Source organism: Phoenix dactylifera, chromosome 5, assembly GCF_009389715.1.
Source record: "Phoenix dactylifera cultivar Barhee BC4 chromosome 5, palm_55x_up_171113_PBpolish2nd_filt_p, whole genome shotgun sequence".
Taxonomy (NCBI): domain Eukaryota; kingdom Viridiplantae; phylum Streptophyta; class Magnoliopsida; order Arecales; family Arecaceae; genus Phoenix; species Phoenix dactylifera.
The window spans coordinates 7,743,758-7,815,193 of NC_052396.1; the positions used below are offsets into that span (position 1 = coordinate 7,743,758).

At 40.2% G+C, this 71,436-nt stretch overlaps 5 protein-coding genes, 1 long non-coding RNA gene and 1 pseudogene across 7 annotated transcripts; 4 read left to right on the forward strand and 3 right to left on the reverse strand.

Moving 5' to 3' along the window:
* Nucleotides 1-2,920: 2,920 nt before the first annotated feature.
* Nucleotides 2,921-6,933, forward strand: LOC103702775 (uncharacterized calcium-binding protein At1g02270). Its single transcript, XM_026802871.2, has 10 exons — nt 2,921-3,411; nt 3,556-3,660; nt 3,772-3,877; nt 4,765-4,985; nt 5,088-5,164; nt 5,244-5,358; nt 5,458-5,583; nt 5,914-6,024; nt 6,105-6,212; nt 6,427-6,933. Exons 1-10 carry the CDS (start codon nt 3,103-3,105, stop codon nt 6,667-6,669), a joined length of 1,521 nt encoding a protein of 506 aa, XP_026658672.2. The 5' UTR covers nt 2,921-3,102; the 3' UTR covers nt 6,670-6,933.
* Nucleotides 6,934-11,983: 5,050 nt separating this feature from the next.
* Nucleotides 11,984-20,985, reverse strand: LOC103702776 (ubiquitin-conjugating enzyme E2 variant 1D-like). The gene is made up of 4 exons (XM_008785335.4): nt 20,828-20,985; nt 12,757-12,896; nt 12,539-12,664; nt 11,984-12,359 (listed from the first exon to the last, which is right to left on the reverse strand). Exons 1-4 carry the CDS (start codon nt 20,865-20,867, stop codon nt 12,204-12,206), a joined length of 462 nt encoding a protein of 153 aa, XP_008783557.1. The 5' UTR covers nt 20,868-20,985; the 3' UTR covers nt 11,984-12,203.
* Nucleotides 20,986-25,313: 4,328 nt separating this feature from the next.
* On the reverse strand, nt 25,314-36,812 carry LOC103702777 (RRP15-like protein). 2 transcript variants are annotated; one of them, XM_008785337.4, is made up of 9 exons: nt 36,206-36,812; nt 35,983-36,084; nt 35,810-35,891; nt 35,650-35,669; nt 35,457-35,517; nt 31,989-32,095; nt 28,750-28,854; nt 28,547-28,628; nt 25,314-25,838 (listed from the first exon to the last, which is right to left on the reverse strand). In XM_008785337.4, the coding sequence occupies exons 1-8, from the start codon at nt 36,695-36,697 to the stop codon at nt 28,566-28,568; spliced, it is 1,032 nt and encodes a 343-aa protein (XP_008783559.2). In that variant the 5' UTR covers nt 36,698-36,812; the 3' UTR covers nt 25,314-25,838; nt 28,547-28,565. The 2 variants fall into 2 exon arrangements, with proteins under 2 accessions (XP_008783559.2, XP_008783560.2); XM_008785338.4 differs by having other exon boundaries at nt 32,001-32,095; nt 36,206-36,811.
* A 3,360-nt stretch (nt 36,813-40,172) lies between these two features.
* On the forward strand, nt 40,173-43,882 carry LOC103702897 (60S ribosomal protein L9). Its single transcript, XM_008785535.4, has 3 exons — nt 40,173-40,620; nt 43,292-43,414; nt 43,520-43,882. The coding sequence occupies exons 1-3, from the start codon at nt 40,258-40,260 to the stop codon at nt 43,601-43,603; spliced, it is 570 nt and encodes a 189-aa protein (XP_008783757.2). The 5' UTR covers nt 40,173-40,257; the 3' UTR covers nt 43,604-43,882.
* Nucleotides 43,883-44,101: 219 nt separating this feature from the next.
* LOC103702779 lies at nt 44,102-49,354 on the forward strand (annotated as a pseudogene).
* Nucleotides 49,355-50,649: 1,295 nt separating this feature from the next.
* Nucleotides 50,650-60,739, reverse strand: LOC103702778 (probable cinnamyl alcohol dehydrogenase 1). Its single transcript, XM_008785339.3, has 7 exons — nt 60,623-60,739; nt 59,600-59,699; nt 58,327-58,440; nt 54,288-54,518; nt 51,960-52,245; nt 51,165-51,315; nt 50,650-51,042 (listed from the first exon to the last, which is right to left on the reverse strand). The coding sequence occupies exons 2-7, from the start codon at nt 59,686-59,688 to the stop codon at nt 50,846-50,848; spliced, it is 1,068 nt and encodes a 355-aa protein (XP_008783561.1). The 5' UTR covers nt 59,689-59,699; nt 60,623-60,739; the 3' UTR covers nt 50,650-50,845.
* On the forward strand, nt 54,530-60,481 carry LOC120110846. The gene is made up of 2 exons (XR_005511966.1): nt 54,530-57,862; nt 59,594-60,481. It is a non-coding gene; the product is annotated as an uncharacterized LOC120110846 (long non-coding RNA).
* Nucleotides 60,740-71,436: the final 10,697 nt, after the last annotated feature.

The window sequence follows — 71,436 nt, forward strand, 5'->3', positions numbered from 1 at the left end:
TTTGCAAAGATTTTAAATATGTAGAAAATTTTCTGTACGATTTTTAAAGTTGCATAAATTCGTTTGCACATCTTTCAGAGCAATATGACTTTTTTTAAACTATTTTTTTGTGGAAAAATAACCTTTTGAATGAAGTTAAGGTTTTTAAATTTCTATACAATTAAACTAAATCTAATTCTGTGCTATCAAATTAAATTTCGATAAACGAATAAATATATAGCAATTTCTAGTACAATTAAGATCACTGTTGGAGAAACTATTGCCTAAAAATTGCTATATCATTATTTTATAAAAAAATAATCCACTAAAATAAATTCAGAAGATTGAAAAGAGTTTGCTTGGATTGAGGCGTGTGATATATATACTACCCTAAGAATGTGGTTCGCCCTCTATGTGTGGGTTTGCAGCGAGGTATAATAATCTGGCTCAGTTCGATCCTTCTCTAACGAACACGATTACCGGGAGGCTTAACTCGACCAATTTCTTCTATTCAGGAAATAAAAGAATATAGAAAGTAAAAAGTTAAAAAATAAAAAAACTCCGTGGAAGAAACTCTAGGAAGATAGAGTACCAGCGAGATAGAGATTGAATTGAGTTTGGATTATCCTGGATGAGTCTATTTATAGACTCTATCTAGAAAATCGATACAGTGCGGCATTTTCGAAGATACGATTAGAACCAACTCTTCTGAAAGAAGTGTTTGAAGAAAAGGATAAGAGTTTTAAAATTTTTTAAACAACTAAAATTTATAGGATAAATCTGCTATCTTTATTTTTTTAAAAATAAAATCTTTTTTTTCTTAACCTAAAACTCCAACACCTCCTTCCAAGGAGAATAGCACCTCCCATCTAGAGAAATATTTAATATCTAATAGAATAATAATCTAGTTATACCTAAGAAAGACGCATAAGCCAGTTTCTGGCTGGCAACGCACGCAAGGCTTTAACCAAACAGACAAATCGCCATATATATATATATATATATATATATATATATATATATAGTTCTCCTTGTGAACTACATTCTAAAGATTGTAGGATTTTTATGTATTCCTTGTGAAAGGGAACATGATCAATAAGCAACCTAGGTTACTAGATAAGAGGCATGATTGCCTCTTCAGCAAACTCAACAGTGTTCTATTACATGACCTAATGCAATGTTCTGGGAGTGCCACCTAACTTTCCCTTCCATGAGGCATGAGGGAATTGGCATGATTATGAGATGTTGAGGGCTTTTTATTGGAGTAAGTTTTCTGCATTGCCTCAGCCATAATAGAAATTGCATAGGGAACTGCATTGAGCTGCCTTTTCCAACTCAAAATGCCTCAAGATGCCAGGCTGAGATTTAGGTGCATACTTTTGCTCTAGTCTTTCTCCTGAGTCATACATGCATTGAAAGTCTGTATCTGTTAAAGGAGAGCTGGCAGTAGCTTATCAGAGGGCAATATGACGCTGCTGTTAGGAAACGAATATGAAAGCTCATCTTCCAATACTTGAGGATAGCAAACTATTAAATTTTCACTTGATCCAAATGATTCATATCATGATATCAAGTAGCAGGATTAGGTGACCATCTCTACAACCACCCGGTCCTTGCGCAATTAAGTAATTGCGTAGTTAGCAAATTGCGTAGCTACATAGATAAATTAAAAAAAATTATTATCCAGTTATGTTTCCAATAATCCAGAATTATGGGAACTGCAGACAAATCCAATTAATGATCTATTGAGATTTGAACCTGCGCAACTACACCCATCAGTTAGCACAAGTATAGCGGCTATTATAATAAAATTGTAACAAAAAATAACATCGAAATAGTGGTTATTATAATGAAATAGTGGTTATTAAAATATCAATGAAATAGTGGTTGTTATAATGAATTTATAACAAGAAAACAATTTCTTGATCTAGCTCCCGAGGTTGTGGGAGCTGAAGACAAATCCAATTTTTTGATCCATTTTTTTAATCAAAATGACCATACGCCAACCTATGCGGCTTTATTTCGCAGCACAAACCTCTCTCTCCTCCTTTATATATATATATATATATATATCGGTAATTTTGCATGAGCATTGCCATCCGGGGGCAGCACAAGCCTGCCCGCCCGTCTGGGGGTGAGCCACTCTATCCAGAATAGCGTGCCCCACTCTTGTCCTCGCTATCCTGGACGCAGTATCCGTTTCCCCCGCCACTTTTCGCTCCGTTCGGCACCGCGTATATCTTAATCCCACTGGCTGGCACCCGCGGATATCCAGAGGCATTCCCCCACTCCGCCAACAGTTTCGCCTAACTCCCGCCGTCCCGAATCCCGAAACGCCAGCCGTCGAATCCAATACCAAATCCCCTTAAAATAATGTTGGATCCCTGAGGGACCACCGATCTCAATCTCCGCCGCACCTCCCACTGTCTTCCAAAATTTAAGGCTCGAAGGAATTATCTAATCCCATTCTTTATTTCCACCGTCGAATCGGTGGACCCCTCAATCTCATTTCCTCGCTTCGTAGTTGATATACTCCCGAGTGGAAATCAAATCAACCTTAAACTGCGCGGTCCATCGTACCGTGAATCTGACGCAGTCCAAGATAAGAACGACCAAATAGATCGGACGGATGAGATCGCTGCCAGAAGACTGACTGCAGTCGGACTGCTTGACCTGCCGTACACGTCGAGAAGACGTCAACACCCGCTATTACAAATCACAGCCGTCTGATTTTGATTAAACGGCCTGATCGGCTGGACATAAACGGAATCGTTGATGTATTTGGGTAGGCCCGGGTGGCTTTGGAAGGCCAGGACGGGTGCGACGGAACGGGCGGGGTCTCGAGATGCGGGCAACCTGCGATTCGCGGTGGATTTACCGGCCAAGCCGGTGTAACTTCGCCGTCGGGTTTCCGTCGCCCCCCAGGCCCCGACCTCTTTTTAAAAGGCTCTCCCGAGCCCTTCCCGTAAGGATGACACACCAAATCGAAACGTCTACGTTCTCCGGCGACGAACTCGCAATCCCACCACCGCCGGTATTCTCTCTCTGTTTCTTTTCCTCGTCTCTTTCGTTCTCTGGGCGTCTCTCATTCGCTTCTCTCTCTTCTCTCTCGTGATCGTTGCAATGGTAATTTTGACCTCTCCCACCCCACCCTTTTTTTTCAAAAATTTGTGGAAAATTTTGATGGAATCAATCGGAACCGTAGAATTGCTGTTCTTGGATTGTGATGGGTTTTGCTTTGGAGCGCAGAGAAAGGATGGCAATGGCGGGGCAAGGCAGGGGGGCGAGAGGGGCAAGCAGCGGCAGGGGAAGAAGAGGGGCCTGATCCCGAAGAGGGGGATGGGGTACGGGGCGTCGATGGCCTCGGAGCGCTGCATCTCCTGCACGACCTTCAACATTCTCGCGCCCATCTACAAAAGGCTCCATGAGGAGGTAGAGAGGCGTCAATGGCCGGTTTTGGATTTTCTCGTGGATGATTGCAACGATTTCTTTGTTGTTTTTCGGTGCCTTTTTGTTTGGATGAGAAAAAGGTGGCTCCTTTGATCTGATTTCGATTGGATTTCTTTGGTAACATAGGATCAGAGCTGCAGGGAGAGCCACCATAGAGCATGCTGGCTGAGCCGGAACCAGAGGATCATAGACCGGCTGTTGGGAGACATGTCCTCCATAATTTGCCTCCAGGTGGGATCGAACTTCTTATGTTTTGATTCGATTTCGATGTGGGAGTTTGTGTGAATCTAATCAGTTTTTGCTTCTTTTTTTTTTATTTATTTTTGTTCTGGATTGGAATAGGAGGTCTGGCTTGGGAACGATGAACTCGTCGATATGTACGAAAGGAGGCTGGGCGATGCTGGTTATATCACTCTGAAGCTTGCACGCACGAACAATCGCGGCGATGGTATGTTTCTTTTATTATCTGTGGTTCTTGAATTGCCCTTGTGATGACACAGGTGGATTGTTTATATTAATAATTGCTGATAAAGGATTACATATGTAGACCATGGAACTTGTTGTGTTCTGAAAATTCGATGATGATCGATATGTGCTCTTTTGAGATCCAACAAAAAAGTTTTTTGCAGTTTTTGTTGATTGCAAAGTTGTATGTTCTGATGCTGATCAGTTTCCTGTTTGCATTGGGGTGGATGGTGATATTTTTCTTCTTTTTAGAATATTCTATTCTTAGAAACCAGGTTGGCTTTGTGTGGTGAGTATGGTTTGGGACTTGGCATCTGTTAAATGAGGACCTTACTTAATTTTTTGTAGTCCATTTTCTTGGTCCACAAGTTTGAGTATTTAGATTTGTCGACAATGAGTATCATTTGCTATATGATGATTCATAATTTTTATAGTCTTTTTGTTAGCAGAAGAATGCATATGGCGAGGAGCCTTTAATATGGTACACTTTAGATGCAATTTCCTACCACTCTTCCTTTTTTGCTCTTGCTACCAATAAATGTTCTTGTAATTATCGTTTTATCATCTAGTAGGAGCATATTATGCTTGATAATAATAGCTTAAGCCAAAAATATAAGTATATGCTGCTTTGATGTTGTTTTCAGTTATCATTATCATTTTTTTTTAAAAGAAAAGGTATCTTTTCAGGTTATTAATGCCTGCACCAATTGATAAGAATTCTTGCCCGTTAGACTTTATGATAAATCATTTGCATGTTAACATCTATGCTGGTTGTTAAGCACAAATGTTATGGTGATAGAAACATTTTGAAAATAAACTGTTTTTATAATAATAGAGACTAGTAACAGCAATTCATCTACTTGTCTGCAGGTCTGCTTACTGCTGTGCATAGGGACTATTTTAGAGTTCTAAATTATCAAGATTTGCTGTTTAATGATTTTGGGGATCGTGTAGCGCAGCTACTACATGTTGAATCAGTTGTTCCTTTCAATCAAAGTCGAAACAGCAGTGTTCAACAGCAGATTCTCATTGTAAACACCCACTTGTTATTTCCTCATGACTCCAGCTTATGTATACTTCGCCTGCAGCAGGTAAATTGATCTGCCTTCTTACAAATACATTGGCTCCCTTGATTTTGCCTGCCTACTCCTGTCAGTGATTTCTCACTGTTACCATTTCATTTTTAATGATAGGTATACAAGATCCTCCAGTCTATAGAATCTTATCAGAAAGAATATAAGCTTAGTTCTATTCCTATCATACTCTGTGGGTCAGTTTCTTTATAACATACTCTCTTTTTTCCTCTTTTTAATTTGAATAAAACTCTCAACCTTTTGTGTTCTTTGCAGGGACTGGAATGGAAGTAAACGCGGACATGTTTACAAGTTTCTTAGCTCCCAGGGGTTTGTGTCATCTTATGATGCTGCTCATCACTATACCGACAGTGATGCAGATGCCCACAAGGTGGTAATCTTTAGATTAATGTCAATTTATTGCTTAATCCTGTTGCCAACACATTTTCAAAGCTTACACTTGTTAGATTTGCTTTTCTGGCTCCTGCAGTGGGTTAGCCACCGCAATCATCGTGGAAATATCTGCGGAGTCGATTTCATATGGCTTCTTAATCCCAATAAGCACAGGAAGCCCCTGAGAACTAGCTGGAATGAAGCTGTATTTGGAATTATTAAGGTGTGTTTTTTTTTTTTTTTTTTTGCATCTGCTAAGCACTGGTTTCTTTTACCCTTTTCTGTTTGATTCTAACATGAATTAAGGTATATATTTTAGGAGTAATTGAGAATGAGTTTTTGAAAAAGCTTTTTCATTGTGAATGAAAAGTGTTCTCTCTCATTGATATATGTCTGCCTATGTATAATTAATGGTATGTGAATGTGATATTATGAAGCAATGCATATGCACTTATTCTATTTTCTGTGAGTTGCAAAAGTCACTATACCCTTATTCAGCTCTAACAGTTATGTTTTCGCAATCCATTTAATGGTTGAATATTTCTTGTTTCAGTATCTTCTCAGAGCTGCTTCTCTTACAGAGAATAATGCATTTGCGTTCCTTAAAGGGGATAGCCCTGGTGATTGCATTACCTACTCAGGTTTTTGTCAGGCACTCTGTCAGGTACCTATTTCCTCTCAGAAGAGTTTGAACCTCTGAAACCTTTATGAGAAAGTGGTTGCTGATACTTTTTAAATCAACAGTTACACTTAACCAGCCATCCTCACGGCTTAAGTCCCCAAGACATAGAGGAGTTGTGGATTCAAGCTGACATTGACGGAAACGGTGTTGTGGACTATGAAGAATTTCTGGTATGCTACCAGTCTGAGATGTCCATTTCATACTCAAGCAACTACTTGGCATGTCCTAAATCAACACCTTTAATCATCTTTCAACATTGCATTCCTTAACCGAGCAAGAAGGCCCTGAAGACTTTTGTTGGTTTTATGCAGCTTCAGGAACACATTTGTCCTTCCAACTTTTTATACTGCCTTTAAACATCAATTGTCTCCTGATGTTTTGCAGCTAGCTATCTGGAATCCTAAACGGTCGGAGCAACCTGAGAACTTTGAGAAGATGACTGAGGTCGGACTGAAAATGGGTGCCGAGAGGCTGCTGGCTTTTGGTTTCAATGTGAAGAATGCTGTTCTCTTCCCACCAGAAGTGGAGAAAGGAACGTGGCCGGAGGACTACTCTCTATCTGATCATGCACCACTGACTGTCGTGTTTTCTCCTGTGAGGATGCCTTGTTTCCGGAGAATATGCTAATCCTCATGTTGCCGATTTATGTAGAGTTTGTATAGAGAGAGGTAGAAGGCAGAGATACAACTGATAGCTGAAGCAGGAGATATAAATGAAGCAGCGTTAGACAAAATGTTGAGATGCAGATAAATAGGTCCTCTTATGTGAATATTTTATGATTGGAAAGATACATTGTATCGAGGATAGATCAAATTGTTGGAGTAGGTCATCTGCTATGATATTTCTTTTTGTTTCCTGATCTGGCTTGTGAATCTAGAAATGCCTTCTTCTTGACTGGTTTTTTTCAGTTTGATTCTTCACCAAGGGACATTATTCTAGTAAGTTAGGCATAATCCTTGTACGGGGTCGTGCAACTCACGTTAAAATGACTCGAAACAAAGTGGCCGGCTCTCTGCCAAATGGAGATCATTGGCCAGGACACAGCTAAATAATTCAGCTCGAGTGGTTTTTGACTTGCATAAAAGATTCCATGCTCGAGGTGTTGACTAACGCGGGAAAAGATGATGACAGATGATGTCATGCTCATGTATGAATAGTATTAGATGCATGTAGATTGGAGTTTGGATCCTCTACGGTGAGACCGAACTTCAGATAAGTAGCTTATGTTTTTTCCATATGTTTAGCCTTTTGCCTCCCCATAAGTAATAAGAGGAAGTTTTTTTTTTGTTTCACGTGTATAAACCACGTAAATATTTGAAATTATGTGTTTATCCACATAAATTTTTTATTTACATGTATATTTTATAATTATTTTCTTTTATATGTGTCCTTATAAATGTCTTCAATTGCATGCATACTGTTTGCATCCATACCTTATATATACCCCCTTTTCTTAGAATTCAACATTTCTTATATGTTCTGCATTTTGTTCGCCCACTCTTCATTCAGGGTGGTTAGAACCAGGGGAGGATCTTCCACCTTTTAGGTCATAGCACCAGCACCTGAACACTTACTCTTACTGCTCTTCTCAGGTTCACCTCTTTTCTTAGGATTGGCTGCCCTGAGGTTCTTTTTTGTTTTCATTTTTTTATCACAGAACAAGTCCCCCTCCCTAGCTACTATAACTATATATATATATATATATATATATATATATATATATATATATATATATATATATATATATATATTTGCATTTATACACTTGAAAATACTTATGCTTATGTAAATACCCTTGTAAATTATTTTATATTGAAGGTTATACATGAAAAAAGAAATAATTTATAAGGGTTGCATGCAAAAAATAATAATTATAAGAGTATCAACATAAATAGTAAATTTTGAGCGGATACATGTAATTTCAGATAGTTTTAAGAGTATACATGGAAAAAAATAATAACAAAGGTATACATATATATAGTAAATATATGAGGGTATACATGAAATTTTATATATCTATAAAAGTATACACGCAAAAAATCTTGGCAGAAAGAATATTAGGAATGTATTTATTTATTTTTTATGTGAAAATAATATGAACAATTTCTCTGTGTCCTCAAAAATCTAAATTGTTTAGTTATAATATAAATAATTAGAATTTGTTTGAGGGTTAGAGAGGCAGGTCCATCCATAGCATAATTGCTTATAACCAAATACATGGAGATGCACCTTGTAAGATTTAGAATCTAGAATCTGGTTTGTTAGCTTCTCAAATTTCTTTGTTTTAACAAATTATCAATTTAAAATTATATAATTATATATATATATATATATATATATATATATATATATATATATATATATATATAAAGGATTCTTTCAAGAAAAAAAAGTTTAAAAACTCGTGAACTAGAATAATCTCAACAACTTTCCGATGAATCGGGGAGTAGACCAGCATCTTTGTTTTGAGAAATTGTTATGCCAGTGGGGCCCCAATTCTGATCCTTGGCTTTCCTATTGTCAAACAAAGTCACATAGTCCCGGAGAAGGACAAGACTACGGTTGTTCCAATCTTAAAAAAATCATAAGATGGCATCAACTTTTCAGGATTCATTAGAGGGCTGCATCTCCTGTAGAATAATCTCCTCCTCCCATGGTGACAGCATCAAATAACCAAATAATTCTACTTAGAACCAACTCATAGCTTCGGGTTTGGGTATAAAAAATAAAGCTCACCATCGCCCTAAATAAATTCCACTACAACCTTTAAGAGCTCGTTTGATTCGTGGGAAAAAAAAGGAGGGAAGTGTGGTCAACGGAAAAGTAATGAAATGCCTCTTGTTTCGTTGGAGTTTTCAAAGAAGAGAGATATATTCCCATAGAAATATGATTGCCACATTTCATGAAAAAGTCTTTTTCATAAGAAACATGAGAAAGTTACTTTTCCATGAGCCGAAAATCACCATTTTTATTTTTTCCAAAAAGGCCCTTCAGCATTAAAGACCTAATTTTTATTAAAGGTATAATAGAAATTACACATAACTTTAACAGGAAAGTGGATGGTCAACCAAACATAAGCACTCTATAAATCTGTCACTTTCCCATGGTTAACTAAACATGCCAAAAATACTTTCCAGGCATCCTCTTCCTAACAATCTGCTTCCTAAGAATCATATTCCTGGAAGAAAAAATGCTTCCCGCGAACCAAATGAGCCCTAAGCATTCGTTATGACCAAAGACTCATATTATAATGGTTTTAAAGCACACGTTCATTACTTAATAGCCACGCATGATATATTCTCTTACTCTTACGATTTTGGTTAACATTTCACTTCTAAGCTCTTTGAACTTTGTAGATTGCGGGATTCCATTATGCATATTTAAATATGATTGAAAAATACTAGCAAACTAGTTGTCATCTTAAAAATAAACATAAATATGTCAAATTTAATTTTTCTCTTCATTTATTATGGTGTTGCAACCATTATAGTTGTTTCAGCCACCCACCCTTAACATTTTATATGTAATAACGGTTATTATAATACAATATTGATCGTTATAATATCAAATAGGAGCTATTATTATCACTTGTATCTTCTTCCAAATAGAATACCAGTTTCTTTTAGAATTTATTTTATACAATAATTTCTCTTCAAAAGTGATTATGCAGTTCCAAAAATAATAATTTTTTACTCAATAAAGAGTGTGGAGAAGGATAATAACGTTATTTTTTTGTTACTGGCTGTTATTTTCAGTTATAATATCATTACAATAGCCGTTATGATGGAATATTTAAATATTAAAAATTCATAACATTTTTTTTGTAGGCAAATAATGGTTGTTGTAACTATTATAGCAGTTAATGATAGTTTTACATGGTCTATTGATTAAAATGCGTTATTTTAGACCCGGGTTACAACTGCCAATGACAAGTAATGATAATTTGTTTCGGAAACGCAAAAGATCAGTTATTCTCAAGCTCATCATTGCATGTAAATGTTTGTTTTGGACCAATGGGGATTACAAGTTAGGAGTAGTAAAAAGTATAAGAGCTAGCTATATTGAAACTACATTATGAGACTCTAGATCAGGTCTTCTTATTTAATTTTTAAATATTTTATTTTCTGATTCCTACGAATATGAATGATTTAATTCATTCAACTTAACGGGGAAAAAAAGTACTGTGTGCATGCATGCACAATACATGCACACACATGCGAGTGTGAGCAGAAGTTGGTTAATCCAATCCAGTCTAAACCCAGATTATGAGGCATGGGCTGAAAAATATGATCCTTTTTCATCATGGGACACTACCTGCTCCAAATGGAAACTAAAATCTGAACAGACCTAAAAGTGATGCACTATAAACAATTTATTTTTCCCCACAAAAAATAACCAATCTCTGTTGTTAATTGTGCTGATATATTTTTGCAAATCAAGATATATGCAGAGTGGATTATTGCTAATGTCCATATTTAATTCTATTTTCTTACATGATATACTTCGGATATAATTAAAAATTAAATGCATACATGCATAGTATTGTCCTTGTCTAGACTATTATTAACCCAATTCGATAAAAAAAAATCCAATAAATTAGTAAAATTACTTCTAAACTGGGTCCAGCCGAGTTCAACCCAAATAGAAATGGGTTATAGTTGGATTCAAATTTTAAATAAATTAGATCTGGGGGCGACTCACCCCAATCCAAGCCGTTCAGCTTAGGCGCCCCGGTTCCAAGGTTGCTCCTAGTAACAAAATAAATGTGGAATTAGCCTCGTTTTCGCCAACTGCTAATTTTATCTAGTACATGGAATCTTGGAGCCCTCAACAATGCATCACTTGCCGCTCTTAACGGCTAATTTTTCTCTCCAACCACAGCCACCCATACGACTCCACGGTGAGCACCACCGCATCTCACGTTGTTCAAAGTACTGGCTTTTGAGAATAAATTCTACCGAGACCTTTGCCATCAAGGATGTATATAACTTCTTCATTCATTTGAGAAGGCCTCATACAGGGAGTCTTGCAGTAAAGAGAGGCAATGGAGAAAGAAGGGAATGTGAGGAAAAATTAAGAGAAATGGGAGGAGATGTTCCTCTCTGAACCTTGGTTTCTCAAGTGCTCCATCGACCCTTTCACTGATTTTAGGGAGTCGATAGTGTAAGTGTCGACCCCCTAGATGGTTGAGCTGTAACTTCGTCGAACACAGTAATCACTTGATGTTTGTTTTTTGTATATATCTCCTTCCATAAGCTAGTGTAAGTGTCGAGCCATTACAGAAGCACCTGCATGATTCTTATATAAATGTCAATGCTTGAGCTGCTGAGCAGTACTATTATCATCATATGAAGTTGACATTGTTATGTAGATCAGTTCTTACAATGTCAGTTTGTGTTATTCAAGTCTTCGGTTTCCATCTCTTGACCCTCTGACACCAATTCATTGCACATTCTCATACCATCTCTGCTACCAATTTCTCAGTTTTACTGGATCTGTTATCCTTGTTTTACCATTATCTTGTCCTGCTTCTTTCCAAAAATATCCAAAAAAAAAAAAAACTCCCGTCACCCTTCATCTCCATCCATGCACAAATCTTATACTCTTAAGTGGTATCCGGACTGTCAATATTATTCCAGTTCTCATCTTAAACACACTGCATTAAAGACCAGCCACCCTGACCATGAGGTTCTTGCCAGGCAAGGCTAATTTCTCCAAGTTAACAATAAGGCGCCTAACATGGTTTTAAATACAACTCAGAAATAAACACATTCACCCAAATCAATTCAGCAGCACAGTTCATAGGTGATATATGTGGAACAGAATATATTCTGGTGAGTGGTCATCTTCTACAATGTGGATGGAGATTACTTTGTCTGACTCTTACCATAGGTTGCTCAACAGATAAGAACCCATTCAAGATTTAAACTCCACATGCAACTGCGCAGCAATAACTTCAACAGACACTTTCATCTGAATGATATGGTATGAAACTTAAACATACACTTCTAGACTGTTGAAAGGAAGAACATTTGATAACAGATACATTAACTAGCGTAAGCATCCCATTTAACAATCATTACAACATATGCCAGATCAATATTTTTCACACCGGACAATGTCTTAAAGTACTCTGCTGCTCAATTAGCACGTGCGAACCACTACAGATCCACTGATCGGAAGAATGTGCCTTCTGGGGGCTGGACTAGCTTCCGGTTATGGGGTGCTGACATTTCCTTCTTCAACTGCACTAAGATGTTCTCCATGGTATATTCACGATGCCAACTTGCCAACATCGCAATTTTTTTTGGCTCCACCTGCACAGATACAACCCAAACATCAGTTTGCAGATTAGAAATAGTTAAAATAATGCAACGAAAAACACTTGTTACTTGATTCTCTCTACATGCCTACATCCACAGTGCATGTGTTTTTAGGCAGGCATATTTTCGTGATTTTGTATCAGGAGGGGGTTGCAGTGGGTGATTTTCATTACCACTCCTGTTTCAGGATTGACACAAGTCATGTTAATTCGTGAGTGGAATCGGACACTTGGAGGCTTCTCTGGATAGTCCTTGTCGCAGAATAGTTTAAGCTGATAGATACGCCCTTCATGAACAGACTGCATAGAAAATGATGGTTAAAAGCTAGTGAAGTTTAAAGACTCCACAGGAAATTTAATACCCTGTAGTTTTGCAAACTAATCTCTCTTACATTGTGGGGGCCAATTATTGTTCCAGTCCACGAGCGCATGAAGATATCATCTCCATCCTCCATCCCATAGCTTACGGTCCCATCTCCGATGCCCTTTTCTCCACGTTCAAGTTCTTCGAGTAATCTAAAGTTCCGAGGAACTGCAAATTTTAATTAGCAAAATTGCCACCATCCAACAGTGGGCCATTACTATATGGAATGACGAGCATGGCTAGAGAAGAATCAAACAAAGAATTACTGGTGTAGTGCTCTTCTTTGTGTTTTACAAATTATTTTTAAAAAAATATTCACACATAATACTCTCCAAACATATAATAACCAATTAAAAGAAAATGTTGATAATATCCATCATAGTCTACAAATATTTCCACCCAAAAGAGCTAAGATGTCATTGCAATTCAGATAACTAATAATATGTAACATCATGGACATGGGAAAAGAATGAGGTAGTATTTCTATTTCCCATCCTAGATAACTTGTCTGATACAATTGACTAGTGCGTGGCGAAAAAGACCAACTCAGCATCAAAACGTCATCAAATCTTAGTTGATGTAATCTTCTACATGCAGTTTCATGCAACACCCCTTCAGAATATTGTTTCTGGGCACCTACTTTGTAGGTGTTTCATCATCCTGAATCATTTAAACTTTTAAAGTGTCAGTCCCTACAACTATATGAGGTAACCGAGCATCAAATTCACTCTTGTTAGCTGTGCCTTTTTCTACTTCAATCTTTTTAAACAGTATCATGTGCCACTTTACACATTGATTTTGAGATACTAGCAGCTAATGATTAACACCAGAACAGTGATAGAATTGTCCAAACTTATTCAATATTCTTCAATTATTATATAGACTTATTTTAAAAGCATATTTAAATTCCAACTTAAAGAGAAAAAAGAAAATTCATCCTGAGTTTTTAGCTACTTCTGTTAATGACCCACAGATTTAGAATTGTTAACTTTTCTCAAAGTTTATTGAGTATCCTACAAATATATTTCCCATATTACTTAATCCTTTTATCCTCCATTTTTCCGGGTTCTCAATCTCCAGCATACAAACTTCTATCTAAATGAACCAATTTTTTGAATTCCACCTATCCATGTAAAGGCACCATAACTTCCCTCTAATTAGATAGATTATTAAAGAATGATCTGACACCATGCTAATATCGCTCTCTTAACACCCTCTATGCACTCTTGGTGCCCTTGCATAATAAGTACAATCTTGTTGAAAACTTAAAGTAGAAGTCAGATATGTATTAAATGAAACTCGAGCATATAGATATGTATTAAATGAAACTCGAGCATATAGAGGTTAAATAACAAAATTAATAGATTGCAAGAAGAGTATACACAAAAGAAAGCATCTTCTTATCGACAGAAGTAGATTTCCTTCTATAACAAAACCCTGACTTCTCGTAGCAACTTGAAACAAGACTTTCCAACTCTCTCAGGTTCTCTATAGTTGCAACCACATAAAATTTTAAAATGCATGCTTAGTCAGCACCAAGTTTTTATTATGCTTAAAAGCAAGGTACACAATCTCGGTACTAGACCTTATACCTGTACTATACTTATACAATATTGGTATGTCTAATACGAGGCTTGATTTGACGTACCGAACTTGGTATGCCTCCTGTACCAAGTCTCTGTTCAATACCAATACGGTATGGTACGCCTAGTACGAGGCGGTATACATAGGCATGGCAAACCTTGCTTGAAAGGGTTATCTCCCAACATCTTCATGTCATGTATTGATACAATCACCATGGTGCCATCATATATGGCCAGCTAGATATATCACTTTCTTTCCCTCCAAAGAGAAAATGACAACTAACTTTTTTTATTATTTTCAGAAAAATAATTATTGTTTTTGAAAAATATTTACTTGCTTTTTTGATAAGTCACTTTATTTTTTAAAACAGTAAAAAGTATAACGTAGATATACAACACACGTACGGAACAAAAGGTATCACCAATGAGTACAAGACCCATGGAATTAGCAAGAAACAACTTTTGCATGGACTAGTTTGTGTACACGTCTTCATGCACGTCCGCCCAATGCACAATCACCCAACCAATGTCTTGTCTGAGGAACAACCTGATGCAACAGAGGATCATCAAATGGATGGGGATAGCCAACAAGGAGAGGGTTAAAAGAAGCCCCAAAGGGCTAGCCTACCCAAGGACACCGACGGCTTCACTGCAACAAGCAAGTGCTACACTCACGAACACTTAGTGACTAGCCACCACCAAAGTAGCCTACATGACGTCCATTTCCCCATTGATATCATCCTAAGAAGTCACTCGAGTATTGGTCATCTAATGGCTAGTTGACATCCTACGATGGTAGCACATACCTTCTTCAATATCACCTTATATGCAGCCTTCTCGGCCCCATTAAGGCTCTAGCCAATAACCGGGGTACCAAAAGTTTGACATGCTACCCCAATGGATCTGGTGACCACTATGGTCAACCTTCATCTCTCGCCTATGAGATAGCTAATTGGTGGCCTGAGAATTGCCCTCTTGCAGTGGGTTTGCATGACCCCTCAACTGAGGTCTGATGGTCACCGTCTCCAGAGCACTGCCTTCATGATGGCCTTATCCAAATCCTAAGTCTATATTGTGACCCATCAATGCTACCTTGTCCATGTAAACCGAACGTTTTGCTTTAGTGGCCTTCGACATCTTCTTGGGTGGGCCTACAAGAGTTGGCTTCCCATCCGTTCCTTGGTAGGGAGAGCTGGGAGCTAGACCTCCCCACCGCTACTTTGTCTTACGTTTCCTGCCACCAGCCAAACCAATTGACCCTAGGATGAACAGCCCCATTCCTTTGCACTACTATTGCTCCATCCTTAGAAGATAGCCCTGCGCAGTAAGAACCCAAAGCAAAAGATGTCACCATGACTGCTGTTGCCGTGTGTCTAGTTGGTTTGACGTGACACCAAGCAACCTTTGCCGGCAATTGTCAATCCCCATGAGTTTGGCCGCCTTGCCATATGTTTTCCACAACCAGCCTAACCAGTTGACTCTAGGACGAACGACCCCATGTCCATGGACTGCACCATTACTACTCCCTCCTTAGAAGATAGCCCCACATAGCAAGAGCCTGAAGCAGAGGACAAGCTGAGACTCCCACTGCTGCGTGGGCAATTGGTTGACATGGCACCAGGTGACCTTCTTGGGCAGCAGCCAATACGCATGACGGCAAAGAACCACCTTGCACAAAGGAATGTGTGAGGTGAGTTGCCAAGTCAGCCCTTCCCTTAGATGTTCAAGTCGACTTAGGCAGTGACCCAAATGGCCTTGAATGGGCTGCCATCTTCACTTTCACGTTTGAGACACATTTTGCAACTAGCCATGGACCCTAAGTCACCTGCAGGGGCGGCATTGGAAGTTGAGCCACCTGCTAGTGACTGGCACTAAATGCTTGCCCTCACCATCATATTCTTTGACACCACATTTTTAGGTATGATGACCTTCCTTGGCTAACCCTCTAGAAAGGTGCACCATTGATTGTCATGGCCAATGCAGCCGCACCCAAAACATGCCACTCCACTCATAGTTTTAACTTACTCCACTCTTTGGCAAGCCTGCCTAGATGCTAGGCACAAGTTGGCTACACAGGCCCAGCAACAACACCACCATTTAGAAAAAAGTCAGCTTGAGTAATCGGCTCCGTCAACAATCTCTATACACAGATCCACTCACAATGGGACACCACTAGCCAAGGCAGTGTTAAGGGTTGCTGCCTTGTCCAAATACCCCCAAAGCAACCGTAGTAGCCTCATCCAAACCACACCAATCTTTACACAATTGATAAAATGTTTCAATGAGGGCTCCCACACATTTTGCCAACCTCTAGCTGGAATGACAAGCGATACTTTAATCCTTAACACGATGAACCTGAAGATTTATAATATAGTATAATTGTACTATAGATTTCTGCAAAATATATAACAGATAGAGAAAAATGATAACATATTGAGTGGTCAAAACATGTATTATTTAAAATATATGCTAAATAGGAAAGCAAGGCCTTTGTAGAAGTATGAAAAAATTTCTAGAATCTAGAAGAAAAGATGTTACCTGCTTAAACTAATGCTTGTTGGCTGATGATAGATTTAAGAATTTAATAATGATCTATTAATCTTCAGACAGAAACATAACTAGATCAGGTTTATCAATTGTTACTGACAAATAGACAACAACATGACCATTTAAATCATGATGCAAGTACAATTTTGTAAAATACATTGCAAGGAAGATGTCTTATCTCGGAATTTAACATTAAACTTCTAAACATCACATATTTTAAGTGCAAAGTCATGATGTACACACTTTGCCTGAATATGGCAAAGAAAATTGGAATTTTAAGCAAGCTCCTTATTTTTTGGTAGTCCTTTGTTTTTAGGCAAAACATTATATTCTTATTCATTTCATCTTGCTACAAAAGTAATAATAAGAATGGATTGATATGTACTAGCTCAATACTTCAGCAGACTGTTGGTCATACTTACCATGGTAATAATATCTTATGATAAGAAAGCTTTCGGAAAAACAGAATGGATGCTTAGGAATGTGGTAACACCCATAATGCACCTTTAAAAACCATTTGACTTTAGAATTCTAATCTAAAGTTCATTCAAATAGTTGGATCATATAAAAAAAATGCAAAATGTGGATTAAGGTAGCTTGCGCCCAACAAGTGCTTGTTTACGTTTTGTATAGTGGTCAGCCTTCCTACCAGGCCAGCAAAGTGGTACAATGTTGACCAAGTCAACCTAAGGCTACTTACATTGGCATAAATACATTTCAAAAAAAATAAAAAAAATATAGTTGCAGGTGCAGATCCAGCACAAAATTCTGGAACTCGTGAGTGTTCCCTACAAACTTTTACAGCATAACATCAAAACCAAAAGAGGAATTTCTTTTTTTGCACATTAGGCAGCTACCTTATCAATAAAACCCTAATTCCATTCAATGCTAACAATCTTCCACAACCATGATTAAATAATTCTGTCACTGTCTTACCATGTAATTGATCTTCTACTATCCCTAAAGCAGAATTTAAGTATATAAATAGTTTCCCATATTCTACCATACGTAAAAGTAACATTAATTGATAAAACTTGTCAGGGCCGCTGAGTGGTCTGCAACACTACATTCAAGTTCTGACCGACTGACCTTGATAAAGCATGTGCAAAAATTACTCAAATATCTTAATAACAAACAGGTAAGAGAAAAAGCTCTACCCCCTCAAAATGCAGTAAAAATTCAAAAAAAAAAAAAATCATAAAAGAATTGAACTTGCCTTGTCATGAATTTCAAGTTGCTTGGACTCTTCTTAATAGATTTCTTATTCACCAAACCTTCTTTCCCCATTTCTATCTAAATATACTTTCTTAAATAGGGTTAGGAAACATAGAGTGATAACAAGATAAGGGATGTGATATTTAAGAAAGATCTTCACTTATATTCGCTTCTTGATAAAATTTACTACATCCAACCCCCTTGGAGAACCCCCTGCCCCATCCTCCACCCATCCCTAGCTTCTGCCCCGCCCTGCTCCAACGCTTTGCCAGCATGTCCAACCACACCATCCCCAAGCCGAAGAAGAAGCCCCTAGCCGGTCCCTCCATCCATGACAAGGACAATGATGAGGACTCCTCCCCCCCCCCCCCCCCCCCCCCCCCCCACAACCACCCACCCACCCACAACAGCCATCTCCCCTCCACTGACGACACCAACAACTCCTCCCCTGCCCTGCCACCCCCTTCCAACCCCCATGATGCTAGAGTCCAAGGCGAGGGATTACTTAATCTTTAGCACATAGGAGAACAAACCCCTACCAAGCCTTAACCTCAGCCAACTCGAGGAGACCTGATCGCCGGCAGAAAGACGAGAAATTAAGAAAGAGAAGATCAGAACCCGACCACCGTCCTTCGCCATCGGTCGTGAGAAACGACATTCATCGCGATGAACGTCTGCGACGTTGTCAAAGAAGGTGGTCGTCAAGCCTCTGCTATCAAAATTGATAAAGAAGTCAGAGCAAGGCGGTTCGATGCACCACGAGCATGTGTCAACTGGGGATCAGAGTCCAAAAGGGGAAAGATGGTGGCTGCCATCATTCTTCATGCAGATTTACTATAGATTTTGGACAAGCTAGACGATCCCTTTCCTCAAGGCATTGGAGATGCTCATAAGGTGTTGAAAATGCTCAACGCCACTCGGATGCACTGCCACCCAAATTTGGCTAACAATTGAGTTACTTCCATCTTGCTTTTTCTACCCAACTGTTTGTGCAGCGTATTGGAATTGCTGTTGATCTGATATGGATTTTCTCTTATTTCTGCAACAATCTTAAATTCCAAACCTCACCCGTATCCATGAACTCAGAGTTAGCTGATAGGTTAATTAATTCAAAGAGTGGTAGAAAGAACAATGACAACCCCACCTTCCAAATTGTGATCTCTCAGATGTCAATCCATCTTCCCCACCCTCATATCACAACAGTAATCCTATCCCACCTACTAAAATCTATATATAATAGTTTATTATTCTTAATAGATTTCTTATTCAAAACAAACCTTCTTTTTCCATTACTATCTAAATGTACTTTTTTTAAATACGGTTAGGAAACATCAAGTCTATATAAGGGGCTTACTGCAATAGTTTTCTTGTTTTTCTACTAATATCCTCTCAAAAAAATCTTTCGACCAAGGGATTTAACAGGATCATCCATGAATAAGCACCACGAGGTAGGTTTCCAAGTCCATCATGCATGATGGTTTCATTGATATTAGAAAAGTTCATGACATCTCTCACCAGCAACCAATTGTTGGCCTTCTCCGACACGAGTACATCTATGGATCCATCACCAAAGATCAGCTAGCAACTGTTTCGAAGCAGCAAGCAAGGCAGAAGCTGGAGGAAAAACAGAGCAGAAGGAGCCTCTCAATTTTGTCGCATGAAATGCCAACAGTTTGCTTCTCTACGTGAAGAACAACTGGGTTGAATTTCTGCAACTTTTTTTAGTCCATCAAACCTAACGCCATGTGCATTTTTTCTTCTATCTACCGTTAATGTCAATTTCTGTAGGTTTAGGGGTTTGGGTTTTTGTTTTCCAAAACCTTCTGATGCATATAATATGTGTCCACTACCTTCAAATATTTTATATTTCATCATCTATAAATATGAATATCAGCATGTTACTGCCGCATCAGAGAATCAGGAACTGCAACATAAACATTGATAATCCTTTTGAGCACATAGAAAACATATAGTAAACATTACATCAATCATATCATAAACTTTTCAAAAAGTTTAACGAAGGCTGCAGGTGGTGACGATGGTGGCGGTGGTGTCTGTGTATAAGGACGACAAAGTGGTGGTGGTGAAGGGGCGGTGAGAAGGTACAAGAAGGAAAGGGATAGGCAGAGAACGAGCCAATGGCAGGTGCATGCCTAGGAAAAACAAAAAAATCTTTTCGGGCCGGATGGCTTATTCGCACGATTTGATGATTCCCATTCCGTAGGATTAGTTATCCAATTTTCTTTACATTTTATGTATGCCAATTTTTAATATAACTTTCTTATTTAATTATTTGATCAATTAATTCTTAAATTGTACTCTTTCACCGCGCATCGCCCGGGTATCATACTTGTTAAACATTAATTGTCAAAACATAGATAAACTATGATTACCAAAAAAAACAAATACCAAACATAACCCAATAAAACAAATACACAGGAGGCAGGGACCCTCAAACCCAGCAACGCACAAATCAAATGTGTCTCCTTAAGTCAATCACAAGAACACAATCCAAGCGAACCAGGATTCGCAACGGAGAACCCTAAGATCGTGAGGATAACCTCACAAAGATGAAAACTTTTTCACCATGCTACAGAATTGGAGAAAAATTCGATTCAGAACACCTATAGATGATCCAGAGAAAGCTAACGGAAAACTACTAAAGATCAAGGAGAAGAAGGGAACCCCTTAATTTGTTTGCTAGTAAAAAGAAAGGGGGAGGATTGGGGGGGGGGGGGGGGGGGGTGTTCTCACCGACGACGCTGGAACCACCGCCGGAGCCTCCGAGAGTCATGGACGATCTCTTCTCTTCTCGCTCTCGATCTCTCGAGGATCTGAAATCCCCAAGTCTCCTGTCACCGGAGGAGAATGATTGATCGATCTCGAACAGTATCTCTCGATCCCATAGGTTCGTCCGCAAGATATTTAAAAGGGGACCCAGAACGAAGATGACGGGCCGGGGCCGACCGCTTAGACGGCGTCAAGCCCACTCTCTGGTAAATTTAGGAGAGGTAAGTAATGATGGATACGGTGATCTAGTATTCACTCAATTTTTCTTTGTTTCCTTTTGTTCTGTAACTTTTCTAATCATACTAATTTTTGAAGTCATAAATTGGAAACTATTTGTCTAATCCATGATAACTTTTTGGATCTCATTTATAATTAAATTGATTTTGAATAATTTGAATGTAATTAATGTTGCTTGAATTTGTTTATTTCATATGGGTTTAAGCAACTTGGGGACTTATGGTCCGTAGTTGCCACATATAATAACGATACTAACGGTCATAGGGCTGATGACAATGCAGCTATTGGGAAAAGTTCATCCTTCCTAGTCTAAATTGTTTTAAGTATAGTTTAGCGTAGGTTGAGAATCATATTTCGAAGGATACAATCATAGTGGCACTAATGCACTGGATCCCATCAGAACTCTGCAGCTAAGTGTGCTTAGGCGAGAATAGTATTAGGATGGTGACCTTTGGGATCCGTAGTCGAAGAACATAAAATTGAGGCAAAAAGATGTCCATGTCAATCACTTTGACCATATCAGCTGCTTTTTGATTGATCAATCACATAACCATCTTCGTCATGGCCATCTAATGAAAATCATCACCATGGTTTTAATTGCAACATTTGACAAGTTCTATGACACAATTGCATTAAATTGAAGCTACATAACCATCTTTGTCATGGCCATCTAATGAAAATCATCACCATGGTTTTAATTGCAACATTTGGCAAGTTCTATGACACGATTGCATTAAATTGAAGCTCGGGATGGAACCAATAGTTCTCAAAATAATCCGAATTTTTGGCCATGTATTTTAAGTTTTGAGCCAATTAGCGAGGCCAGTCCCGTCCAGCGCCCCACTTATCCTTCTCTCGCGGGCTGTGGCAGAACTCGAAGAGTAGTGAGGAACCGTGAGGTCAAGGAAATAAGAAATCCTTTCCCTCCCCCACCGCCCCAACCCTGAGAACTGGAATCAGATCAGTCCCTCGTCTCCCATGCAAGTCACATTCTTCTTATCAACACAAGTACTTCTTCCTAGACGCAAACAGACCAATCCTCTCCCTTTCCCACCACCAAACCACCATGGGTTTCGAATGCAAAGCCTGACGAGCAGAGCCAGCGCCGTATGGAGCATGAGATCCATGGCATGATCGCAAAGCTCACTCGCCAGCTCGCAGCCCGAGGCAAGTCCGCAGCCCGGTCCGGTCAGGAGGACGAGGAGGCCGATCACGGGGTGAGGTTGATCGCACTCGCAGGGGACAACAAGAGAGCAACGATGAAGGCGAACTTGGAGGAGATGATGGACACTCGTGGAGCTCTCTACGATGAGGAGAGAGAGAGAGAGAGAGAGAGAGATGAGTGCTTACACCAACAGCAACCATCAGGCCGTCGACAACTCCATCCTCCTCCGTGGGAGCCGCACGGCGGATGACCTGGGTGTTCATATGGTCACCTCGGGCTACGCGGACGAGCATGGAGATGGTCATCAGGAGAGTCATGGAAAGAAGGACAAGGACAGAGAGCAGAAGGAGAAGGAGTAGGAAGGGTCCAAGGGAGAGAGGCATTTAGCGGAAGGTGGTGGTGATAAGAGTGGGGATAGTACGTAACGTGACCTAATGTAATCTGAAGCTCCCGTTAGATCCACATAAATTCCCGCTTTTACTATATTAAAAAAAGAAAAGGAAAAAAAAAGGAGAGGTAATCTGAAACCAAATGCCATACTTTGGAAGCGTATTTAAACGAGGATGTGCGGTAAAATTCGGTATAAGTAATACTTGATGATTTTTTTAATTTTCTAATCGGAAGCAATGAAGTTTATGGTGAGAAGTAGTGAGCATTACATCCCATAACAACAGGCAATACGGTAGTAGAAAGTGAAGGTGGTCAGCTTCCAATTCAGACTTACACTCGGAATCATTAATTTTCTTGGCTTTCTATTATTTGAACGATAACACAGCCAGTTTTATTTTCTTAAAATTCAAAAAAAAAGACATTCCACTCTTGCGGTATCCACTTCTTAACCCAATTGCGAATAATGCTGCAACAAGTGTTAATTTGCTCCACTGTGAAATGGAAAAAACGAAAAATACAAATCTTGTTTTTAATTAGCAAGAATATCATATGGTTTGGGATTTTTAAATAAACATAGTATCCAAATAATGTTTTAGATATATCAGAAGTAGGTCCAATTATGCTTATTCCTAATCCTAAATAGAATGTAACGATGTAGGGAGGATCCATATATAAACATAGTATCTATTTATATATGCTTGAATGTCCCCTTCTCATAATAAGAATGCAAATAACCCTATTTCAGTCTGATCTAATAGAGAATGAACTTAGAAGCCTGATAATCAATTGTGGATTTGTTAGTTGGTTTGATGAAATTTGGTTGGTGCTTAAGGCATGAATTATATTATAAATTCGTGCCTGCCTTACAATGCTAGGCTAGAATTGTTGCTTCTTCGCCTTGGTGACCAGGAGAACTTGGGCCAAGATATGACCGTTCTGCTCCTAAGGAAATGGCAAATTTGAAATGGAGGTCCATCCCCTGAAATGATCGTCATCTTATATAAATTTAGCATGTATTGATCAAATATTTTATTATTACTGGCCGTTGATTTTCATGGTAATTTGATATTTGGTCCATTTCTGGGTATAAATCAGACCTAGTTGTGTGTAAAAAAAAAAATCAGATCCAACCATGTGTAAAAATAGGCTCAACACTGCGTAAATACTAAGTATAAAATAACTATGTAAGGACTAAATACAATGGCAACTGAAAAAATAGTTTCCACTTTTTTAATCGTATCAAATGGTAGTGAAACCAGTAGCTGAGACGTAATTTTCTCTTTATTAAATACGACCCGAGCCCATGTACGACAGCTCCAACGGGGACAAGTTCTCACTAAATAGACCTGACTGTGTAAAGAGAAGTGCTGAAAAATTGGCCTGATACTGAAAAAAAAACATCCTGGTCCAATTTTTTTGGGAGATTGATGGTGAGAACTGCTAATATTGTGTTTCTATGAATGATTTCATGAAGAAAAACAAAACACCCATGGTCTTTATCTTTACTAAGTTAGAGACATCTGTTTGCATGAGTATCATGAAGATACAGGTACGTGGTGACTTCTATATCGGCCATAATTATATAGACTGATATAAATTAATATAATTCATTACAGTGATAGAAACTCGTAGGATCCCTTAAAATTAAAGTGAAAAAAAAACTTGCAAAAGAAAGCTTGTAGATACAAAATCTCTGTCTTTAAAGCAATTCTGTACTAATTGCCATACCTAGATCGACTCCGGACTCGAAAATCAACTTGACAGCAAGATCTCTCAGCGTCAAAACTGTACGAATAATTGACTTGCCACCACCCATCCCCTAAGAACAATAGATTCTGCACAGCCTCAGATCTCGCATGTGGAAGGTAGTCATAAAGACGATATGGAAAGAAGATAATACGTCAGATTCTTAGATTGAGAGGGGATGTGGTTCATATTATCCATGATTTTTCAAGCAGTAGATTCCAATAAAAGTATGATTTACTCTATCCCCATGATTTAGGGATAACGATTTCCACGGGCCCGCTTCCTTCTCTATGAGCTCCCAAGAATAACCGATACCAATATCCAACGTCCAAAGAGACCTTAAAAGCCTCATCTATTCATCCCTCTCTTCTGATACACTCATGAGATCTCGCATTAAAGTCCCATGAGAAATCGCAATATATATCAGCATAGGTATTGATATTTCTAATAATTCAGATATTAACAAAAAAATGTAATTGTTTAACTAAAAATTTTCATTAGCAAGCATGCATCTAATGCTTGCACACATTTCTAAGGTTAAATGAACTTGGAGGCTCAAAATTATTAGCTACCTCGATTTATTGCTTCTTCTAAGTCGACAAATATGTGGAAAACAACATTTTCTAAATAAAAGCCATCAAGTTTTCATGCTAATCTTATTAACTTTTCCACAATTTTGAAATATATATGCTCTCCAAGTTCAGGTTGGACTAATCATATCTTAGCAGTCAACATTCAACTAGGATCGGATGGTTCCTTGCTTTCAGGTGCATTTAACCAGCATGATGCGTGTTGATAATGATTTATTTCTCATATGACTCTTCATGTTACATTTCCCACCTGCTTATGCATTTATATAAGATGTGGCAGATACAGATCCAACAGCGTATAGAAGTAGATATATCATGCATAAACTTAAAACAGTCTCTTATGCATCCATTTACTCAAGAAACTAATTTGGTCATATCCACTGCACCTGCCTGCAATTTCCTTCAGGTCATCTTTTAAAGAATGAGACGGATGACAAAAAGGGATGCAAGATTTTCCCTTCCGAAAGCCTTTATAATTGTCCTATAGGCAGCCTGAAAAACATACACCTACAATCTGCAAAATAAGTGATAACAGGATTTGCTAATTATCGGCAGCTAGAAGGTGGAAAAGGTCAAAAACAAGTAATGATAACAAAAACTAGTGAACCAATAATCATCGCAGTACTGAAGCTATCTTGGACAAATATGGAAAACCACAAAATCTTGCTCCTCCCATATTCCTAGTATGTTCATGCTAACTATAGATGCTCTTGTTGTCGCAGCAGCCTCTAAACCTGCTCGGGTGCATGAATCTGCTTCTATAGAAGCAATTTAGTCAGACAAGCATATGATACTCAAAGGATAACTTCCGTTCTTCTCACACAAGCCCCAGAATGCCTGTGAAAGCCTGCAGGTTACAAGATAAAAATGATGGTTCAGTTTTATGTAGGACTTGTAACTGTAAATAGAAGTGCTAGAGTGAAGATGAGAAAGAGGTTCAAAATATAACAAGTTCATTGTCATATACAGAATCAACAGAAAAGCCCATGTACGATGTACATGAAGCTGAATCTTATTGATTTAGCTATCTTGGCAACGATTGTTTATATTTCATCATATCATGGACCATAATGTTGTGTCATGCTATAAAAAATAGCCAGCTAGTACACCTCATCCAACTGAAAAGTAAACGGTCATATTATGGTATAATTAAACACATCGACAGGGAAGATAAGCACAGATTACAGAGTAAAAACACCATCTCAACTAAATAAGCAATGAAGAATCTATACATATGATACTGGCGAGTTCAACTCCAACTAAATGACTGCAAGAAAAATGGTTTTGATTATTAATTTAATGAATTTCTTCGTGTTTTAAGATCTAAAGATCAGGATCAATGGTTTTGATTTGCATTTTATATATCCTATGACATATTTTCCTGCACTAGATTTATTAGTACCAAGTTGATGCATAAAAAAAATAAATAATTTTTGCTTCTAGGTATAGTAGATACTGCATATTGACACTAAGCATGGTTCCTCAGTTTAGAAGCCATAATTGATTTTACAATGGTAGGACTGAGTCTACAATCCTATTGGAAGTATAGTAGCTCATTTATCTTTAAATATATACATATACACGCGTATAAGTATACATGTATATGCATATGCGTGTGTCTGTAATATCACAAAGCAATTGTTAAGGAAGATCGCAAGACAGTGATAAGTATAAAGAAAAAGGAGTGTTAGGGCATGTTTGGTGTTGCTTAAAGAAAGTAATTCATTAAAGCAAAAAATTACTTTCTGAAAAATAAGTGTTTTGGAACTTATCTATGAAGTGCTTTTACAAGGAAAAAATGTCTGAAATAAGGCCTTTAGGAGATGCTACAAAACAAAGATAATGGTTTCTTCTTTTATAAGAATAATTTTTTAAAAAACATAAGCAACACCAGACATGCCCTTAATGTCTTCCCCTCTCATACAATGTGTATTTATGACAAGCCCTAACAACATGAGGAGTGCATCTTCGACATTCTTACTGTATTCACTTAAATACTTAAATTTCTCCTCAAAATATTTTTAATGCTTTCTTTATTCTGGAAAAGCTTACTATAGAAGAATTTAAGATGCTAAGTAAATCCTCCCTGCCCTGCCAAGAAAAAAGAAAAAAAACTGACACTATCAAAAGTCAAAAAGGTGTTGGGATACGAATCTCTCTTTCTCTCTCTCATGAATGATAACTAAATTTACAAAACATAAGCAACACCAGACATGCCCTTAATGTCTTCCCCTCTCATACAATGTGTATTTATGACAAGCCCTAACAACATGAGGAGTGCATCTTCGACATTCTTACTGTATTCACTTAAATACTTAAATTTCTCCTCAAAATATTTTTAATGCTTTCTTTATTCTGGAAAAGCTTACTATAGAAGAATTTAAGATGCTAAGTAAATCCTCCCTGCCCTGCCAAGAAAAAAGAAAAAAAACTGACACTATCAAAAGTCAAAAAGGTGTTGGTATATGAATCTCTCTTTCTCTCTCTCATGAATGATAACTAAATTTACAAAATAATGAGGATTCGAGCATCATGTATCATGCCCATGTCAACTGTGGACTGGCATCAATTATCATATCATATACCCATAAAGATGCACTAAAAATACAGTAGGAAAACCCATATTTTCTACTCTAGGTTTCTTCAGATTAGGCTTACCAGAATCATATCAATTCTTGTGCTTTAATAAGCTCTTAAGCACCTTAATGGCACAGTTAACTATGCTCCCCTATATTAGTCATCTCCTTTACAATTCAATGCATAATGGACGTTGCATTTTCAGGAGTTACTTCTATAGAATGGTTCTCACTATCATTGGTGCTGTTAGAGCAGCATACAAGTGCCAGTTCAATCATGCCTGAATCTCAGAAATTGTTTGCAGCAGAATCAGCAAGTGTTCATGACATCAGCTCACTCTGCTATACTGCAACAGAAAAGTTTGCATTTGTATTTTGTAGTATATTCCAGCTAGGCTAGAAGCCAAACTGCTTATCTATAATTAGCGCATACCCATTTCATCCCTTGTTTTGAACTTTTTAGTTAGTATTGCAAGAAAACAGGTTATTTATCAATAAACTTCCAGGGAACAATCGGAGTCCACTTAAGATAATCCATAAATTCAGTTTCCATAAAGAGAAAACAAACTTGAATACCCCTTTTTATGAGAAAAAGGTTTAGATAAGAAAGTTCATGGACATTTGCCTTCTAGTGATCAACTAGTCATTAATAACATACACTATAAACCTCATTAACTTGCATGGTAATATATGATAAAACAAGGGGCACAGTAATGTTTGACTTATCTAACATCATTCATATATGATGCGAAGGTTATTAAGACATTTTCCACCTCTCTTTCCTACCTTTTATCATCCCCGACTTTCCAGATAGTTTAATATATATAATTCAATCAGTCCAATCATCAGCTTATGTTGATGGGTGAAAAGAGTCACATATATCTAATGAGTCATAGGAACCCGTAAGTGTTGAATTACAAGATAAGCATATGTTTCTATTTCCGGGTTCAAAAATACTCGCTGAAAAGAGCATAATTACCGCAAGTTTTCGTGTTTTTTTATTCCTCATCAGAGGAACTCTCCAGAGAAACATTTTCTTGATCAACAGCTCCAGCAGGATCCTAGATGAGCGGCAGGAGAAATCCAATAAGCAGTTGAAAGAATATTTAAAGTATCATATACTCATACCCCTCAAACAAAATGAAAAAAGAAGAAAATTAAATACTCATTATCAATTCTTACAGGCATTTTATCCCAGTCCTTGAACTTTGAACTAAGCATGTAACTGTCACGTAATGGAGCCCATCCAGGCTCATTGCTATGTTCTTTACTTGTAGAATTGGGAACCTGTGCAAAGCATGCTATTAGCAACAGAGGCCAAGGATAACCAGATTTATCCAAAGGAATAGTACCTACTAGCTCAAAATATGATTATGTTATGGTAAACCTGAATACATATAGTGACCAATATTTAAATTTTAAACAAACTATATGTGACCATATTTCAATGGAAAGAGAAAAGTGGAATTTTATGAAGCTGAAGTCAAACAAAAGGTTAGAAATACAGGCTTCCCTTTTATGTTGATTTAGCAGGCAGCATATTTTGCATTAACCTGTGTCCCATAATAACTTCACATACAAGAAGCCAAAAAAAAAAAAGAAATGAAAATTAAAAATCTTAAATTGCTTTCAGGTTCCCAAATATGAATAGCAACCAAAACAACAAAGCAGTTACAGTCATTTAAAGTGGAGATACCATTCCAGTGCATTGTTTTACCCTGGGATGACTCAAGATGCCTAGGCGACCCTCAGATCATACATGCAAGCACACATGTCTCTATGTACATACACATGTCCTATTATACATCAATATGAATTAAACATTTAGAATATTCCATCGTAATTTCCTAATATATTGACCCATGGATGCTAAGATGGAAAAAAAAATACACCAAATTGGATCCAGGGAAAAATCAAATGATATTGAAAAAAACAAACTCAAGTATAAAACAAGTAACCAGAAAAGGTCTTTCCTTCAAAGCCTATGCCCAAGCTCTAGTTCTCTAGTCTCAGGCAAGACACATATGGGGAAGCCTAGAAATCTCTACCACATGATCAAAGACAATAATGACATATATGTTGTCGCTTCTATATAGATTTACAAACTACAATATATCTTGAAGGTGTTTTTTGATTGTTCACATTCACTGCATGTGCCTAAAGGCATGTTAAAATATTAAAAGGAGGTGAACCAAATAACCTTTCCTTCAAAATTTTACACACAAGCTCCAGTTTCCAGTCTCTGGGAAGACAAACAATTAGGTAAGCCTGGCAATTTCTACTGAGCTAGGACAACAATGATATAGATGCAATACGTTGTTGCTTCAATATAGATCTCACAACTGCAATATATCTCGAAAGTGCTTTTAAGTGTTTATTGTTCACTGTTTATGCTTTTAAGGCATGATAACATTTCAACTTATTGATATGCTATGAAATTATGATGATAGCAATGACAAGATTAGATCAATAATGACTGACCTTGTATTAAGTCAGTCATCTGGACAAGAAAGCCTGGACAATAAACTAGGTGCATTGCCTGGGGTCATTAGGGCAATTTGACAACTATGTTCCAACTTCCAAAGTATCACTGGTTCTTAAAATGAAAATTTGGTTCTCAAGCATCCTATGAAATTGTGAGGATTGAGGCCCTATATATATAATAAAAACAGAAATAATTAACCAGTAGAAGCAATGCAGAGTGGTCATTTAACTACCAGTAGAAGCAAGCCATCTATCCTCAAACAAGGTTATTCACTGCTATCAGCCTCAAGCAAGGCGATTTTATGAGTAAAACTTTGCCTGTCTCAAACCTTTATTACTTCTATCGGACTCGTATAATGTCTGATATGGGACCTACACTGCCATTAATCATTTCCTACAAAACTACATGATCTTTTTTTTCGTTAGTTCCGCAAGTTGATGGAGGGCTTCGAAGAAAAAGAAAAAAAGGGAAGATTCTAGAACAAAGATGCAACTTGTTACACCATAATCACTGCATGCATGCCACAACTTTTTGTTTCATAAATAATAGGTTCTTTTGATATTGGTTAAAAACGTTTTATGAACAATTAAAAGATGTTGATTACAGTTAGACACAACTGATTTTGTTAGTGGTATCAGAATATTACCTTTTTGAACAAATGCACATAACTTAATGGTCTTCTTAGCTCATTCCAAGGTTTTCTCATGTAAAATTTCATTTCTTCATATAAAAATATAAAATTTAGATGACTTATGCTTGAAATAGGACTTAGAGCCAGCAACTAAAGTACCTGACCTTGGCTCATGCCTTTATTAGTAATTATTATTTCTTTTTTTCTTTATTGTGCATTTGATCCCATCATTTGTTGTGTCAACTTACCTATTATCATTGAGTGTTTCCTTATTTTGCAAATTCACCTATAGATATGACAAAGAGAAGTAGCAAATCATATTCCCTATCTCTTGATGGAAATGCAGAGAGAAGCAGCTAACCTTAAAGATCCAAAAGATACCTCAAACTCATAATAAACAACCAAATGCTTGATCTATGGGTCAACGCATAATTCCACATAATGCCACAAAGAGAAAGAGGAAAAGTTTCACTCATTAGGTCCCTCTATTCCCTTGACCACAATTAAGGCATGTCGATGGTCCCCATCAGAAAAATGTTTCTACCACTTGGCATCTTAATTACTCAAATATCTAGTCAAATCGAATATATACTCCGACAAGCAAAAAATAACACCATCATAGATTAAACTAATGTTCAATGTCGCCAAAACACACTAAATATGTGCTTCAGCTGAAAAAGAGATTCTAAATGCATGCATTCCTCCAAATTCACCTATTCCTAACCCTTCACATCTTGGTTTCAACTTTCAACAGGCCTGGGATAAATTGAACTACAGCCCACACAACCTATTATGAAGACCAAGTTCCATTTGTTGCTTTTCTCGTTGATCCACAAATTCCCAATTGGTTCTTGTGAATGGGCTTCATGAATCAAGCTGAAAATTCTACTCCTAAAATCCTAGAAAAAACCAGGCATATGACTCCATGTGCCATTTCAAAAGGCAAACACAATGAGACACTAAATGACAGCTAACAAGGCATAGGTTTAAAGAATCTGTGCAATGTCAGAGAATGAAATATTCCAGAAAAGACTACAATCATAGTTGTCTCGCTAAAAGCAGGCTCTGGAGAGAAATATAAAATACCAGACAAATATAGAATACAGAAACACCAAGGACCTTAGGGAAAAAAATATAACCTGAAGTCATTGAAAAGAGTGCAACATCAACAGCAAGGTTTATACAGATTAGAGTACCAATGCTTTATCACCAGTTCAAGGCACAAAGAGAAGTATATATATATTAAAATGTAAACAAAATAATCTGTGAAAGTGGATAAGAGCATGGCATGCGCAAGACACATACAAATGTGGTTACCATGGAAGAGTTGAATGATGAAGGGTTGCCAGGAGCTTGCGTTGTTGGTTTTTGGAGTTCTGATAAGAAAGTTTGTTTTCTTTGTTTTGCCAACACTGTCACAGTTACAAATACACTGGTTAGAATAAATTAAAAGAATATTAATAACGCTGACATACAGGAAACACCCTAATATTAGTAAAATCTGTCAATATTAATAATGACATAAGAAATAGAGTTAACATGAAAATCTCTGCAGCTTCTGTTAATAAAAATGAGTAACAGTAAAATATCACTCTGGATGCTCCTCAACCTAGGAATATCAGCTTGTCACCACCATATTGATGTATGACACTGAGATTAGGGCTGCATGGTAGTAATGGTAGGTCAAAAGTAAACCTAGTAATATCAGCTTTTAACCACCATATTGATGTAGGACACTGAGATTAGGGATGCACGGTAGTAATGGTAGGTCAAAAGGTGTGTTAAGCCTTTTAGAGGCTCTAAGCACTGGCTGATCGGCAACAGATTTCTGGACTGATTACAGAAGAGTTCTAGCTCATGGATGGAAGAGGATAAACTAGGGACTTTTAGGGTGCTTTCAGGATCAAAGAAGAGGGTCACCAGGCTAAGAATATTTTAAGGATATGATCAGACTGAGAACAAAACAGTCTTATATAAGTTGACAACAGATCCTTATTGTAGCAAAGAAAATCCAGTTTAGATCTGGATTCGTACCTCTTGTTGTTCCAGCTTCAAAGGCTTCAAACAGAACTCTTTAACAATAGTAGAAGATAACAAGTAGAATAAAGAATAATAAAGACAGAAGAGAATAGAAGAGAGAACATGGGGAAAAGAAATAATAGAGGGACAGAAACAGCAGATTTATGAAATAAAGAAGAAGAAGAACACTAAAGAGAGAAGGGAAGAATATGTAGCAGAAAAAAAAAGAGAGTAGAAGAGGGGAAGAGAAAGGGAGGAAACAAGAGGGTTGAACTTGGCCTCAAATCTTCAATTCCATTCACACACACAGAAAAAAAACATATAAGCCTTTTGCTTGATCCACTTTATAATGACTTGTTTTAGGCCTTCTGGGATTCTTTACAATGATAGAAACAAATCCCTTGAAGCATTTCCAAAACAAACTAGTTATTGACTCCTAACAGCCCAACTCTATTGCACTATTCATGCTACAGTGATGGGAACAGTGCCGACCCCTTAGTCCTCTTGGACCTCCTAAGATTATTGACTTAAAGAACTTATGGTACACCATTAATTGGCTATTATTGGACTTCACATATCACACACAGGAAGATTGAACATCACAACCATCAATGAAGCTATAATACCATCAACACACACACACACACATATATATATATATATGGTCCTCCAAATAGCCTTCTGACAACCTTGCCTCTATAGAAAACCTAAGGAATCTGTTTTCTCTAATTATATCCAGTCCTGAAGGCATTTTTACAGAACAACCTTACTTCAAATTATCCCAGCAATGTCAAGATGATGCTGACTTCCGAGTATATTGAATCACATCTCCTTATATAGAAGCATATGACTTTGTAAGAGACCACTTCTTCTAAAGCTAACAATAAGTAAAATTACAACTTCTGGTATAGCCAGGGAGTTCTCAAGTTAATTGTAGATATGAAGCAGAAGAACAACAAAGTATCTGAAGATGTTGAATCAGAAAAGTTAATGAGACTTGTAAGAGGTACCTATGATTGATAAGGGGTAAACATGGATCATAAATATCTAAGGAAATATGGGGCGGCAAAATTGAAGAATGAAGACATCTTTGAAGACATCTTTTATAACATAATTGCAAAACATGAAACTCATTTGATAAAGTCATGAATCAAATGCCTACCCAAGAATAAAGAAAAGAATATCATCTCAATTATTGGTTAAGAATTTGAATTAAAAGATGCTTGAGATGATCGGAACATGTTAAAGAATTTAGAGTTCTGCAGCAAGGAGTTAAGCTGCCACCAATCATGCATAGAAAGCTCTAAATGGAAGTTGTTTGCCTTTGAATCGAGTTGGAGCATCCCCCCCCCACCACCACCACCACCACCACCAGCAAAAAAAAAAAAAAAGAATAAAATTGAAAGTAAAGGTTTGTTCTGATAGATCATTTCAATATATCATAGGGCATTTTTTTCTTCTCATTCGAGATACTATGGGCAATTAACCAATCTATTAATGTACTGAATCCAATGAGTTTAAAAAAAAAAGTAAATGGTAATACCAGGTTGTTCACCCCAAAATGGATTAGACCGTATTTATTATAAAAAAAAGAACCTATCAAAATTGAAGTTTTTTTCAAACCCAATAGTTTTATTTGATTCCTAAATTACTTAAATATTAGTTTCATTTTTGAATGAAGTTACATGACACATTAATATAATTAACTCACGAACTGCACAATGAATCAATACAAAATCACATGATCGATCAATGTCATAGCTGATGAATCAAGAACGTTCAATTGGAACTAAACTACTCATGTCATTTTGTTTCCCTTCCCAGTCAATGGCATCCATAAGTGAAATTCCTTGTCAGATAAGTTCCGACTAGCATGAAAGCTTAACAATATAGGTATCGTCTAGATAAGAGGGTCAGTAAAATAGACATGTCTGTAAAAATACAAACTACCTATACTTGGACAGAAAGACCCTATGAAGCTTGTTTGTTCCTTGGGATTGGCTTTGATACTTCCTTGCATAGCTTAAGTGGAAGGCCAAGAAGGCCTCCTTCTGCAATAGGGGTAGTGGGGGAGGGGACCAAGCCATCAACAAGATACCACTATAGAAGAGCTAGAATTCTAACCTTGTGTCATTTTTAAGCATTTGGATATTTTATCAAAGCCTACTTCCCAAATGCTTAAAGATGACATGAATCCTATACCGTTTGAGTGATCCCTTCTCACTAATCTCTTACACCATTGAAATGATCCCCTGTCACTAATTTCACTATTGCAGCAACCCCCAAAATAGTAATACTTTTATTTATTTCAAAAGGTCCCTTTGCAAAGAGAACATCTTCTAGGGAAGCAAAATCAATAATTCATAAAATTATTTTTAAGTGTTTTTGTCATCCGAACTAGCGTATCTGCTTACTCATATATTGTCCTAGCACAACATGAGTGAAGAACAATAATGTCTTCATGACCCACTTTAAACATCTTATATCCAACAACAGCAAGCATGCCCATAATGACCCATAAAAGGATTCGGCTTTGCAGTTCAAATGTTCTAAGTTAATTGGTACTCTCCAGTGAAGTGATGTGAGTAGTAAATCTTAAATAATATCTGAATGGAGATAAGAAATCTAAGTGACAGATTTCTTGAGAGACAGATTGTGTGAAAATGAACTTAAATAAGTTCGCACTTTCCCAGCTTGATAGCAGCAATCCGAACTCCAGGCAGATGAAAGACAATACAATTGCAACTGTCATACCTTTGGCATCTTTTGACTTTGAAGGATTCAAGCCTCTCTGAGGATTCTGTGCCTTACTTACCTGCAGATAATGTCTCGAAGTTATGATATATAACAGTAACTCTTCCATTAACATGAACCATATATTAAGAAAAAATGTCTGCTTTAATAAAGGACTAAACAAGGATGTGAGCCCAAGCGAGTGAAATCTCACCGCATTAAATAATTTGACCACTGAATGACCAGCATCAAACATGCAAGATAGAGGGTGTGTGTTAGCCACCAGAGATCAAAATGAAGAACAAAAGTAGTCACTCAGGCACCATTACTGTAGCCAAATAACAAAATCATTGTTTTTATTAGTCAAAAAATACCTCCTTTTGTGGCAATACTAATAAGAGACTTTTCCTTTGCATCCAAGAAATTAGTTGGCTTTACATGCCCTTTCTCTGCTGCCTGTTAGAAGTTTAAGTAAAAAATAATATGACAACGAGCTTTCAAACATTTAAACTACAAATTCTAGTTACCTAAGTTGAAGTGTACCTACCAAATGCTTCTCTTTCTTTGCTTCTCCCTTCACCTTATGCTCAGCTTCCTCTTCTGCAAGTTTCTCGGCGACAAGATTCTTGTGTGCCGACAATACAGGACCCTGAAAAATAAAAATTTAAAATATCAGTATCAAAAAGGAGGGGGGGGGGGGGGGGGTGTGGAGGAGGCGGGGGGACCTTTTATTCACCTAGAATCATATGGATGCCTCGAAGAACACTTACCAGTGGATCGTTTGGAAGATTTTTCTTCATAATCTTCATGAAAGCCACCCTGAACGCCCTAGAACCTTCGGCAAACTTCGTAATACGCTGGCGAGCTCTATCCCCCTCGTCCTCGTCATCACCTTCAGAATCTCCACTGAAATCGTCTTCAGAATCCAAACCCTTCTGCCCTTCCTCCTCGTCGCCGGAGTCCTCACTCGAGGCGGCATCCTCTCGATCCTGACGGGCTTCGGCGCCCGAATCCCTCAGACCGGCAGTCGGTTGTTCTTCGTCGTGGTCGTCGTCGTCATCGGAGTTGTACTCTCTGGCTCTCTTGCGGAATAGCTTGATCATCTTCTTGCTGCGGTTATTGTGCTTGGCGGCGGCGGCCATGGCCGGGGGTGCCTTCTTTATCTTTTTGTTTGGATGCTTGCCCTTCTTGTGATTTTGTTTCCGCTTCTTGGAGGCGGCTATGGCGGTGGTGGCTTCGGGGGATTCGACTTCGGCGGGCATGGCTGATTCGGCGAGAAGAAAGAAAGAGGGCGGAGAGCGAGAGATGGAGAGGAAAACGGAAGGAGGTGAGCGAGTACGGGAATAGGTTGATCCTTGGCGGAACCGATACGATGACGGCTCTCGAAGAGAACCGGATCCGGGCGACCAGGGGACCGGTCCGTCTAGCGTCACATAAAGACGGGAAAAATATGCCGTCTTTGGTTGGAATATGCTTTTCTATTTTTCTGTGCAAAAGAATAAGAATTTGTTTCACATAAATACCCTTCTAAATATTAAACTTTGCACAACTATTTTTTCAAAATTAATATTTTATATATATACTCTCGTAAAATACTTATTTTTGCTATTCTATCTTTTTTATTCTTGTTTTTGTATATGTACCTACACCATCAAACGTCATTAAAAAAATATCCTTAAAAGGTAGATGTGTAAAAAGAAACATTTATAAGACTATCGCGATGGAAGACAAAAAAGTAATTTTAAAATTTTAGTTTATTTTTAATTAAAATAAATATGATTTTTATTAATGGTGTTAGAAAAATCGTTATATTAGGGATATTTGTGCAAAAATAGTGTTTTATAAGGATACAGATATAAACATAAATTTTAAGAGGGTATTCACTCAAATTTAAATTTTTAGAAGGATATTCATTAAAAAAACATAGATTTGAGTTTGAACCAGCCTTCACCAGTTTAGGAAATTGGAGGCACCGGAAAAGAGCTTTCTCCTAAGATATACTCTTATTGCCTACAGGTGCCCCCCTCCTAAGCAACAATCTCCCATACAAAAATTCCAACAATTATTCAATAATTACATAAATTTTTTTTAACCAAGATATGCGTATCAGCCTGAACCAAGCAATATGGAACATATCGTATCGATTCGATACCAGTACTCGGTACGGATGGTGTACCAATATTTGGTATGTTAAAAAAATTTCGTATTGTACTATACCGGTACGATGCTAGCGTGGCACCGATATAGAGTCCAGTACTGAAACAGCGAACCTTGCCTTTAACAATCACTTGTGGTAAGGCAGCAAATGAGCAAAGAAATTGGCTTCACAGTATATATCCATGGCCCTCAAAGTGGCCAATAAACTTTCTCCAAACATCAATAATCTTAGATAAGGTTGCCATGAGCTGAAGGTGATTTGTGGATCCACTGTACCAATGCATGAGGAAATAAACACGCTACAATTGGATCCTCTGAAGCGTAACACGGGGATTTCACAATCAATCTACCAATGCACTTCTTGCTCGATAAATATATGATATTAGAATGATCTAGCCAACTAACAATTGTTGCAAAATCACATGGCTACCGGTTTACAGTACCAAGCCTATTAAAAGCCAGCATGACAACCTCCAGATCAACTTTCAATTTAGCCATGGGTGCAGAGAATGGCTCTTCCCACCATGATCATTTTGGTTTGTTCGAGCACCATAGGCAGAAGTTGATCAGATCTTCAAGCGTTCCAAAATCCATTTTTCGCCTATGTTTGCACCAAACTCTCTTGGTCTAGGAGCATGAAATGCAACATGATTTAGATCCTTCCTCTCCTTGTCATGCCATGTATGATTAGTTTCTAATCGAACTCCTTTATTTATAAGTTTTAACTTTTGTTGCGGAGATTGATTTACCAACTTTCCACCCGAAAAGGTTTAGCATGGTATTTGATTTGCTTTTCCATATCCAGCTATTAGCGTTTTTCTAAGACCTCATGTCACAAGATTGCCAACTGTCTCTGTGTATGTGTATTTGTACATCGGCTGTTCACACTAATCTCGCATAAGCACAACTAGCTACATCACTAGCAAAAAGGCAGTGCAAAAAAGAAGAAACAGAGGCTTGTTGGGTCCAAAGAAATTCTTCAGAATGATGGGTAGCAAATGAGGCACCGAATCAGCAGCTTTGTTCGCCTCCTAAAAGACATGTCTGGCTTAGAAAGCACGACACTCCCGCAACATCCGTCGTGTGTCACCTAGGAGTGGGTACTCTGCCTCCCCCCACCCCTTCTCTAGTAAGTGCTCAATCAACGAGGCTGAGTTCCCCTCTAGGATGAAACACTCAGTCTCTAACACATGTCTCGCATAGAAGAATCCCTTCCATGCTGCCCCGAGTTTCGCCCCAAACATTGAAACCTCGAAAGAACAACGCCCCCCATGGCAATCAACCTAGAGCCGTGGTCCTTGATCACAAATGCCACTCAAGCACTATCACCACCAGCGGATAGACTCCCATCAAAATTCACCTTAAGATGGTCAGAAGGTGGGGGCTCCCAAGAAACAAAGACAAAACTAGGTGTTGTGATAGCGAAGAGAGGGTCTCAGATATCTCTAGCCATCCCAGATGAATCAAACCCAACAATTTCAATAACTTCCATAGCCTGGTGGAGAGCCCGTTCCACAACAGACCTTAGGGGTGCTGTCTTGTCCTCAAAGACTGTTCTTTCTATCCAACCAGATGTGATAAGCCAAAAAGACGATAGCAATACCCTACCCTATAGTGCTCGGAGATCATATTGCAGCGATATAACAAGGTGACCAAAGGGACCTCCAACCCAATCTATTTGCCTCCGCTTTGTTATCAAAGACCATAACGCCAGACTTGTGGCGGACGGAGGCCGACATATCTTCGACACTAATGTTATTAGAACAGAGGTAAGAGTTGCGTGGGAAGGCATCACCTATGCGAGGTTTGTTCTGGGTACGGACTGCATTTATCTTAAAGGAGACTCGGCTATGGTGATCGAGTGGATTCAAGGCTGGCACAGCAATGTTGGCGGGCAATCGCTGCTTCGCAACATATACAAGCTATTGAGAGGGTGTGGCTTCTTTTAGGCCATTCATATCTATCAAGAGGCGGACAGTGCTGCTGACTGGATCGCCTTCTTTATGGTTCATCATTTTAGAGAGGTTTTTGGAAGAACCAAGCGTTTGTTCTTTTCTTTCTTCCCCAACTTCTTTTTTATAATTTTGTTGGCTGCATTCATGCTTATTTAGCGTGCAGTGCCATTGTATATATATATATATATATATAAAAGAAATCTATCCACCCTTGGGACCTCATGGATCGGCAAGTTCAAAATGGCTCGGACAAGCAAAGCAGTGATTTCACTTAATCTTGTGCTTTGCTTCACCTCTTCCCGGCCAACATATGCTTGGCCTGTTTCCACCATTTTAGTTAGCCTGCCATTAGCTCATAAGAATGAAAAATATTTCACGATTCGAACCCATTTGGCTTCGGTTAGCGATACGTTGCCAACTCAAATTGCGGTACATGGTGCATCAACCGCACACCTCAGCCATCACCATCAGTCACATCCATCAATCCAGACCATCCAATACTACCCATTCGGCCACGATCTCAACGCAGCAACACCCAAAACCCTAGTCCCTTTCCTCTCGGGAGCCCCCAAACATCATCAAATCAGGCCCATATATATATAAGATATTTGGGTTTCCACCTTCCCTTCGGGACGCAGCATCGGCGGGGCCGGCAGAAGAAGAGAAAGAGAGAGAGAGAGAGAGAGAGAGGCCGATCTAGCGTCGTCGAGATGAAGACGATCCTGTCGACGGATACGATGGAGATCCCGGAGGGGGTGACGGTGCGAGTGAAGGCGAAGGTGATCGAGGTGGAGGGACCCCGCGGGAAGCTGACCCGCAACTTCAAGCACCTCAATCTCGATTTCCAGCTCATGGAGGGCGGCCGCAAGCTCAAAGTAGACGCCTGGTTCGGCTCCCGCAAGACCACCGCCGCCATCCGCACCGCCATTAGCCACGTCCAGAACCTCATCACCGGCGTCACCAAAGGATACCGCTACAAGATGCGGTTTGTCTACGCCCACTTCCCCATCAACGCCTCCATCGCCAACAACAACACATCCATCGAGATCCGCAACTTCCTTGGCGAGAAGAAGGTGTCATCTCCCTCGATCTATTCCACCCTTACTCGCTTATTCTTTATTTTTTAAAAAAAGAATCTGTCTCGTGTTTATAAATATCTGAGATTTAGGTATTTAGTTTTTGATTTTTGAGATTTTTTTGTTTGTAAAAATATAAAATCCTGATAGGGAAATTGACTGCTTTAATTATTTATTTTCAATTATTGATTGGAATGGTTTCTGATTTTTTTTTCCTATCCTAAATCATGCAGTCTAACTTTTTCTCGATGTTTGTACAACTTAAGTTCAAGATAACTAACAAGATCTAAAATGAGTCGTTATATCATTAATTTTTTTGTAGTTAATGATTCTACTGATCCTAAGTACCTGCATTGTTTCATCTCTCCTCTTTTCTTCTTTTCTTTTCTTTTCTTTTTCCCCCAAATCCCAATTGCGTAACTCAGCAAACGATAAGAGTCTACTTCTAATTATGGGACGTTTTCTATCCTTTGTATCTTGGACCTGTTAGCACCCGATTAATTTGTGCACCATATGCAAGTGCTCCAAGTCCCAAGCTTCTTGTGGTTTGTGGTCTCATAAGATTCTTGGTGATGATTTGCCTTATTCTCCATGTATCGTCAAGTTGTCATTTTCAAATGACCTGTAGGTATGGTGACACTTGTCGGTATGGTCAGGGTCTCGAATCAAAAGCAAGATATTTGATCCTTTGTATCTTAAGGCCGTGTTTGGACGTCAGAGCATTTTATCCAGCGATACGATGTGGTTTGATCCTCATTTGGCTAAAGATAAGAGTTTGAGTAGTAGTTATGCAATGGGGAGGGAGTTTTAACTATAATAGAAAACTTTGTTCCTAGAAGCCTGCATAAGGAAAATCACCTCTCACTTGAAACTCACGATCCTAATTATTTCAGGGATTTATGGGCTCCGGTTAGTTTTGATCCTGGTACTTCTCTCTGAACTTTTGTTTCCTCCTTTCTTTAGGAAAATCTGACTGGGCATTATCGAATGAATAACATACCTGACCATCCAACCAGGCCATTAGTAGATATTTTATTACTTGATTTAGTTTTTGATGTTCCTCAAGCCTTTTTTCCCCTGTCATTCTTTGATATGCTTATTAAATACATCTTAATTTTTGATGGTTCCAACTTTATCCAAAGAGTTTGAATTATGCAACCTAGCTCATTAGAAAATTGATGTATATATATGCCAATTATAAGAACATAGAAGTACGTCATTGAAACCCTCTGTATACAATGTTTTTATTCTTCTATATCGTATTCTTTTGATATGTAAAAATAATTGCTGAATTTCTTGGAACTTTATCAAGCATTTCATATTTAATTGATCAATCATTTGAGTCTGAAAAATATTGCCTTTTGAAAAATTTTCACTTTCCCATTTTTTAAAATTTCTAATATAATTCTATTGGATTAGTTGATATATATATATATATGTATATATATATATATGTCTATACATATATATATATATGTCTATATATATGTATAGACATATATATATATATATATGTCTATACATATATATATATATATATATATATATATATATATATATATATATATATATATATATATAGACATAAATATGTGTATGTGTGTATGTATGCATGCATGCATGCATGTATATAGGTTAGTTTCAGGTTAGCTTTGTTTTTAAATTAGATGATGAGGGTCCCATATTGATGATTTGAACTGTTGAATATGATCTATTATCTCTATATTACTTGCACACTATAAATCATGTAATGTAGAGACTCCTAGCCTATGCATCAACTTATAAAAAATGGATAGCTTAAATAACTCAAAACAATAGATTGCTTTTAATCACTTGGTATATCGGCTCAAGGTCTTTAAATAATATGATTTGTGGTGTATAAATACTTTAGAGATAGTAAATCACATCTAATAGCTTGGATCATCGATGTGGGACTTTCATCATCCAATTCAAAAAAAAATGTAATTGGTTATATAGAGTTACACCATGCGTAACTTGATCCCGACCCATACCCACCACACAAAATTCGTCTAGAGTGAATAGTATTTACTAACCACATGGCAGCTTCTTGCTCATCACTGCTATCTTAATGTTATTTAGCAGCATGTGGTTTTTTGTTATCTGGCCCTAAGATAGTTTTAAGTTGGAGTTTACCTTAGTATTTTGCTGTTTGTCCATTATTAACTCTTTTTAAACAAGTTCAACAAGTTGGTTTGAACTACTATATTTTCCTGATTTATATTTATATTTGATGACACTCATTTAACTATTACGTTACCAATTTGCATTTCAATGTGATATAGTTGACATTCCAAAAAGTGTAAGTTTTCCTTGACATCAATACATATAATAGAACAGCTGATTAAACAACAACAACAACAACATTGTATTACTTGAGAACCTTGCTTCGGTGTCTCTTCAACAAAAATGCATATAGATAATACAAACTCATCGCAAACATAAGACCTCACTTCTACTGGAACTAAGTTCCGAATAAGTGCCTCAGCAAGTCTAGATGTTTTGGGCTGCTTAAAAATGAAAGCCAGATTCTAGTGCTGCAAATTTCATATTCTTACTGTACGTTGGATGTTGATTCATATGTTTCATGTAATAGTTCTCTTAGCATCTTTATCCTTGTTGCAAGTAGTTTTATCTTTTATTGGTACAGGTGCGGAAGGTGGAAATGCTTGAAGGAGTGACGATCCTTCGGTCCGAGAAGGTCAAGGATGAGCTTATCCTCGATGGGAATGATATTGAACTTGTTTCTCGCTCTGCTGCCCTTATCAACCAGGTCAGCCATTTTAAATATATCAGATTAGTAATTTGCCACATGCTTTCTATATTTTCATGTATTTGCTTCTTCAAAGACTGAGATTTGATGCTTTTGTGCTAACAGAAATGCCATGTGAAGAACAAAGACATCAGGAAGTTCTTGGATGGTATCTACGTCAGCGAGAAGGGAACAATTGCTGAGGAATAGTAAGCGATAGTAAGATGATTATAGCCTCACTGAAGCTTTCTTGTGGAGGACTTTCTGGCTAGACAGTTTTCTCTTCAACTTGATGTCTGCAGAGCTTGGAAATGGAGTCATAGGTTTATGATTTTGAGTTTGTCTTGTGATTGTTTTGAATTACTGTTCTTTCTTCTGATGTTGGAAGTTAAAAACTCTATGGCAAGATAATTAGCTGTGGGGAACCTTTTATTTTTCAATTGATCATAATGAAAGTAGATTATTTGGGCACGTGTTTGAACTCTGAAAGTGAGTTTATGTTTCGTGTTATCAACTGTGTCATTCATCCCTGAACTTATTCCAATTTTTGGATCCATTATTAGGATGTGTTTGGTGTTGCTTAAAAATATTTTTTATACTTTTAAAGAAAAAGGTTTTCCTTGGAAAAAAGTTTAGTAACAAAATTTTTATAAAGTCCTTCTATAAGATGAAAAGCTGAAAAAAGTGTTTTTAGGGGAGAAGCTAGAAAACTCATATGCTGTTGGGCATTGCTTTCATTTTCTTAATTTTTTAAAAATATTTTTATTTTAGTTTTAAATTTAAAAATATAAATATGTTAGATATAGTTAATTATTTTTAAAAAGATAAACATCATAATGGTGCCTAAGGCAGTGATAGTGGTAATGTTGTGACGGTGATGGCAGTGGTGGTGGGAGTACTGATGATGTGGTGGTTGTAATGGTGGTGGTGCTGGAGAGGTAGTGATGGGAGAATTTCGTATCTTTGAAGATAGCAATCACAAGAATTACATATTTTTATTTTTTAAAAATAATAATAAAAAATAGTAGCACCAAACATATTTTTGTGTTATCTTTTATGATTTTATTTTTAAAATAAAAAATAAACAAAAGTAATGTCAAATAGGTTTTAGCTTTCAAGTTTTTTGTCAGAAAAACTTTTGAGGAGGAGGAGCAACTTGTATTCATGCTTTTATAATTTGTGTCACTCTACAAATAAAAAGTGAAATGGCGCTTGTGCTATTAGTCATACCTCTCCACCTAGCAACTAAGGGTTCTGGTTTGATTCTTTGGATGACGCATTCCTAACATTTTTTAGATCAAGTTTATCAGTTTAATAGGCCTATCTCCTTTTCTTTTAAATTTAATTTTGTTTGTAGGATGGCATCAATTTCAATGCTTTTATTCAGCCATGCTCATAGGAATCAAGTCTGGGAAGTCCATGTATCTTGTATGCAGGCTCTTGCATCCTGGTGATAACAGGAGCTCTGGCAATGGATTTAGCGAGTACACAGCCTCCTGGATTTTCCAGCTACATCCTTCCCAGTAAAACGCGGCAGAGCTTTCAGAAGATGGACACCAAAGTGGATCAGTTGTGAGATATTTGCAAAACTGATTTGGTTATATTAGCCATCTTGACTATTCGATTTCCCAATCTTTACAAAGACAAAGCCTCTCTATTGTCCTGTTATATGACTCTCCTAGGCTTCATGTCTGACAAGAGATTTGGACATGGAAGTTCGGGTATCAAAATTTTGATAGACTGACTTGAATTGCCATTCTTGTCTGTGTTGAAGTTTTCTAGCTCTGACTAGTTTTCAAGTTAGAGATAATTAGATGTGGGGAAATTTTTTTTTATAGTTAAATTAGGTTTTCCCTACATCTCTTATGGTTAAACTGTGGGTAACCAAGTTTATGTAAAAGTTCTCAAACACGTTGGTGCCCCGCCTTACAGGAGATGCTGGAGGAATTGAGATGCTTTCAGAGGCCATGAAGCGGATAAACATGGTGGCCTCTCATCATGGTAGCTTAACATGATAGGACTGGGTTTTGTAGTGAGCTCACCCTCGTAGGATCGCGGCTCTTTGTTCTGGCAGTAGCATGTGTGTCGCCCAGGGCATAAGGGGCATGGTGACTTGACGTCATTCTTATCTTCTTCCGATTTATTATCGGCAGTCTATTTAGGATTCCAAACTCAACGGTAGCAACTAAACATGAGAGTTGCACTCGTTGCAGGACTTAATCCAATACTTTATATGAGCCGATGACAGCCATGCACTACATGTGTTCGCGTTTTCGAAAAAACCTCTCTCTTGGAAGAGGATTCGCGGCATGTAAACCTTGATTTACTGCTCTTGCAGTTGCCTTCTCATTCATCATTTTATGATGGCATGGTCAATTGTAAGGCCTTCAAACCGATTCGATCGAAAGAGGCATACTTTTGGATTCTGTTTGAGAAGGCAAAAGGTTATGAGACTTTTGCCCTTTAAAATCTTATTTGTTGCAGGCAAGAACTGGTCGGAAAGGAAGCAACCATCCCATCTTTCGCGGCGGCCTCAAATTCCTCCTACTTCCACCACTTTATTATATTAATCTCAATCTCTCTCCCCGTCTCTCTGCGAATAGAGATGAAGCTCTCCTTCTCCCTCTCCTCCAAACCCTCCTCCTCCCGCCCCAATCCCCCCAAACACCCCCAAGAGGTCACCAGCGGCGGCTGGGCGGAGAACGTTGAGCCCAAGCCCCAATATGTCACCGTCTTCGACCCCTCCCAAACCCTAGACGGCCCCGCCAAGCTCGTCATCCCCCCCATCCCCAACGCCGACCTCCGCCCACCCAAGAAGATGAAGAACCTTCTCCCTCTCCCCACCGCCGCCGCCGACTCCTCAGCCGCCGCCGCACGCTTCGTCCTTGACACCTCCACCGGCGACGCCCCCGCCTCCAACATCCCCTACGGCCTTACTCTACGGTCCAACGGCGCCGTCTCCACCGATTCTAGATCCCAGGATGGAGACGGTGACAGCCGCCGCCTCTCCGTGGAGGACTCGATCCTTAGGAGATTCAACGAAGACATGAAGAACCTTCCGGAAGATCGCGGCTTTGACGAATTTAACGACATCCCGGTCGAGGGTTTTGGTGCTGCGCTCCTTGCGGGGTATGGGTGGTCGGAGGGCAAGGGGATCGGCCGGAATAACAAGGGGAATGCCCAGGTCGTCCAGTATGAGCGGAGGGCTGGGACCGAAGGGTTGGGGTACGTCCCTTCCTCGACTGATCCCAAGAAGAGGAAAGGCCAATGGGTTGCCCAGGAGGAGAAGAAGGAGAAGGAGAAGGAGAAGAAAGAGAAGGAAAAGGAGGAGAAGATTGTTAGGGTTATATCAGGAAGGCATGCTGGGATGAAAGGCAAGGTTTTGAAGGGCTCAGAAGCCTCCAAGGTCATTTTGAAGCTGCTCGAGACTGGAGAGGAGGTTAAGCTTGAAGGTGATATGCTTGTGGTGTTAGGCTCCGCAAAGGAAGAGAAATTCTTAAGGAGATTGAATGAGTTAAGGATTGTGGAGAAGAATGACAAGAGGGAGGATAGGAGGAACAGTGACAAGAGGAGGGAGGAGAGGGGGAGTAGGGATAAGGAAGTGAAAAAAAGGTGAGGACTTGCACCAGAGGTCTGGCAGTGGCAGTGGCAATGGGGAAGGGGGAGAACAGTTCGATGGCTCAAAAGTTATATCAGAGTTAGGATAATCAGTGAGGATTTCATGGAAGGGAAACTGTTTCTGCAGAAAGGGGAGGTTGTGGATGTTGTTGGCCCCACCACATGCGATATCGCATTGGATGGGAACAGGGAACTGTTACAGGGAGTGGACCAGGAGATCCTCGAGACTGCACTGTCCAGAAGAGGGGGACCGGTCCTTGTGCTCTGGGGGAAGCATGAGGGTGTGTTTGGAAGCCTGGTAGAGAGGAACAAGGAAGATGAGACAGCTGTCATCAGGGATTCTGACACTCATTGTTCGATCACTGTAACACTGGAACAGATTGCTGAGTATATTGGGGATCCAAGCGATCTTGGATATTGATGCTTGTACAGCTGAGAATATTGTAGAAGCTGTTTTTGGGCAGAGGTAATTTGGGCTATCCAATTATTTCTTGGTGATTATGCCTTTGTTCCTCCCCTTTGTTCTAAGTCATCTGTATCCTTTGCGACAGACCATCACTTAATCAGAAATAGTAAGTGTCCAGATGCTAGCATTTTGTTAATTTCCATCATATGTATCTTTCGCAAATATTAACTGTAATATTAGAATCCAAGACATTCTGTGTGGCATGTATGTCAATTGAAGACACTTATTGCAGCACATAGTATGGCCTTTGGTGGCATTGAAGGATAAAACAGTTGACTTGAACATAAACGTTGTTGGTTTTGACCTGTCAAAACTTAAGTTCATGAATATTTTATTTCTGCCTGAAATAATGCCTTTAGAACTTGCTTATCCACTGTCAATAGTCAAACGTTTCATGTTTTCATTTTTGAATAATATTATTTCTCCAAAGTTGGTAAACTTTTAAGAACTTTTACTTGAAATAGAATGCCTTCTTTTTAAGGTACGAAGAATTGTTTTTCTCAAAAATATGAGCAAAAATCAATCTAAAGTTGTTGTGTCATATAACCATCATTTTATGATCTCCTTCAATGAAGTGCTCCAATACTTCAGCTGAAGTCATCACAAACTTAAGCAGAACTTTTTCTATTATTAGAAGCAACTCTAAATGTTATTGATAATGTAGGTCAATCTCCAGGTTAGCCCATCACTTTTTCTTAAAGGAGTTGGCTGTTTTTATTTTTTTTTAAAAAATCTTCCTTTCATTGTGATGTTTTACCATTCATTCTTTGAATGAATTATTACATTAAAAGCCATATGACTTTTTTCCCATGAAGGACATTTTGAAACTAACCCTTTAATGTACACCTATATACCTCATCTAAATTATTCCAGGCAAGGTGGGTGGGTGCTTCCAACATCTTTAACTGCTTTATTGATAGTAGAATTATTGGATTTCCAGGTGAAGCCTCACTTTTAGTTAATTGGAATGGCTGTCACAGGTTTGGTAATCAGTTTACTTCAGCCCAGAAGATTTAACTTTAGCTTCACTACACTTTATCTTCCTCAAATACCTCTGATTCTTTCTTCTTATCAAATCCCAGAAGTAATGCTTTTGGCAATCCACACCAAAACCTTTTTCCTGACACCAAATTTCAAACTTTCCATCCTTTTAGCTTTATCATTTTGCTTGAAACCCGAAATATGTGAGTAAATCATAAAAGGTCTGAGCCTAGCCTTTTGTTCCACAGAATGCATAACATTTCAGCAATGTCATCATGTAACAGATTTTTGCATCTTTGGGCCTTTCTGCGTTATGATTTTTAGTGCCTTTGTTATATACACTCCGTACCGTCCGGCTCAAACCGGTACGGCATACCATGCTTGAAACAAAACAAAGATCCTCCGGTATCATTTTTTTTTAATTTAATTAAGTGGTATCATAAAAATAATACGTTATGACGGTCCTTAGATTCGGGTTGATCATGGGCCAGCATTAAAATTTATTAGCTCTGCATTTAGGATTTTTGTTGGTATAGTGGTTCATCAAGCACATAATTTTGTGATTTGTAGTTGGCAACATGATAAAGTAGCCTATGTCGACGGTGGTCATGGTCTTCAAAGAGGGCGTAGCAGCATGTAGGACAATGGTGATGCTTTTGTGATTTTCTGCTGGTAAGACCTAAATTACATTGAAATCTGGCAAGATCATGGATGTTTGAGATCCTATATTGCATTTCATTTTCAATTCATCATGTTGTAACAGAAACTATGCGGAGTATGATATGCTGCTTTTACTCATGATTTGAGTTCTAATTCATATGAATATGATTATGGGAAACTTAAGTGTATATCTCTTTGGTTGGTAAAGGAGCAGGTTGATAGAGAATTTCTCTACATCTCCTTGTACATTGGTTCCTATTCTTTTGCAACTTAGCTTCCTTTTTCTTTTTCAATTTTGTGTGCATGTAACTGGTTTTACATGTAAACAGCTTTCATGTATCCTTCCACACCATTTGATGACTAATTTCTTGTGCCAATTGCATATCCTTGGAGTTGAATCCAGGCAGATTACCCAGCAATATATGGTGCATAGTTCTGGCATCTCTTTCGGATACATCAGAATATATATAGAGATCAAATATGCTTATCGCGTACATTTGATATGATGCTTTACCAACATTCGTGGAAAGCTAGTCATGCAATTGTGGCATTTTTCTCTGCTCTCCATTATCCCAGATCAAAAATTGTTGTTATCTTTAAATTATGGATGTTCAGCATAGGCGGAGAGATGTTGTTAAGATTGTGTCGATCACATAACAAATAACATTTCCATGTCATCCAACATGCTCTAAATACTTAGAATGGAACAGCATTCAAAAAGCAATGTTCTGGAGTCCAAACCTACATAAGCACATCAATTCAATCCTCGCTTGATCATCAATGAATGGATGTGAGCTTAAGAATATAGAGGTTTCTGCAGAGGGTGCAAAAAAATTCCTACTTTAGTAAGATCAGAGAGCACTAGTCGTTGGTATTTTTCATCGTCAGAACTCACTTTGGTAGTAAAAAAGATATTTGCTGATAAAATGAGTGATTAGTGGAGGTGTCACACATTGTTAAAAGGGTAGATCAGGTGGAATTATTGTGATCTGGGATCGGCAACAAATAAGTATTGATTTTTTCTAGGATCTAAGTAAATGTTTTTTGATACACTTCCAGCAGGGTATATATTGGCCTTTGAATACCAGGTTATGTAACTTGGAACTTTCACGGATTAATAGATAGTGTTAGAAAAAATATGAAACAAAATAAATAAAACTTGCTGTCCTTAAGCACCCAATTGTGTTAATGAGTATGATGCTAATGACAAAAAAGTGTCTAATCTTCCATGCCTCATCATGTGCCAGAGCATTATTGAATTTAATGGCCGACCACATTTTAGAGAAACAATATTTTGTTGGCTCACAATTACTTGGTGCAACCTACGAGTATGCATCTGGCACAAAGCTAAGTAGAGTTTTTGTTTGTTATTTTTCATTTTTTTTTCACCCTCACCTAGGGGAAACAGAAGAACCTTAAACTATAGAATTTTAAATTTGCAACCCTGCAAAATATGAAGTTCGGCCAAAAGCCTTTTTCATAACAATACCCGGAGTATGCAAAAAACAAATTAAATAACTCATTATCCGCAAACAAAAAGCATAAAAATATATCTATTTATATAGATATGTGAGAAATCTGACAGCAAAAGATCAAAATTCAACCAAGTTTGTGCAGGAGCACTTATAAAGTAGCATTATTAAGAGTGCATATTTCTGAATATACATAAACCGTGACTTATATAAGCTCTGGGGAAGCTCCATGCGGTAGCTCTCATAATTTTGAACTCACTTGAGAGAGTTCTTAATGTCAATCACGAAACGATACTTCACATCTCTGTTTACAAGCCTCTCAAGTGCCTCATTTATGTACTGAATATTGATGAGTTCAATTTCTGGATATATTTTGTTTGCTGCACAGAACTCCAGCATTGCCTGTGTCTCTTTGGTACCACCAGTCAAACTGCCAGAAATACTTCTTGAACCTAACAAAAGTAATTTTTAGTTAAATATGATAAGAATTTTGAGCCAATATTAGTCATCCTGCCTTGATGAAAAAATTGACTACTAGAATGAACAAAATTACTTTAAGGAACAAGAAGAATACCAAGGTTAAGACTTCCGGGATGCATACGGACTTCACTAGGAAAGCTCACTAGGACCAAAACTCCACCAACCTTCAGAAGTGACATGTAAGGATCAAAGGGGTGATCACCAGAAGCAGTGTCGATGATGAAATCCAGGGATTTTGTCATAGACTGCAACGAAGACTGCATTAGAAGCCAGCAGCAAACAAAGCCATTTCCAAAAATTTTCAGCAGTGAAGTTGTAGTAGTGATCTCTACAGTACCTGATTGCCTTTCTCATGACAAAAATGACTATTATTCTCAAGAAAAAAGAACATGAATGATTTAAGGTAATTCACATGTAAGGGATTTTGTATGCCCAGATAGCTTTCATCCAGTCATTGCAATGTATAACAGTCAAATGATGGAATTTTGTATATTTCTTTTACAAAATAGAAAGAGGGTTTTCCTTAAAAGGAAAATCTTAAGAAAAAGGCTTAATGATTTAGATAGAAGAATCTTAGTTTCAAATATTGATATATGAAACGTACTTCGAAATTGAGATCACAAGTTCACCTGTGGTAACTCAGTGAAATTGGAGTTGTCACTACAGTGCTAACTACAAAACTATTAAAGGAAAAAAAAAACAGGAAACTGTGACAGCTTTAATAGCTTTAATTATCGAACAAAATTTTGGAGGCCATATAACAGAAATTTATGTTATTTCACCATATATCCGAAAAGAATCAGGCATTTCGTATTTAGCCCTCCTGTAAACTTGAAAAAGCAGCTTGAAACATAGAAGGCATGTTAAAGAAACAGTGATTTGCATTTACCTCCATCTGCTGCTTGTCTGATGAGATCACAAATTTGTCTGCTCCAAGAAGTTTTAGTGCTTCCTCTTTCTTGGACTCACTCGTACTGAACACTGTTACTTTCAAACCAAAAGCTTTTGCAAACTTCACTGCCATGTGACCGAGGCCACCTAGCCCAATGACTCCAAGAGATCTTCCAGGTTGGTTCATCTTATGGCGCATCATGGGAGTGTACACTGTGATTCCAGCGCATAGCAAAGGTGCTGCCTTAGCTAATGGGTAGCCATCAGGTATCATGTAGCAGTACCTGTGCACTCCCAACCAATAATATAGAAAACATCAGCAAATATGATTAATGTTCATCTAATATTTGCCATGGACTCATTTAACTTAGAACTCTGAATTACATAGGCAGATCACTTCCCTAGTCAAATGAATACACCAATCAAATTTAGCAGAGAAATTACAGACAAGTCAGTATAATGGTGAGGACTTTGTCCTCTTGCATTACTATACGGTAGCATATTTTGGGTTGTCAATGGCAGAATTTTGAAGCTGATAAAATTATCTTTAGGCACACCACTTATACTGCACACTTACTAAGTTCATCTAAATTTAACTGATTATCCATCTCTGGCCAACTTCAAAAGCCCAAAGCTTTTCATACCAAAAAAGGTAAAAATCCTTTTAGTAAGATTCATGGGATCATAAGGCATATGATGAAGAGAGAGAGAGAGAGAGAGATACTAGTTAATCTAAAAGATTAGTTACAACTATAACCAAAACTATTAAATTCATTCCAACTGCTTCGTTTTTGCTTCAAGTATTCCCTGTAAGCTCACCCAAATCCTTTTGAAAAACTATCATCCATAATACCATAAGAGGTGGGCGCTTGTTTCTCCTAGAAATTGGCCAACAATGTAGTACGAAAATAACCTTGCAGAATTCATGTTTCTTACATTCTTAAATAAATTTGGAAGTTTTTGGACAAATAATACAATGTATATTAGAATACTTTAACAAATAATATCTAGTTAAAATTACTTCCATTACTTTGTTTCCCTGTATATCTTTTCTTTTCTTTTCACTTCGAGTCAAACCCTTGGATATGTGTTCGAATCTAATTCATGCATTTATACCCAAGCAAATCCAGCATCAGTTATAAAGACATTCTAGCACTTATGAATATCAAATTAGGTTTCACTTCATAATTTGAGCTTCTTACTTCAAGTATCTATCAATCTAATGTCCATCCTCTACCTCTTTTGGGCTTAGGACCAGCACTGGTGGTGTTCTAGTCAATCTCCAAGATATTTTATGTAAATTAGCATTTGTGAATTTCCAGCGATCTACCATAGTGTCATCATCCACAATCAATAGTTTGGTAACATTCCATGCCTTAAAGTTTTTGATGGCCAATTTCTAAAAGCTAAACCCTAAGTGCAGTGCAAATAATAAACACTTCCACCATTTGTGTTTCGCTGTATAATATGCTTCTTTCACTATCACCAGGAATGCTAAATAGGATTTGATCGATCTCTTTAAGAATAGTAAATAAAACAGCAGCAGATGTCTATAATATATATCCTTACCTGGAATTGATGTAATGTCTAGATTTCCTTAACTGACCTCTGTTCTTATTATATTCCTACTGCTTTGATCATATCCAAGTTAATGCCCACATATCTGCAATGCTCACCCTATGTGCAGAGAGTACCACTACTCTTATTACCCAGCAATTTAATCTACCTGACATTTGCTGGTTGTTGTTTATATACTGTCCTATAAATTTTCTCTGATCTCTCAATGGCATGCAATGACCGCACAACATTCGAGAAAACCAGTTGGACTGATCTAGCTAGCCAAACTTCATTTAGAAAAATCCTTGACTTCACTCTGTTTTCTTGTATGACCTATCTAAAATGACAGGACAGACTTGAGTCAGAATTTGCCATGTCAACATGCTCATCGCACCACCATTTATACTGCATTCTACATTCAAATCTACTGAATTAGTATCCTCCAATGTTTGTCAGTACTCCTCCACATGATTTCACTTACATACTTTCCATTAAATAGAACATCTTGAACATGAGGACCATGAACAATTACATATCACATCTAACATTTTTAAAATTCAATTGTCAACAAAGTTCAAGAACATGTGCTCCAACAAAAATAAATCAAAACCATTAGATTGTCAAGAAAGAAGACTTTAAGTTGCAGTCCATATAAACAATAATTATCATTATATGCTATGCTTCTCTATTATGGTATGATTAAATCAAGTCTAAATAACAGAAGAAGAAATTTTGAAGAAGAAATTTTGGCTCATGAAAAGTAACTTGCCTCTCCTTAACTATGATGTAGCTGGAATATCCTCCTTTTGTGATCGTGCCATCTGAATCAAGGCCATTGAAAGTGAAAATTTGTCCTTTCGAACAATGAACTTCTAGAAAATCATTACAGTATTCGCACTCTCCACATGAATTAACATATGTGCCAACACCAGCATGATCACCAACTTTGAAACGTTTAACATTGGAACCAACCTCCATGACAACTCCTGCAATCTCATGCCTGCAATATAGATAGCATGGCAAATACATATCTCAGACATCATATATACCTATACTGAACTCACTTCTTCAGTTGAATGAATCAAGACTGGTTTACAAAGCTCAATTGATGGAAGGCACATGGACAAGATGACATTTTGCTCGAGTGCTGCTGTTTCTTAAAACAAAAACTATATCCATTTTGTTTTAAGTGCACCATGTTGTATATTGTGCTAGCTTTTAGCATTGAGAACTTACAGAATATATTATATGCAATAGAATACTTTTTTTCCAGGGCATGCCGAACCATCTCAAACTAGGCAGTTTGGGCTATACTGAACAATACCGGTCAAGAAACAGGACGATTCGGGTAGGATGGTTCAGTCCCTTAAATCTCACGAGCCCTTCCCGATGCCCCCTTGACCCTCCATTCTCTCTCTACCCCTTCCGCCATGATTGGAGCTTCGAAGCTCTGATGCGTGCATTGGTCATTCGGTCGCTCATCTCGCTCGCTTAGTCACTCATCTAGCTCACTTCATTGCTTGTTTTGTTTGCTCGGTTGCTTGTTTCACTCACTCGATTGCTCATCTTGCTGCATTTTGACATTGGTTGATGTTGATCGATCTCGCTACCTTTCTCGTTCTCCCTTTCTCCTTCTCTCCCCTCTCCCTCCCTTTCCTTCTCCCTCTCCCCCTCCCTCTCTTGCTTTAGTTTACCCCAGCATGGTACAGTATGTACAAAACTGTACCAAACCAATCGCTGGCCGGTGTAAGGCCTGGTGCTGGTCCAGCAGATCTTGCTTTTTTCTCTTTATAGTATACACTAAACATAATTTTGTGCTCAATATCTCCTACCTTAGAACCATAGCCAACATTTAAATATGCTCTTATAGTTTTTAATTTTTCAATTTTTTTCCAATCTAGAAATCGAGTACCCACTTTTTTCCTTGGAGGGGGTCAGGACTCATGACTAGATGGAAACCAAGAGATACAATGGTGTCATAATCTCTAAAATATGCTGATCTCAACTTGATGTAGTTCTCCATGCTAGCCCTATCAGTTTAGGAGTTAAAAGCTCAATGTTCACTAATTTTTCAACATGTCTTTCAAACTACAATTTAAAATATATTATTGCATGATAGTTGACCTTAGCAAACTGAGACCTTTCATATCATGCAACTTGTGCCAACTCTCTACCAAATTGCTGAGCTATATCAAATTTCTATCTAAAATGCTGATGTAGTTTTATTTGTTGCATGTATATGTATTCTTTAAAGTCTAAATTTTTAATCATGTCTCCATAGTCCAATATGAGTGTCAATCTGTACAGAAATACTGGCAACAAAACATATTTTCAATGTCTCATATTGTGCAACAACAAAAGTTTGTATAGCTAGCTAATTATAGTTTTAAACCCAAGATGCAGGATACATCACAAAAAAATTGTGCATTAGCAAAGCAATTTCCTTTTTTTTTTATTTAGTATGGAGTCAACAACCCCTTTAATATTTCCAATCCGGATTTTTGAGGAACAGCTATAAGCTAGCATCTATATTAGAATTGTGCAGGTCACTACTAAACAAAGATCATTAAGCAAGCTGGTTACAAAATCACCATAATAAACAACCTCTATAACTCAATATTAAGCATATCTTCCATGATCAAGACCTTAGAGTTAAGTGGAATATTGATCAAAATCCTCAGGGTTACCCTCAAATAGAGGGTATTCCAAGTGACCAGATACTCCATTTCATTTCCACTAAGAAAATGACCCCATCAAGGGGTTGCGCGGGCACGAGGACGAGGCATACTTGAGAATCCAATTCACAGGTAAAAGTGTTTGTTCATGAACTATCTACACAGTTGTTGTCTATACAACTAATCTAGTTTATTTCTAAGCATTTCAGGTACCTAAATTACAATGTCAGACCACTCCTGAACTATACTCCCCATCTCAACCTGGCTGGCCACTTCAAACTGGATGCAACATAAAATCATTCCCCCAATAAAATTCCTATTTGAGGACACCTTTATTACATGTACTGCAGGCCTATTTAAGTGTATATGTTGTGATGTTCCAAACAGCTTTAATGTTCCAATATCTTATTCACATGCATTTTTTATACTTGCTTTTCAAAATTCATTTTAGCAAGAGAAAGTTTTATTAACTTTACTCTCCAACGTTGAAGCTCTATGCATGACACTTACTCATATTTCTTTTATCAGATTTGATGGATTGACTTAATCACCTAGGAGTGTTAGTAGGCCTTAATTGGAATAAGGCCTGGGAGGTCAGGCCTCATTCAGGTAGGGTCTATGCTGCAAAGAATCAAGCTCTAAAGTAGATCCAGCCAAACCTTATAAGCCTCATAGTAATTTAGACCTGGTATGGACCACCAAGGCTAGGCCAAACTTTATAACTTGGAATTATATATACTTTTTCTTATGAGATTCATGTCTTTCTTATTGAGATCTTACTTTCTTTCCTTATCATTTAGACTTTTCTGGTCCAGAGGAAGGGGTTGCTCTGTAGTTTCCCCAAACTTCATAAACAGTCTCTTTATGCATTTCTAGCATTTTAGATATCACAGGTTTTTGATGCTAGGCAGAAATTCAATCAAAATATATTATGAAACTATGGTTGATGTGCTGCTGCATTATACGAACTCCATATAGATGAGATATTGCTTCCTGGTGTGATGTTAGGTTTGATATGTGTTTGTGTGTACCATAACTATGTGCTCTCTCTCTCTCTCATGCGCGCGCGCACAAAAACACAGACGATCGACTAAAGTGTACATATTATCTTGGCTAAAAGATTTAATCATTTAAAAATCAATCATGGGCCACCCAAGTTGGAGATCATTGTATCCAGTTCACATTCATATGTCATTCTATATCAGCACAACTAACTTTCGTAGATATTTACATTGCGAGGTGATTTGAGGATTAAATTATTATCCAAAAATTGAATGCAACATAATTCTTTAACAATTTCATTGGTTTTTAACAATTTTTATAATTCTTTATACTTTTAGTTTTCAGCCTGGGATGATCAAAACCATAAATCCAAATATTACAAACAACACAATATGTTATAAAATTGTATAACCTATGGTTTCTTGTTCTTTTTTCCCTATATATACCAATTTTTTTCATTTTTTTTCCAAATTTCTGGCTGATACTTCAAAGCTCGAGCTATAATAGTTGAATAGAAACTTGGTGGGCCCCGACCAAACCTAAACAAACTATGTAAGCCTTCATTTAATTGCTGTCATTTTTGTCATTGCAGGCACATGAATTTACCTTTATCGAGTAAAGAAAATTTGTGAAACATGCTTCTTCTGATGGGCTTCCTCTTAGGAAGGTACATACATCCTAGCAATTTTTCTTTTTCAGTAAATTACATATATTCCCCTAGTCCTGTTAATTAGAGATAAGAACACTAGTCCGCTATTCCATGAATTTGTCTCACATATTTTAGTTGGTTATCAATCAGCTTGTAGACTGCTTCTTAGGAACCAAGTTTCTTTCCTCCAAAATTTTCTTCTAATTCAATTTCGAGCATCCAGTGCGTTAACATATTACTTGTCAAAATCTAGTTCATCATAGAATTGACTAAGCATTCTCGATACCATTAAAAGATATGTACTCTTAAAACATCTGTCAAGCAATCTTTCTTCTTCTGTAACCATATTCTTTTGCCACGGCCATCAAGTTTCATATATGACATTATTATAGTAAAATTTGGAGCAGATATCTTCATTCATTGTTCGCACAGTTTTTGAAAAATGAAAACTATGCAATATGGTTGAGTAAAGAAAAACATACCCAGGCACCAATGGGTACTTTGAGTCACCATGCGCATTTCGAGTCCAATGGACATCAGCATAACAAACTCCACAATGTGTTATTTCTATACGAACATCATCGCTTCTGACAACTCTGCATGATTTTCAGAGGAATTTAATGATGCTTCATGATAAAACTGTTGTTTTAAGACAAACATCTCACAACAGTTAACCTAAGTCATGACTTGGAGAAGAGTATAGATAAATATCATAAACCAAGAATCATCTAGTAGTTACAAATTAACAGTTCTAGTGCACGTTCAGAAGACTGAATAAGAAACATGATGAAATTAATAGAATTTTAAACAACTTTACAGTCTTATCCATTTGTCCCCGATGCTAGGTTCAAGAAGTATCATCCATTTTGGCCACAAAAATAGTGTTTAAAAATTTTATTCTAAATAAAAATTTTAATCTCCTTGAAGCAAGGTACGGTGTCTCGATACTAAGCCTCGTATGGTGCCACCTTGTCATTGCATTGGTCCGGTACAGGCCCAGTTCGGCATACCGACACTCGGTACATTCTCTGTACTGCGTACCAATACCGAACCGGTACAATACGTTCCATACCGCCTAATTCAATATGGTATGGTGTACCATGCCTTGAAGCATAAACTTCAACAAACTTGATTCTCATTGATAAATCAACAAGTATAACGAACATATGCTATGATTCTACATGACAATTATACTAATAATATACTACAAATACAATTATAAGAGTATGATAACTATGCTAATATAATTTTTTCTGCAGAACCTGTAGTGTTATTGGAACTTAGTTACCTGAAATAGATGCCGGTGCGGGAGCAGATTTGGGTGATCGTGCGGGTGCAGGGAAGCGGGTCTCTTAAAACTGCTTTGAATAAGGAACCATTTAAAAAGTAGGTGCCAGGAATGAATTTCCAGAGAAATTTCCAAGCAAATGCACCACCCTAAGTGACAGTTCCTACTACTAAGATTTGGAAAAGTATATTGCAAATATATGACGATAAGACTGAAAAAAAATCATGGGACTACAATTCAGCAAGTAAAAACCAGAACCTGTTTAATTAATAACTATATCCAAAAAATTACATGGTTGAACAATTCAGGCCTCATAGTGCATAAGGTTATATGTCCATTTTTTTTAAAATGCCCATCTGAAATCAACAATATAAGCTCACAAAAAATGTGCAATTAAAAGAATTTGAGATCTATCTTTTTGTCATTAGGATAACGTTAGAAAGAACTCATGCGCTATACAGGGGCACCTGCGATTGAATCTGTAAGGAGAAAGAATTCCAGAAGCATCTCTTGCAGCCCAAGCTAAGCAATCTCTGCTGCCAGTATCAGTGTCCATTGCTAAGATATCTGCAACTACGAAAACATCATGTGACACAGAAATACCAATATATGCACCATAAGTACTTTTATTATCAGATTTTCTTTGAGAAATATTAGCATGATCAGATGTACAAGTTAAAATTTGGGTAACAGGCACACAAAGTCATGAGCTTTTCCTTCCACTGAGACAAAATCATGCTTTATCTTAATCATTACTTAACAACTCAAAGCAGAAAAGGTCTCAACAATTGCCTAGCACATAATTGATTTCATTCCTTATAATTGTGCTATAAAGTTCCCTGTCTTATATAAGTTGAAGCTTTTGTCAGGAAAAAAAGCTAAATCTCTCTCTCTCTCTCTCTCACCCACATACACTCACCCCGCACAAAAAAAATTGCTTGAGGATATAGTTGGAGTCTTTAACTTCTCTGCAGTATTATGCTCCCAAATAAAGCATGCAAGGTTAGATGGATATAGTAACAGCAATTTCTTTAAAGAAAATGGAAGCTAAAACCCCACCTGATATCACTAAGATAAAATCAAAGTCAAATATTTCCATAGAGTAGTCTTTCACATTGAAATAACAGCTGCTCTACGATTCTTGCTACTGTTGCAACAAAGTCTCTACTGGCGCACAATTGATATTTAGTCAATCGGGGGTTTAAACATACAACCTATATTTGTGCCTCCTAAGATCAAAATATCTCCTAAGATTAAAAAAAAAATGATGCATTCCCCATCTGAGAAGAATAAGACAAGAACTTTAATGATCATGAAAGAAATAGTCCAGTGTCGATAATAATATATAACCAAAGCTACCAACAATAAGAATTCACAAAAAAAGGGAAAAAACATCAAAAAAAGATTATGAACCATCAAAGAATATCGGATATGGAAAAAAAAAAATTCTCAGACGAGCAAAGACAGAAATCCAGGTTAGATACGGTTACCTTTGATGAGGATTACGGTCGGACGATTTGGATCTGCTGCTGTGATGCGGGAGAGAGAGATTTCTTCTGTCCTCGATACCAGCGGGGGGCTTTCTGTGCCACGTTGCAAGAGCCAATGATCTTTCTATCTATTTATAGAAGACGGGCACGGGATGGAGCCGTTAGATGAACGGGATTGTCTTTACTGGCGGTAAGGCTAAGGAAACCATGACCGCAGGGGGAGCAAGGGTGTACCACTTGGGCTGGGTTAACCCGAAACAAACCCGTAATTTTTAGGCCAAGCCAAGCCATAATATACAATATTCTTCAAGTTAGGCGCATGGTTAGAAATAAGGCCAGCTTGATTTCAAATCTTACCGAGCTTACATTGGAAGACTAGAAATTTCTACTATAACATAGAAATCTCGTATAGTGCCTAATTGGAACTTACTCTTTTTTTTCTACAATGGCTACTCACGCTACTTTAGTATAGGTGTAGCTAACAGAATCATGTGCGACAATCTGGTACAACTGTAAAGGAGAGATTTCCTGATTTGTCCAGAGAATCTCTCTGGAGCGCTGTGCTGCGTAGGAGGTGACCCAGTCGGCGGCCTTGTTCGCCTCCTGGTACACATGCACTGTCTAAAAGGTGCTGCAATTTTTTATCATCCGACGAATATCACTACATTGGAACTTACTCTACCGGCAGATGCTTAACATGATACAAACTATAAATTTGGAAGCGTAATTAGAGTGTTACGCATAAGCTATATAATTTTTTGTATGAGATTTTCATGTTGGTCTAGCATTTTCCATAAAAAGATGACGCAATAATCCAAACTAATTTTTTATGATGGTGTTTCGAACCAGTCTAAACTTGATACGTTTCATGCGATGCTACCCAAAAAAACATAATCTAATTTAATTTGATCCATTTTATATTATTTTTAAATTGAATATTTTGATTAGTTGAGGTATGGGCTCGGATGGTCTCGTTTATTGCCAATGAAACTAAACCAGAGTGATATTTTGCTAAGAGATTGGATTATATTCATTTGTGTCTGGTCCTTGAACCGATCGCTGTGAAAGAGGAAGTTGAGAGAGCTCAAATCATGGCGGAGCAAAGCAAGTGAAGTATAAGGAGCCAGGCACGGTCGACTTCTGACTTTTCTGAATCCAGGAAACAATTGTTTTCTGGACCAAATCTAGTTTAAAGAGATGAGTTTATTTTATTACATGTTCCATGAAAGCAGATGAAGAATAAGACGCGGATCCAGACACGGTCCTCTGACTTCTGTCATTTCTGAATCCAGGAAACAATTGTTTTCTGGACCAAATCTAGTTTAAAGAGATGAGTTTATTTTATTACATGTTCCGTCAAAGCAGGTGAAGTATAAGGCGCAAGCCCAGACGTCACGCCCAAAGACAACTGAATTCACGAGAAATCTAGCTTGAAGAACGGGTTTAGGATGTCAGTCCACAGTTTGCTTCTGCGTTTATTATTTTATGAGTGCTTCATGTTCCCTTTTATAAGCAAAAACTAACGTTGCGTACGAATTCAGGGCCCTAGAGCTCCATTTAGGCTTAAGCCTGGGTTGACTCCTTACCTGGTCCAATCTATTTGAGTTATTTATTTGCAAAAAATGATTGCCAACTGACCAACAAAAACAAAAAAATTGCCACCTATGCATATTATTTATATAAATTTTAAATATAACATATGACTATTATTTATATAAATTTTAAAAAGAAGAGTAGAAATTTTTCTTGTATTATCGATTTTAAAAAGGTGAAAAAAAACAATCTAGAACTCAGTTAGAGAAAAAGAGAGGACCAGAAAAAAAACTTCATTTTTTTAAAAAAATATATCCGATAGGCATGCGCAATGCATGTATGGCAAGAATGATGATACTAATATATATATATATATATATATATATATATATATATATATATATATATATATATATATATATATATATATATATATATATATTGTTGGGGGAATAAGGTTTTTCCCCCAAATGACACGAATGCCCCTAAGAAGCCGCACAATCGTCGACCCTGGAAGGCCGAAGTCGGCATCCGAACTCGGAACCTCCGACCTAAGAGAAACCCCAATGTTCGAGGCCTACTTTTGTCAGCCACCTACTACGGCCGTACGTCTCCGAGGTCCGGCCAGAGACCGTACTATGACGCCCCTCCGGCATTTATTGCGCATGACCGCTGTGATCCTCCGGCACACTCCACAATAAATGCGGATCTCCGGCTTACTCCACAATAAATGCGGATCTCCGGCTTACTCCACAATAAATGTGGATCTCCGGCTCACTCAACAATTAATGCACGTGACTCCTGTCATCTACGGACTCCCAGCTCTCCACGGCAAATAAGCCCAGCAGAGTCTAGTCGACTGTGATAAGTCTCTGATCTCGGCCATACCTCCGACACTGATGCAATAAATTCGCCTGGTAGCGTGCTAGTTCGGGTTGTACGACGCCCTCATCGCCGACATCAGTGCAATGATTCGCCTGACCAAGCGCCGACCTGAACGACATGCCGAGCCGTACTACGGCTTCGCCCCGTTACATCGCAGGTAAACCGACCCCCGGTCTATAAAAGGGGTTGGAAAATCGATACTCTGGACAAGCACTGTTTACCTCTACTCTACACGATTTGCCCCCTCCCTGACTTGAGCGTCGGAGGGCCGGCGCCGGAAGACCCGGCCACCGGTTCGTGTGCAGGCACCCAGACGGAGGACGCCGCCCACTGTCGGATCGTCGCCCAGCCACGGGAACCAGCCGCTCCTTCTCTCCGATCGCCCCAGACGGAGGACGCCGCCCGTCGACGGACCACCGCCTCGCCGTGAGTAACCACCTTCCGCTCCCTCTCCTCGACCAAAGATTGCCCCCGGGTCCAATTTCCAGCAACAGTTGGCGCTAGAAGGAGGGCACCGAGTAGCAGTCATGAAGTTGAGAAGTAAGGGAGCCTCTAACGTCTCCCGGCGTCCCCCGCAAAGTCCTGGACACTCCGTCCAGAATTCCCCAACTCCAGCTGACTCAGGTCCTCAGGTCCAGCCGGAACAGTTCAATGCCCTGGTACAGCAAGTCCAGGCCCTGGCCGCCGTCGTTCAGGGCCTACGGCGCGTGGAAGCTTCACCGGCGCTTCCCCCGCAGGCCCAGGCCCCGCCGGAGTGTCTCCCCAACGGCCCGGTTCTCCCCAGTCAAAATCTGCATGGCTCCTCCAGAGCCAACAACGGAGAACGGGCTGCTCCCCGTAGGGAGTTACCGGGAGAAGGTTTCGATCGGAGACCCCAACTTTCCGAGGCGGAGTCAACCCCGGACCGCCAAGGGCCGGCGCAAACCACAACGACAATCCTACGGGTGGGGGAGCTCGACCGAAAAGTTGAGCATCTGGAGCGCCAGATTGCGGCACTCCACGGCAAGAAGGCAAGACAGGAAGGGGACTTTGAGTTCACTGCCAAGTCCCCCTTCTCCCGCCAGATCGAGGACGAGCCGGTTCCCGCGAGATTCAAAATGCCTCAGGTGGAGCCCTACAGCGGAATCACCGACCCCCTCGACCACTTGGAGAGTTATCGGGCCCTCATGGCCCTACAAGGGTCCTCGGAGGCCATACTCTGCAAAGCCTTTCCAGCGACCCTCCGAGGGACCGCTCGGCTTTGGTTTTCTGGACTGAAGCCGAACACGGTGTCCTCCTTTGAGCAGCTCGGCAGGCAGTTCGCCACCAACTTTGCTGCCAGCCGGCGCCAGCGACGGACATCAGACTCCCTCCTGGATATCAAGCAGAAGGAGGGGGAGTCCCTCAAAGAGTACCTGGACCGCTTTACCGCCGCCACATGGGAGGTCCGCGAGCTAGACCAGTCGATAGCCATGTCGGCTCTGAAAACTGGGGTTCGCTCCTACCGATTCCTCTTCTCCATCGAGAAGAGCTTCCCGGCCGACTTCACCGAAATGCTGGCCCGAGCCCGGAAGTATGCCAAGGCCGAGGAGGCAGTCGCCTCCAGGCGGGGAGCAATCGAGCCCGCCTCTAAGAAGCAGAAGAAGCGCCGCGAGGAGCGCGGCCGACAAAGGAGCCGGTCTCCCCGCAGAGAGAAAAATCTCCCCAGACTGAGGAGTCCGCCCCGTCAGCAGGGGCGACCTCAGCAGAGGACACCTCCTCGTCCGAGGTCTCCACCACGGCCCCGGATGTACCAGGCAAGGTACGAGAACTATACACCCGTCAATGCTCCCCGGGCCGAGATCCTGATGGAAATTGAGGGTCGGGACTTCTTCCGACCCCCGCCTCCTATGCGAGACACGGGATTTCCCCGAAATACCAGGAAGTATTGCCGCTTCCACCGAGACCGTGGGCATGACACGGAGGACTGCTTCCAACTCCGGGACGAGATAGAAGCGCTCATCCGACGGGGAGTACTCAACCGGTTCGTGAGGAATCGACCTGAGGAAAGAAGGCCGGCGGAGAATGTCGCACCAACCGAAAATCCAGGCGACAACAGGCCCATCGCCGGCACCATCAACATGATCGGGCGGGCCTCGGCAGGAACGGCCACCCAGGGAACACCCCCGAAGCGCCCATGTACTGATGAAGTCATCTCGTTCTCGGACGAGGACTTAGAAGGGGTCGAGACCCCTCACGATGACGCTGTGGTCATCTCAATGATTGTAAATAGGTTTGATGTAAAGCGTGTCCTAGTTGACAATGGAAGTTCAGCCAACATTTTGTACTACCATGCCTACCAAAAAATGGGGTTGACAGAAGGACATCTCCGGAGAATCAATGCCCCGCTAGTCGGGTTTACCGGAGATGCGGTCTCGGTTGAAGGTGAGGCTAGCTTCCTTGTCACAGTTGGCCTCGCCCCCCGGGAGAGCACTGTGAGGATGGACTTCTTGGTGGTCCGTCTGCCCTCGGTCTACAACGCCATCCTTGGGCGCCCAGGGTTAAACACCCTTCGAGCCGTGGTTTCAACTCGCCATTTACTCATGCGGTTCCCCACCGGCCAAAGAGTAGGCGAGGTCCGCGGAGACCAACTGGTCGCCAAGCAATGCTACATGGCGGCCCACACAGTGAAACAACCAGCTGAGGCGCCAGACCGCCCGACGCGCCCTTCACTCCCCATAGAAACCCTCGATGCGAGGGACACCCCCTGGAAGAAGCAAGTAGAGCCCGGTGAGCTCCTTATTCAAATCCCACTACGAGAAAATTTTTCCGAGCTAACCGTGCAGGTCGGCTCCGGCCTCGGCGCCCATGAGAGGGATCGCCTCGTCAGCTTCCTGCGGGATAATGCCGACGTCTTCGCCTGGTCGCCCGCGGACGTGCCAGGAATTGACCCTGAGGTCATGGTCCACCGACTTCAGGTGAAACCAACCAGCAGGCCTGTAAAGCAGAAGAAAAGAGGCTCCGCCCCCGAGCGACAACGAGCTGCGGCCGAGGAGGTGGACAAACTCCTCGGAGCCGGCTTCATCCGGGAGGTCTCCTACCCGGACTGGCTCGCCAACATAGTCCTCGTAAAGAAGGCCAACGGAAAATGGCGTATGTGTGTGGACTACACCAACCTGAACAAGGCCTGCCCAAAAGACAGTTTCCCCCTCCCGAGCATCGACCAGCTCGTCGACTCCACCTCGGGACACCAACTGCTAACTTTTATGGACGCCTTTTCAGGATACAATCAAATCCGAATGGCGCCAGAAGACGAGGAGAAGACGGCCTTCATCACCGACAAGGGCACCTACTGCTATAAGGTGATGCCCTTTGGCCTAAAAACGCTGGGGCCACCTATCAGAGGCTGGTCAGCCAGATTTTTAAAGACCAGATCGGCTGGAACATGGAAGTCTACGTGGACGACATGTTGGTGAAGAGCCGAGCGGCGGAACACCACATAGCCGATCTCGACGAGACGTTCGCCAAGCTCAGAAAATATCAAATGAAACTCAATCCGGCGAAGTGCGCGTTTGGGGTCACCTCGGGCAAGTTCCTGGGTTTTATAGTGACCCAGCGCGGAATTGAGGCCAACCCGGAGAAAATCCGGGCACTGCAAGAGATGTCGCCTCCAAAGACAGTTAAGGAGGTGCAGCGGCTCGCGGGGCGGGTAGCCGCCCTGGGAAGGTTCGTCTCTCGGTCGGCCGAGCGTTGCCTCCCCTTCTTCAAGAGCCTCAAACGGCCGAAAGACTTCCGGTGGACAGAAGAATGCCAGCAGGCCTTTGAAGAGCTTCGGAGCCTTCTGGCTTCTCCCCCGCTGCTCACCAAGCCCCGGAAAGGCGAGGTCCTTTACTTATATCTGGCCGTCTTCCCAGCCGCAGTGAGCTCAGTTCTCGTCCGGAAAGAGGACAAGCTCCAAAAGCCGGTCTATTACACCAGCCGGGTTCTCAGGGATGCCGAGACCCGATATTCTAAACTTGAGAAGACCATTTTCGCTCTCATCATCTCGGCTCGGAGACTCAGGCCTTACTTCCAAGCCCACACGATAGCTATATTGACCGACCAGCCCATGAAGCAAATATTGCAGAGGTCGGATCGTGCGGGGAGGGTCGCCAAATGGGCGGTCGAGCTCGGGGAATTCGACCTCGAATATCGGCCCAGGCCGGCTATCAAAGCTCAGATACTCGCCGACTTCATCGTGGAGTGCACCCTTCCGGACGACCCCGAGCTGCCATCTGGACCCGCGGAGGAGGCCCCGAGGCAGCCATGGGTCCTGCACTCGGACGGGTCTTCGACCTCGGGGGGTAGCGGGGCCGGACTTATCCTCACTAGTCCAGACGGAGTGGTGGCTGAGCAAGCCCTGCGCCTCGAGTTCCCAGCCTCGAACAATGAGGCCAAGTATGAGGCCCTCATCGCCGGGCTCAAACTGGCGAAAGAACTAAACGTGGGAGACCTGACGGCATTCAGCGACTCCCAGCTGGTGGTGAACCAGGTCCAAGGAGATTTTGAAGCTAAAGAGCCATCCATGCAAAAGTATCTCTAAAAGGTGCGGGAACTCATATCTGCCCTGAATTCTTTCAACATCCAGTACATTCCCAGAACGAAAAACCTCAGGGCAGACCAGCTATCCAAGCTGGCAACCTCCCGCATGAGCGAGCTTCCTAAGGGAACCGCGCTCGAGTATCTTCAGACCCCCAGCACGGAGGAACCCGAGCCTACCATGTGCATCGGCTCCGAGCCAAGCTGGATCGACGGGCTCGTCTGCTACTTTCAGGACGGAACCCTACCTCATGACGAGATGGAGGCTCACCGAATCAAGCGCCAGGCCCCCCGGTATGTCCTATACGAGAACAGGCTCTATCGACGATCATTTACTTCCCCCCTTCTCAGATGCCTCCGCCCCTCCGAGGCGGACTATGCTCTCCGAGAGGTCCATGAAGGGATCTGCGGAAATCACCTGGGGGGCCGGCCCTTGGCCCATAAGATCCTGCGGCAGGGATATTACTGGCCCACACTCCGAAAAGACGCAACAGATTTCGTCCGCAAGTGCGATCGGTGCCAGCGAAACGCCAATATCCAGCGCCGACCTTCAGCTCTGCTGACCTCCATCATCGCCCCCTGGCCGTTTGCCCAATGGGGGATCGACATCCTGGGGCCCTTTCCCCTCGCCACCGGACAGAGAAAGTTCCTGGTCGTCTCCATCGACTATTTCACCAAATGGGTCGAGGCCGAACCTATCGCCCGGATCACCGAGCAAAAGATGCGGGATTTCGTGTGGAAGTCTATAATCTGCCGATTCGGACTACCCCGTATCCTTATATCTGATAATGGTCGACAATTTGACAATATTCATTTCAGGAAGTTTTGCTCTGAACTCGGCATTGATCATCGCTTCACCTCGGTTGCCCATCCCCAGACAAACGGGGAAACCGAGGTAACTAACCGAACTATTTTGCAGGGACTTAAAGCTAGGCTTGATCGGTCCAAAGGACAGTGGGTCGAGGACTTGTACAATGTCCTTTGGGCGTACCGGACCACGTTCCGACTACCCACGGGAGAGACCCCCTTCAACCTAGCATACGGCACTGAGGCCGTCATCCCGTTGGAGATCGGCCTGCCTTCTCCCAGAGTGGAGCATTACGACCCCGACACCAACTCTTCCCAGCTAAGGAGCAACTTGGACCTTGTCGAAGAAACGAGAGAGGTCGCCCGGGTTCGCATGGCGAGATACCAACAGCGAACGGCCCAATACTACAACTCCAGAGTCAAGCCCAAGCTCTTCAAAGTAGGGGACCTCGTCCTCAGGAGAGCCGAGGCTTCTCAACCGACCGAGCAAGGAAAGCTCGCCCCAAATTGGGAAGGGCCGTATCAAATCGCCCGGGTACAACGACCAGGGGCGTACAAATTGAAGTCCCTGGAGGGGACTCTGATCCCACGAAGCTGGAACTCCGAGAATCTACGGATGTATTACCAATGAAACCCTAAGGGGTTCAAAACAATCAGGACAATGGACTCAGCTCCTTTTTCTGCAAATACTTCTCTCACCTTGATAACTGTAATCCTCTTTTAATATTGGGTCGTCTGTGATCCTCAGATTCCCCGGCCAAAATCGGGATGCCTCGAGGCTTGACCGTAGAGTCCCAAACTCCCTCGACCTCGGGAAGAATCGCAAGACGATGAAACGTGGAATGGAGCAGGATTCCTCGACTAAGGCCGAGATGCCCCGAGTGTCGACAGTGCGTGCCCAGACCCCTCGACACTTCGGAAAGACGGGGTAGTACCTTCGCGGCCCCCCGTGGCGCTCATCACCAACAACGGGGTAGTACCTTCGCGGCCCCCCGTAGCGCCTCCTCGACAGTGCCTTCGCAGGTCGACAGTGCGTACCCAGACCCCTCGACCTGACGAACGATTTCTCGACCAAGGTCGGGATGCCCCGAGGGTCGACCGTAGAGAACCAGACTCCCTCGACCTCGGGAAGGCGCCGTGAGGGGTGGAAAGGGTGGCTCCACCTGGGGCGCCACGAAGTGGACCCCCAGGAGCGGTCGACGATCCCCGATCCCCGAAGCGAGCGATCCCTCGACTAAGGTCGAGATGCCCCGAGTGTCGACAGTGCGTACCCAGACCCCTCGACACTTCGGAAAGACGGGGTAGTACCTTCGCGGCCCCCCGTGGCGCTCATCACCAACAACGGGGTAGTACCTTCGCGGCCCCCCATAGCGCCTCCTCGACTAAGGTCGGGATGCCCCGAGGGTCGACCGTAGAGAACCAGACTCCCTCGACCTCGGGAAGCGTCGCAGGTCGACAGTGCGTACCCAGACCCCTCGACCTGACGAACGATTCCTCGACCAAGGTCGGGATGCCCTGAGGGTCGACCGTAGAGAACCAGACTCCCTCGACCTCGGGAAGGCGCCGTGAGGGGTGGAAAGGGTGGCTCCACCTGGGGCGCCACGAAGTGGACCCCCAGGAGCGGTCGACGATCCCCGATCCCCGAAGCGAGCGATCCCTCGACTAAGGTCGAGATGCCCCGAGTGTCGACAGTGCGTACCCAGACCCCTCGACACTTCGGGAAGACGGGGTAGTACCTTCGCGGCCCCCCGTGGCGCTCTTCACCAACAACGGGGTAGTACCTTCGCGGCCCCCCGTAGCGCCCCCTCGACTAAGGTCGGGATGCCCCGAGGGTCGACCGTAGAGAATCAGACTCCCTCGACTTCGGGAGGTACCACAGGTCAGCAAAGCGTCCGCAGACCCGCCGACCCGACACAAGACCCCTCGACCAAAGTTGAGGTGCCCCGAGGTCCGACCACAGGGTCTCAAACTCCCTCGACCTCGCAAAGAGCTACAAATCAATAAAGTCTCCCCAAGCCCTCTCAACCTCGGCGGGTGCTGTCGGGTCCGTGAGAAGCCCGAGCCCCCTTAAAGTCAAAAATGACTCCGCAGGTCGACGAGGAAGGGAAGCAGCCTACTCCACCATGCGAAGCATAACTCTGAGAATGAAAGAGGTACATTCAACTGGACGCCCTTCTTGTCAAATTTTATTTACATATTGCTGAGCGGAATCTTAATATTGGAGCCTTATCTCGCCCCAAAGTCGGGCCTCTCTAACGGGTCGGCTTAGGATCGACCTCCTAATTACATTATGCATGCACCGTTCGTCAAGTCTCCGAAACTGGTACAGAGGATTTCATAAATTAGTGCCCAACTCGGCTCTTCGACGTAAACTCCTACGTCCGGCTGAAAAAGTGGTCCCGGCCACGAATGTGCCAGCCAAACACGGGTACCAAGGCAATCTCTGGAAACCCCAGCCTTGCTCACCGAAGCCTCGGCAGAGTCCGAGAACAATAACTACGAAAACCTTCGGTAATAACCTGCCTATTGGCCCGCGCTCCCTCTGAGGGGTTTGGAGTTAAGTTCGGAGACCCGACTAAACTCCCGATTAGCGGCACGCACAGACCTAGTCCGATCTTAGTTAAAGGGCTAAGGCCCGACCTCGACGCCTTGGGACTTCCCTAAAGGCTAAACGCAATGACCTCCACGACTCCCAAATCCGAGCTATAGGACTTAGAGAAATTTTCTAAAAAACTCAAGACTCGGAGCTCCTCTTCGTCGGGATGACTGGAACCCGAGAAGGCTAAGACGTAGCCCGGGAAGAAGGGCAACTTCGTTAAGCAGCCCGGAAATTAAAATGCAAAGCTAGGCCATCGAGGCGGTTCGCTAAGGCCCTGGCCTCGGTCACGACAACAGAGGGAAAGATGAACACGGAATGGCAAAAATACTTTTTCATTAACAAAGGGCCGGAAGGCCAATTACAAAATTGGAAGTCGGCCGCTCAAGGGCCGACCCCGGATACAATGAAAAAGAAAAGAAAAATATGCTAAGTCCTAAGCGGCGGGAGCCACATC

Coding starts and splice junctions, on each gene's coding strand:
- LOC103702775 (XM_026802871.2), top strand. CDS start 3,103: ATGGTAATTTTGACCTCTCCCACCCCACCCTTTTTTTTCAAAAATTTG. Junction 5,584..5,913: donor CTGTATTTGGAATTATTAAG/GTGTGTTTTTTT, acceptor TTCTTGTTTCAG/TATCTTCTCAGAGCTGCTTC. Junction 6,213..6,426: donor TGGACTATGAAGAATTTCTG/GTATGCTACCAG, acceptor GATGTTTTGCAG/CTAGCTATCTGGAATCCTAA.
- LOC103702776 (XM_008785335.4), bottom strand. CDS start 20,867: ATGACTCTCGGAGGCTCCGGCGGTGGTTCCAGCGTCGTCG. Junction 12,665..12,756: donor CAATAATTGGCCCCCACAAT/GTAAGAGAGATT, acceptor TTTTCTATGCAG/TCTGTTCATGAAGGGCGTAT. Junction 12,360..12,538: donor TCAATCCTGAAACAGGAGTG/GTAATGAAAATC, acceptor GTATCTGTGCAG/GTGGAGCCAAAAAAAATTGC.
- LOC103702777 (XM_008785337.4), bottom strand. CDS start 36,697: ATGCCCGCCGAAGTCGAATCCCCCGAAGCCACCACCGCCATAGCCGCC. Junction 36,085..36,205: donor ATCTTCCAAACGATCCACTG/GTAAGTGTTCTT, acceptor TTTATTTTTCAG/GGTCCTGTATTGTCGGCACA. Junction 28,629..28,749: donor AGGACTGGGATAAAATGCCT/GTAAGAATTGAT, acceptor CCGCTCATCTAG/GATCCTGCTGGAGCTGTTGA.
- LOC103702897 (XM_008785535.4), top strand. CDS start 40,258: ATGAAGACGATCCTGTCGACGGATACGATGGAGATCCCGGAGGGGGTG. Junction 40,621..43,291: donor ACTTCCTTGGCGAGAAGAAG/GTGTCATCTCCC, acceptor TTATTGGTACAG/GTGCGGAAGGTGGAAATGCT. Junction 43,415..43,519: donor CTGCTGCCCTTATCAACCAG/GTCAGCCATTTT, acceptor TTGTGCTAACAG/AAATGCCATGTGAAGAACAA.
- LOC103702778 (XM_008785339.3), bottom strand. CDS start 59,688: ATGGACACTGATACTGGCAGCAGAGATTGCTTAGCTTGGGCTGCAAGA. Junction 52,246..54,287: donor TACATCATAGTTAAGGAGAG/GCAAGTTACTTT, acceptor GGGAGTGCACAG/GTACTGCTACATGATACCTG. Junction 51,316..51,959: donor CAGACAAGCAGCAGATGGAG/GTAAATGCAAAT, acceptor TCTTCGTTGCAG/TCTATGACAAAATCCCTGGA.